Source organism: Helianthus annuus, chromosome 5, assembly GCF_002127325.2.
Source record: "Helianthus annuus cultivar XRQ/B chromosome 5, HanXRQr2.0-SUNRISE, whole genome shotgun sequence".
Taxonomy (NCBI): domain Eukaryota; kingdom Viridiplantae; phylum Streptophyta; class Magnoliopsida; order Asterales; family Asteraceae; genus Helianthus; species Helianthus annuus.
This window is the reverse complement of record NC_035437.2, coordinates 168012774-168084862: the sequence shown is the minus strand read 5'-3', so window position 1 is coordinate 168084862 and position 72089 is coordinate 168012774. Positions and strand designations below refer to the sequence as shown.

The window sequence follows — 72089 nt, the reverse complement described above, 5'->3', positions numbered from 1 at the left end:
AAGTGCTAACCACACACAAATATTGTAATAGGCCAGCAAAGGCAAAACATTAAGTGTCTATCCGGCCGGATACACACACGGGTTTTTACAAAACTTACACAATTCCAAAACCCTAATAGGGCAAACGATGGAATTGACTAATACTCATACGACAAAGGTATAGAGTATACTCAACCCCGTTTACAACGGGTAGAGTTCCGCATACACACGTTCAAACATGCAAGAAGTAAAAACACTTGTAGAAATTGAGCAACAGTTAAACTTTATATTCAAAAAATTCTTGCACCCACGTGGTGCACAACGGATTTACATGAAGTTCTAACATATACAAAGAGGAAAACAAAAAAGGGGCACACAGGCAAACCTAGTCCTATTTTGTACCACTGGTACCCGCGCCATCTTGGCCGTCACCAGCAGTATTTTCCTCTTCCGCATCGGCATATAGCATCCGCAACCGGTCTACATAGTCCGCTGCCTCTAAGCATTCATCAAGCTTCTCAACAGAAGAGAGCGACATGTCATAAAATGACGCAACGACCGCCTCAAGAAGCGCTTCGGTGTCCACATCACGAAACCCGGACCGTTCATTAGTGTAGCCGCCTTTAGACAAGATGTTTATATGGCCGATGCAGCGGTTATAACCAGCTTTAAAACCAGCATCACGGGCACGCTGCTTAATCAAGTCTATACCAGTTACGGTCTCAGGCGCGTCCATGATAGCTTTAACAATCTACAACAAAAGAGCAATAAGATTATCATGTGCTAATTCAAATAAATGTAAAGGCACCAGATACTTACATGTGCAATACCATGACACCGCATCCACTCACGGTCAGTATCAAGCTGGTTAAACGAATAGGTAAGCTCATCTCTAGCCTCGACAGCCTCGTTAGCCCGCTTTTCAGCTACGGTCACGCGGGCAGTAATCTCCGCAAGCTGGGCCTCGCGAGTCTGCACCTCAGCCTTTCGAAAGCAAGAAACAAAGTTTGTACAAATTATTAAACATCTTCGAAAGACAGAAGGAAAGTTCAAATAGAAAAGGCAACTCATACCTGAAGGCTGCCAACAACCTGATTCAAACGGGTGCGCTCAGCATTCGCTCCTTCAAGAGCCTTAGAAGCACGACTCTCCCTCTCCTTGGCCTCTTCAAGAGCCTTTGCAGCACGGGCCCCCGCCTCTTTGGCCTCTTCAAGCGCCTTTGCCAACCGGGCCTCAGCCTCCACGGCCTTAACAGCAATCGCTTCGGCTGCGGCCTTCTCCTTGCCCAAAGCAGCATTCGCTACCTTGGCATTCGTCAACTCCTGACGAACACGAAACAATGTTTCATTCTGTTTGGCCCAAGATACTTTCCAACTCTTGCGTTCATCAGAAAGTAACTTAGCAAGAGTACGAACCTGTTTAAGCTCAGCAGTTGCAGCCCACTCCTCGGTCTGTTTCTGCTTTTCAAAAGCAGCCCTATCCTTTTCAAGTTGCTCTGCACCCGCACGAGCAACCTTCACCAACTCCTCCGCCTCGGCCCGCAAGCGTGCAGCTTCCTCCTCCCTACGGCCCAACACCTTGTAATCTTCCAGAATGGCATTCGCCACTATGGAACTTCCCACAAGCATGGTGGAAAGTTGGTTGATGCGCAGTTCACGGGGTGCGGAACGGGCACGCTCAGTTTCAAATGGGGTGCCCAGGCCACCCAGAATCTCCTTGCAAGCAGAAGGATCATTCGAAATATCATCCCCCTGCATAACAGTCCAGGGGGGGTCGGCGATAGCTCGTACTCCGATCCTGTGTATAGGTGCGGTAATAATACTCCAGTTCAGACTCCCCATGCTGAATCGGAGGCACATCATAACCCGCACCACCAGAAGCAGAACCAGAAATCTTCTCAGTAGCAGGAGACTTCTGCGGCTCAGCACCAGATTTTTGTTTCCCAGCATCAGAAAACCTCAAATCCAAATCATCAGCATCATTTGGAGAGATCAGGTTGTTGGAGGAATCAACGGTATCAAAAATCTGGGCCGCAACCTTCTCCACAGTCTTCTCCGCCTGCACGGTCGGATCAGGCACCACCTTGACAAAAGGTGCCGCAGATTCCTTCGGTACCCCCGCATCCGCAGCCGTGGTACGCAGGGGAGACGAAGGAGCGTCAGAGATAGAAACATCTTTATCTTGCGGTTCTACAAAACAAAGAAAGCAGTAACTATCAGAAAACAAGTTGTGCATACAAAACACTTGCAAAAGTTATACACTTACCAGCAGCCACCGCAGGCTTCTTTTGCGTCGGACCAGTGGACCTTTTGGCCTGCAACCTCTGACGTTTCACCTCACCAGCACCAGCAACTTTCTGCTCGGGTTTCCTCTTCTCACCAGCAAGTGTGGAACCCGCAGCAGCCCCACCTGCAGCCGCGCCACCACCTGGAACACACAAACCCTCAGTTTTCTCCTTACCGCGACCCCGCGCGGGTTTCTTTACCTGTTTCTTCTCCACATGTTTCTTAGGGACAGTTTTTTCAAACTTCCCCAGGTCCCCAAGATTACCTGCATTTAAACAATCAAGCAAGCAGATTACAAGGGTGAACTTTAAACAACAAGGGAATCTTAGAAGATACCTTTGCCTTCCGGCATAGGTGCATTCAACATATCACGTGTGGGAACCCGGAAATTGCCAACAATCTCCAAATTAAAACCTTCCCGTTCCGCACACGGAATCAACTCAACTTTGCCCTTGAAATCTGGCACAAACATCCTCCACAGGCCGACCGCATCCTCTGATAAAACAAATGCAAATTAATAAGAGTATAAAGAAGCAAGGAAAACACACAAGAGTAACAGGCTTACCACTGCTCTTTTCCCGCAGAACGGGCCTTGCCTTCCTATCCAGCCTAGTAAGCATCATCCGCAACACCCACAACTCATTGTTGTCCAGTTTCTTAAGTTCAATAGGCCGCAGCTTAGAGAACCAATCTACAGTCTTTGCGGTAGCAACAGGAATATCTTCCGGAGTAACACCCACACTCACGTTCCGAAAGGTCATGTTGGCATGCACCGCACAAGTTTTCACGTAGAAAAAACTCCTTTTCCACTTGGTAAGACCCTTCGGAGGGGTCATCAGCTTGAGACTCCTATACCTTTGGTTGAAAGAGAAAAAACCAGTGTTTACTGTTAACTGGTAGAATCGCCGGAAATTCTCAACGGTAACATCTAAGCCAAGGGCACGAAAAGTGTACTCAAAGTTCCTGATTCGGAACATCCCAAATGGACTCAGTTGGGAAATATGAAGGTGATAGTGTTCTAACACCCCGGCAACAAACACCGTCACCGGCAATCGGAGGTTGCCATCATTAAAAAACTCAGCCCACAGGGTGATATATCCCGCCGGGGCGTCGGCACCGGTGTCACCCTCTTGTGGGTAGATGGCACCCCACTCCTCCGCCATTTGTATGCTGGTCATCAGGATCTTAAATTGACCCTTTGACCACTTCAGTACCGGTAGACCACCACCGGGAGCACCGCCATCATCGTCTTCATCTTCATCAGCCGCTGCCAGTGGCTGTTCAGGGTTTTCACCCTCCACATTGTGCGGATTTGATGGTTCAGCCATAGAGATATAGAAGAAAAGAAAATGAGTACTAAAAACTCAAACAACCTCACCGGAATTTCAGAAAAACTTATCGGAGAAGACAGAGGAATCTTTTTTCTCTCACCGGAAATTTTGAAATTTTGAACAAAGTGAGGGGAAACCACGAACGGTTTCCCCTTATATACTCATCGCAATTAATGCAACATGGAAACTGAATTATCACGTCCAAAAAGAGCGAATTATGCGGCACCACGTGTCAAGCGACGTTTCCGCTGACGGTTACCACGCGCGCGTGTCCGCACACGCGCCTGACATAGGAGACGTTTACACTCCTGCTACAGTGCATTTATGACCTCGGGCAGTGCAAATGTCCTTTCATTTCAGCACATGCCAGGAAATCTCACCAACCTCCACCAACTCACACGTGCGCCCAGCCACGTATACAACAAAAAGCGAAAACATTATCCAAACACAAGCGGCATGCGGTTTCTCTGGTATACCGTACCATAACCCACGAGCCCGTACAGGTGTGTCAGATACTCAGAACCAGCGTTGTTTTTTGGACTGAACTGCATCTCAGGAATAGGTAAACCGCACTGCCTTCATTCTCTTCAAGCTTTAAATCCCTCCTGTCCGGTTCACAACCACAGAGGGTGCGTAAACAGCTTCTTCAACAAAAAGAATGAGGGGAATGTACGTGCACGCACATTAGCAACCCTGACTCCTGGTCCTTCAAGAGCCACATCCGAGCAACGCACTCGTTTCAAGCGAGTATGGGGTTACAAAACCGCAGACACTCATGAGTCGCTGCGGACACACCCATAGCTCCGCAAAGGGTTGCTACGGAAGAGCCACAGCTAGGTTATCACACAGATGAACGAAGCTACTTCAAGGAAAGCTCCTTGGCATTGGAGCGTGAAGGTAAGTGGCTAAAGAACAGATACAAACGAGATTCCCACTCACCTAAAGAGGTCTCGTCGAACAACAAGCGGCCGAACAGCGGTAACAAGTCTGCTTATGACTTTGCTGACCTACTTGTAAGACGGATAAAATAAACAATGGTGGGCATGACCATGCCTATGACCATGTTTATTTGACCATTATCCAGATTCAAATTGTTCGACCAAACATGGCCAACAATGACGCAAGTATCCAACATTATTCAGCCAACCGTGGCCAACAATGCCAAGAAATGAGGTAACCGCAAAGGACGTGCGATTACTTGAGAGCTAATTGGAAGAACATGAACACCCCACAAAAGGGATCATGATCACATGTCCAATTACTACTGAAGACCACTCTCTTCTTAATTCACCACCTCAAAGGTTGGTTCGAAGTTTGTGCACATCTTCAACCACCATCTCAGAGGTTGGTTCGAAGTTTGTTGACACCTCCAGCAAGATCTCAAAAGGATGGTTCGACACACCAACAGGTGGCACCCAACCCTGACGAGATCAGACGCACGTAGCCCATGCTACCATATCAAAACCCGAGGCTGAGAATTTCGCATCAGACGAAACTGTCTCACCGGTACGGAAGAGGCGTCACATGACTCTTCCGGATCTCCAGCTTGATTTACGAAGAGCAAAGACCATCTACACGGCCTAGAATCTTCTCCAGACTCCAAACTACCTTCTAGACACCATAGTCCAGTACTCCTCCTACATGCAACTTGCATATGGCAGCAACACTAGACTGGGGGGACTTGAAGGGGTATGGTCCCAGATCTCGCGTCAGCACGACCGCGAGTGACCATTACCCTTATCAAAACCCCCACTAGCTAACAACCTACCTGTGTCCGTGCGGGAACGCGCAAACACAGTGGTTGAATCCAATCTGCCCAATGATGGAGGAGGACTTACCTGGAATATGAGAACGGTATAGTGATGCGGCATGGCACCACATCCGGTGTATGAAAACGGAAGTATTCACAGCGATGCGGCCTAGCACCGCATCCAGTGAACACTTCTATCAATACGAGGGAGCTGGATAACAGCAACAGTCACCACAGACGACGATGCGGCTTGGCACCGCATCTCGCGTATTTCTTGATCAAAGAGTGAGACGCGGGAACATCTATAGTTACCGCAAACAGCGATGCGGCCCGCACCGCATCCTGTGCACTCATCAAGTGGGACTGACACCACAGAGCAAGTAGCACCAATGGCAGCCGCCAGTCAGGTCTACATAAGCGACAGACTGACGTGGCTTCACCTCCACAGCCGACATGCCTGACACACCTGCAAAGGTGCAGCATGTCGTCAGTCTATCCATCCACCTCCTCCTTCACTCCTCGGCTATAAATACCAACCCCAAACCAGGTTTGAGGTATCTCTTCACAACTCTCTCACTACTACTACTATCATACTTTGCTTCCCAAGCAGACTACTGATTCTCACGCCGGAGAGTGGTAACAAGGAGCACCCCTCACCCCATCCTTCTTGTTACGAGTCACGGTTTGTTTCCTTGTGCAGGAGATCAACCAGCAGGCGCTCCAGCCAGTGATCCTCGAGAGGAAGGGATTAACCCTTCTTGACGAGACCAGTGTGTTACCCTGCTCGGTTAACCATTGTTTCATCAATGCATAACTACGAATACATGATTTCAGTGATTAACATTCATGAAAAAATGATCATTATCAATGAACACTCATGTAAATAGAGCTTAAGCTCAAGCCTGAAATAGAGCCCGTTTAGTTATCGAGCCCGAGCTCGAGCCTGATATACAAAGCTCGTTTAGGCTCGCGAGCCTAAGCGAGCCCGGACAAGGTTTTAGTTATTTTTATATAAAATATAATAATGATGATGATACAATTGGCGAGCCGAGCTTTGACTCGTTCAGGGCCGGCTCGAAGGGTGTGCGGTATGGGCGACGGCTCAGGGCTCAAACCCATCCGGGGCCCAATTTTTTTTTTTTGTATTAGTTTTACACTGTAAAGTTAGAATATATACGTAATGAATTGGAAAAATACCATCTTGAAGCACTTGGTTTGGTGATTTGAAAGTCGCTTTAATAATAAGAAGACACGGGTTCTAATCTCGGCGTCCTCAATTTTGTTCTTCTTTTTGTTTCTTATCTATTTGTTAAATGCAAATGACATTAATAGCCTAGTATTGTCAAGTTGTATTAAATGAATGATGTTCATTCAAATGACATTAATTCATTTTCCTATATTTAAATTATATATATATATATATATATATATATATATATATATATATATATATATATATATATATATATATATTCTTTTTAAAAATTTATATTTCAGGGGCCCGCATTTTCTGTTCGTACAGGGCCTAAAGATTTTCGAACATTTTCGGAGACGGTCCTGGACTCGTTTATGCGATATTTAAGTGAGCTCAAGCCGAGTTTTTAGCTCGTTTGAAGTTGTTCTCAAAATAGGTCAAGCCGAACTCGAACTTTGCGTTTTACTCGTGAGCCGAGCTCGAGCTCAAATAAGTAGGCTCAGACTGAGCCGAGCTCGAATTCGACCTTCATAAAAACATAACAAGCCGAGCTTAAGCCTAGTCGGGCTCAGGCTCGGCCTGGCTCGTTTACACCCCTACTCTAAACAATGGATAATGAGACGCGTGAATATGAATGTGAGGACGGTTGAGGCACGAGGGTATAGTTGTAATGCACAATAGTTAATGGGCCAATGTGTATGTGGCAGAAGGAGAACCAAACAAGACTGACACAGTAGATTGCACACAGTGGCCGACAACCGGATAAACCCTGATCTCTTGATTTGGAATGCCTCGCCTTTGCCTCCGTACACGTGTCCCTCCAACCACATTCCGTATGTACGGACCCAAATCCCTCATATCTATGTATATCTTTCTTAGGGTGAAGGGGGTGCTCACCTAATAGGTGAGTCCCCTCTTTTACGCCAAACCAATCCTCGTGTGCCACGTCAACTCCCCTCTTAAACTCCCCTAACACCCTAAATTGATGGCGGCACTCCCCTCTTAGGTGAATTGGTTTTTTTTTTTTTTTTTTTTTTTTAAAAAAAAAGCATTGATTGGACAAGGCCTTTCTCTCTCCTCCCTCTCTCCTCGGTGAGCCGCCACCGTTTCTCTCACCTCTCTCTTGGTCACCGCATGGTTGGCGGTGTATACCCGCTCGGCGAAACACCTCCCCGATGGGGTTTTCGGTGTGCACCCCGACCCCCCTTAAATAACTAATTAATTTTTTCTAATACTTTATTTAATATATTATAAAGAATGTATATAGTTTAGAAGATAAACCACGAAAATGTTATTGTGACTGACTTTTGACACAACGTTTTTTATGGATATATGCATTCACGTTTACAACACGAAAGTATAACGAAAAAAACGCTATGTTGACTCATGTACCACAAATAGTGTGGTTTTGATTTTTTTTTTTTTTTTTTAACAGCAAATTTGGATCACTCATGTCATCAGTGTAACCACCCGATCAATTCTATCTTTACTAGACAATAATGCCCATACATTAATTCAGTAGAAGACGCAATAAATCTGGGAAAATCCCGCTTATGGGAATCAAACCCAGACCTAATGGTCTCTAAGACTTATCCTACCTCAAAATGCCATTAGGATGTAATGCCTTGTGCTGGATGTTAAAAGTGATATTTGACTAGTTTGATCTTAATAATAAAAATGGCATTACCAAGCAATCAATCACATGATGACATGTAAATCTCAAAACAAATATGATTCATTGGATGTTTAGGCGATGCTTGGCTTAGCTTTTCAAAACAGCTTATAACTTTTTGGAAAAGTTAATAAGTCACAATAGCGTGACTTATTGATTTTTCTCCTCACAACATAGTTTCACCTAAATACTTTTTAACTTTTCAAAAAGTCAATCAAGCTAATAAGTCACTAAAATAAGCAATCCCAAACACCCCCTTAACTGGCTTGTTGACATCTAAGCGATAGCTTATCCTCTCACAAAATAGTTTCATCCAAACACTTTTTAACTTTTTAAAAAGTCAATCAGCTAATAAGTCACTAAAATAAGCAATTCAAAACACCCCCTTAACTGACTTGTAACATCTAAGCGATAGCTTATCTTTTTTTCTTGCTTCGGATATGGCCAAATGACATTCTTGGTTAGTTTCTCCTTGGGCTTGGGGGGCAATCGCTTTGCCGTTGCCCATAACTTTGTCCTTTTCCTTGTCGGATGTCTTGTTCGTTTTTGGTTCCCGGATTATGAGTACATGAAAAGGGAGACCCAAATCTGATTAGTCGATATATCTCTTCGTCTTCAAAACACAAGAGCTCAAAGATGGTCCAGCTTTCATTTTGCACTTGCGTGACACTAGTATCACAACACTTGTGTTTAACTATTTTGGAAAGTTATCTTTGTAAGATTAAATATTTTATATAATATTTAATCTGGTAGCCATTATAATCATTTACATTATATGGATCAAAATATATAACAATCCTATTAAATAATTAGTTGGTAATTGTTGATGGGCCCAATTACCCTTATTAACTAATTAGGGTTTCCTCCTGGGTGCTTATATAAGGAGAATTATATGGAGGTTAAGGGGTTACTCAGTTACACAATCAGACACCCTATTAGCCATAACATCATAATGTTCGACCTCCCTCTCCTACAGCCGATACCCTTTTCGGTTTTCTTAGCCACCATCATTAGATTGCACCCTAAGGAGGAACCAGACCAAACTGACAACTATGTCAAACATTATTGCTGCATCTACATCTGGATTCTCTGCTGGCCTGTGCTGATGCAATCAAAGGTATGTTTTCATGTTTTCCATTATGCCTAAAACAGAACTGATCAACATGTGGTATCAGAGCATATGTTGATTAGTCAGTTCTGTTTTTCGTATCCATTAATTCTGGGATTGAAATCTGGAAAACAGAAATTTTAAAAGCCTAATATAATCAATCAGCATGGTTTCGAGTCCCTCATGAAGTCATCGATATCACTATTTCGGAAATTTAATTGGTTTATTACATTACTCGAGACCAATATGGTTAAAGTTCATGTCCGAAATCTGTTTAGAAGCCTTAATTTTCAGATTTCGGGTTCCAGAATTATTATCTTATTTTTAGGGTTCATCATGTGTTTTTAGAAAATTCGAAAATTCCTTTATGTTTTGGAATGTAATTAGGATTATTGAGTGTTTTTCCTGTTTTGATCCAATTTTATCATCTAAGTTTATTCGAAAACTGTTAATTGATAATCAGATAAAATTTTCGAAATATTTTGACAAAATTAGATCATCATTAAAACAAGAAAACATATCTCAAAATCCCTTAGAATTCGATTTTTCAGTTATTATCACTAACAGCTGTAACAGGAAGTTTCGAGATCCCTTTAACGAGCCGAGACCAAGATCTCGACTCGAGACCATAAGGTCTCTACTCGAAATCATAAGTGTTCTCAAATCTTCATAACTCGAGACAACGATTTCGACTCGAGACCACAGGGTCTCGACTCGAGACCACTGAGGTTTCGACTAAGGGCTTAAATTTGTACAACTCGAGACAAAGGTCTCGACTCGAGACCATAAGGTCATAACTCGAGACCATAAGGTTGCGACTCGAAATCTCATCAAGCACTCGAGATTTCATAAAACACAGTAGTCGAGACCATGATTACGACTCGAGACCGTGGTTGCGACTCGAGACCTCATCATGACTCGAGATCTCATAAGATATAGTAGTCGAGACCATGATTTCGACTCGAGACAACAAGGTTACGACTCGAGACCTCATAACTGACTCGAGATCTCATAACTCAGTCGAGACTTGACTCGAAACCTCATTATTTTAGGCTGTTTAATATGAACTAAGATTTAGCTCGGGGCTCCGCCCCGAACCCCGTGCGGGGGCACGCTGTCCCCCTGCAACCCCCAGCGATTGGTTTTTGTAATTAATTAGTTAATTAATGAGGATCAAATAATGTTTTACAAAACCAAAATGGCTTAACTTGAATGAGTTTTTGATATATCATTTCTGGCCAAAGCTGACTTGATACATCTACTTATCGTTCAAGTATTACGAAAGCTATGTTAAGTGTGCATCATAAACATGAATGTCTTAATATCTGGCCAAAGCTGATTTAATTCCTTCATAGATGGCATACTTAACAAGTGCATAACTAAAGTGATTGTCTCAATTTCTGGCCAAAGCTGATTTGTTACAACCACTTTGCACACATGCTTAAATGATTACACTTCTGGCCAAAGCTGTTTTGTCTTCGTTTAAGTAGAACTTTAAGTAGTCTATTATTTTGATGTTAGTAATAGACATATCACAACCTCTTCACATAATGATCCTTATATTAATGATCCTCAATTAATTTTTTTTTTTTTGTGATCATTTTGTCTGCCTTATTCTTAGTACCCATAATTTTTTCTCACTATAATTTTTCTTCTATAAATCTATATCTCATCCACTCTAATTCCTAAATCTAATATGTTTTGCTTAAAGTTTCTATAAGAATTAGCTCTTAAAATTAAATCCTTGATTATCTCTTAAGACACGATAATTCTATTGCTCTCTTCTGATAAAGCACTACAGAAGAAAAGTAGAGCATGATGATTAGGATAAATCGAATATGATGTCTCTTATGATAATCAAGAATAAGTGCTATCACTAAAAGGTTATTCCAGATTAAGTCTTTCCTAAGACTAATCTATAATTGTGGAATAATCACAAGAACTCCTAAGGTGCATGTCTTCATTTAACTAATTATAAATTTTAAGCTAAGTGGTATATGTGAATACACAACAATGTACAATACCATGACCCATAAAGTTAAGGGTTTACGCATGGAAATAAGTACATTTTCAGTACATTACATACTAAGATTTTCACTTGTACAATTTGATGCCTTATAAATCAACTATAACACTCAAAAGTACCAAAGTATAACGAGTGTGTTGATAAGCAACATATGTACATAGAAATAAATGTTTGAAACTGGAAAATAAGATGTTATTCACCTTACAATCACTAAAACTTTAAGAGAGGATTGTTCTAAGGTCCATAGACAAATTACAAGTGCTAATCCCAACGTTAAGGTTCTTCAAGGGAAAATCTCACTGCATAATTATGTCATTAGACTAGGCATAAGCAACGAGACTATCCATTATTCTAAAGAACTGTTGGGCAAATTAATTAGATAGTCACTTACTAATGATATTTAAGTCTGATAATTTTAATATTCCAATTAACACATGATTAGTTGACTCTAGTTCCATACGTTTCCTTACCAGAATTCGACAAATAACTAACATGAGAGTTAGTGACAAAACTAATTGTTAAGGCTATAAGAACCATAATAAGCAGTCTTCTAACAACGCATTTCGATACCTTATATATTCGGAAGATTAATCAGAATATAGTATCATGATTAAGCAATGTTATGAAGGTTGTGAGGTTTGCATAGTCAACATAAAGTCACACTTATCCTAAACTCTCCTCTTATTTGTTCTAAATATCTGGATAGAAACATTACTAACATGAAACTAGATGATACCTTACTTTTTCACAACTTTTGTTATCATGCTAATGAGAATTTGACAAAAGGAAAATGAGACTTATAAATTTCATCCATTAGAACCAAATTCATGAGAAATCATGACATAGTTAATGAGGATGATTTTTTCATCTAATCTCATTTTAAGTGATTTTAAATCATGACGTTAAAGCCCTAAAATATGACTTGGCTTAAGGAATAAGCATGGGTCCATCATAAGTCATTCATTGACATTCGTGGAACTTATTCCAAATGGAATATTCAGACATAATTCATTTATCATTTAAAAGACTATCAACTTGTATCTAAATTTTGTCGCATATGGCACACGGTCTTAAAAGAAATCTATTCATATATATATATACTTAATAAGATTTCTATTAGATATGTCCCTAAAGTTTCTTATGATATCTAGACATTAAAGAAATCAAATAAAGTCTAACGTATATGTGATAGGTTCCTAAGTCACGTAGCTCATTGAAACTTCTCTTGTAGCATTCTAGAGATATTAAAGATCAGTGGGAGCATTAAGTGTCTTAATAATAACTTGCAATAGTTGCAAGAGGTGGGGAGTGAATCTTTTAAATTTACACCTCTTGTACAAGACATCGCTCCATCACGACACTGTTCTATCAAACCTTATCTCCTTAAATCTAATGCTACTCTTATAAAAGTTTCATTGTTGCCTAATTGTGGGCGCACTTAGATTTCTTACCTAAAATAACATAATCCTCAACAAGAGAAACTACAACGACTAACGTCATTAACTTGTTTCTCTATTAGAATTTGTTGGTCGTTACACATTGACCCTACGCATGCTGAGTTCCTAAAAAAAAAAAAAATTTCTAAGCTCGGTGGGAGCAGTCAAAGTCCTTATCATGATTTGCAAGGAATACAAGAGGCGGGGGGAAGAGTGTCATTAAATTTCACTCTGAATTTAACTCCGATTACACCTCTTGTATACCATACTGCACCAACCCTTACAACTTAGAATGAAAATGATAGCAACCTAACCAAGAGCTAATCCATAAAACTAAAACTTCTAATGAACCCAATAATCAACTCAGGAGGTCATCTAGGTTTAAAAGCCTACTAACTTTGATGATTACATAACCTCCCTAATTGAAGTTGTAATGGATTTTGGAAAAGTTTACTGATCTTATCTCTTAAAATTAAGCCATTAGTGTCAATCAATCCTCTGAATGAAATAAAACTGTTTTCTAGTAAAACTGATTTTATGTGTTCGTGTAACGTTTGGGATTTGATTGAATTACCTAAGAGTGTTCATAAATAAACCAAATCCTAATATAAGCGTTAAGACACAAAGAGGCATGATTGGTTGTCAAAGGTTGTACTCAGGAAGAGATAAATTATTAAAGAATCTTTATTACATATCTAACAAAAGATTTCTTTGAGGATCATCACTGTTCTAGTAGCTTATAATAGTTTTAAGCTACATTAGATGAACATTAAAACAATTTTCCTTAACAAATGGCTGACACATTTACATGTTCATTAGATAACAACCTAAAGTTTCAAACCGAAGGTTAAAGAACACTTCATTTATAAGCCAATAATATCCATGTATGGGTTAATGCAAACATCATAATGTGATGAAAAGCTAAAGTAATTATTTTCATCAAGAATCAAGTGGATTAATGTACCTACCTCAAGATGAGTGGGAGCAACTAAAATAAACTTGTCTATATAGATGACATTCTTTTGACAAGTATATGTTACATAAGTCAAAGCATTGTTAACACAAACTTTGATATAATAAACCCCAGAGATATCTCTTACGTGATTGATATCATAACATACTGAGATAGACCCAATGGGATATTAGTTCCGTTCCATAAGTTTAACGTTAAATGGGTCCTTACATATGTAACAAAATACTGCTCTCCTTTAGAGGATAATAGGATAAATGAGATTATTTCCTTATGCTTCATTAATTAGAAGCCTTATGTAAGTTTAAGTCTATGCTCGTTTAGATATTACTCATATTGCAATACACTAGATATGTCTAGATTAATGTGTAGCATCTAATGGAGTATTACAATATCTTTAAAAGAAACGAGAGACTACAATTTAAAGAAGAAGTGAGAATTAAAACCGGTTTATTACTCTAACTTTGTGATATTCAAAGATTATAAAATGTAATTTCGGGTATATCTTTATGTCAGCAGACAAAACCTGTTTCATGGAGGAGTCATAATGCACTGATATAAACAACCTAAGTTATAACGACATAACATAGTCACTAAATGTTGTTGGAAATTTATCAATGGACTCATAAGTTTTATTAACTCCATATAATTAATGTTTTGAAGAATTAGTGTGATAAAGTCAGCTACCATGACTCCTTGAACCAGAGCCGGTCCAAGCTATTTGGAGGCCCTAAGCGGATGATACTAGGGGGGCCCTTTCGGTAGAAAAAAAATGATTATTTTAAGATTCTAAATTGTGTAAAAACCAAAAAAAACAAAAAACAAAATGATTATTTTCATCTGGAACCCTAAATTTAAAAGAGTTGGGCAACACAAAAACAAAACATTGAGGCCTGATTATAAATTCTATTAGGGCCCAATCTTTTTGAAAATAATTAAACAACATTGGTTTCTCTATTGGGCCTTGAAAAAAAAACAACACACAAAATGTGAAAGCTTTGCCGCTAAACTACAGAGGCGTTGCATGTTATATTTGTCAAAGTCTACCTAATATCCAGACTATAAAACACATATAGAACTTTTTTAGAAAAAAGGAGGCCCCAAAAATGTGGAGGCCCTAGGCCCAGATCTTGGTTTAACATGCTATTGGGCCGGCTCTGCTTGAACAGTAACAGTTCAAGAGGTGCTGCATTAAGTTTCGATACGCAATTAATTATTCGTTTATGAACGAATTGAGGAAACTAAGTTTTGTATCGAATACATTCATGATATGCTTAAGGATCCTATAACTGAAGGGCTATTACCCATAAGTCTTATTAAGAGAGCTCATAGACGGGTATTAATTAATAGTCGTGCGCAACTGCATATCGTACTATGAATGACTAAGTATTAGTTAATTTTCCTCATCAGTTTGATTTTGTATGTCTCTAAGAATATGTCAAGCTAGCATAATGGCATATAGACAAATATAGTTACAAATCAAACAAAGGGCTTACGCGTATTTTGATCATAACGATTAGGTTTTAAATTAAGGCTATAGTATGATTAATGGGGGTCCTGAGTCGCATAATGATTCAACGGCTGTATTTCTCTGCTATAGTACTTGTTTAAGGCTAAAATGAGTGTTAACTCCTGATCAGGCTTATCTAACACTCATAGTAAATGATTACCCGGCTAAGTGGGAGAATGTAAGATTAAATATTTTATATAATATTTAATCTGGTAGCCATTATAATCATTTACATTATATGGATCAAAATATATAACAATCCTATTAAATAATTAGTTGGTAATTGTTGATGGGCCCAATTACCCTTATTAACTAATTAGGGTTTCCTCCTGGGTGCTTATATAAGGAGAATTATATGGAGGTTAAGGGGTTACTCAGTTACACAATCAGACACCCTATTAGCCATAACATCATAATGTTCGACCTCCCTCTCCTACAGCCGATACCCTTTTCGGTTTTCTTAGCCACCATCATTAGATTGCACCCTAAGGAGGAACCAGACCAAACTGACAACTATGTCAAACATTATTGCTGCATCTACATCTGGATTCTCTGCTGACCTGTGCTGATGCAATCAAAGGTATGTTTTCATGTTTTCCATTATGCCTAAAACAGAACTGATCAACAATCTTCAGAGTGCCGAGCATCTCATACGCACCATGGAAGTGCATGTCATTCTAAAAACAAAAGATCATAATGTCTAAAAATGAGGCAAGACACCTTAGATGCATAGTCGAGATGCGTCACCAAACCATCCCGAATCACTTTAATGGTGGTAGCCACAAGTTTCGCAAGGACACAAACTTCAAGAACACATGACTTCTTTTTGTGCTTAAGAACAATCATAAATCAGGATATTGCTCTAAGTGGTTCGTACTACTTAATTTTTCTTTGTGTAAAACAAACATGACAATAGGGATTGTGTACGAAACTAGTTGTGCTTGGATATTACATCGTTCAACAAATAAAAACTTTAATTCTCTAAAGGTTATGATCCATATTATCCTTAATCTCGCAAATGATTGTCATTGCTTACAAACATCTAGTTGATTTATAGGGCATGTTAACCAAGTGCATCTCTATGCAACTTTTAGATGTTTATGTGATTCTTAAAAAAACTCATTCGTTAAAACTAAAATGTTTAATCACATTATGCCACCAAGCAAATTACAACTGATAAAGACTCAAGGCCGAAGACGTACTTAAGGATAACTTTTATTATTTGATTTGTCTTATTAACAAAAACTTGTGTGTATAATTTGAGATCAAATTTAAAATTGTCAACTTATTCATAGCTAGAGAATAATTTAGGAATCAATCTCGTTTTCAACTCTAATCCCTAAATAGGTATTTTGACTATTCTGATAAGTATGAAATCATTGGTTCTGAAATTCCATATGTTCTTATGATCATGTATCAAACAACGAAGATCATAATTTGATTAATTGCTTTTCTGCTGCAAATTGAGTTAAATAAGTTAAGTTATTAGCTAAGTATTCATATTCAGTACAAAACCAAAAGATATGTTGTATTCATACAACATAAAACTTTCCTAAAAATATCGTTTATTGACTTAAAAATTTCCTAAAAAATATCTTTTATTGACTTAAGTTTTGTATAATTCTTAACAAAGGAAACTATTAATATAAAAAAGCAAAATTTAGTAGATAATAGACTACTCTATTACCGGCAAGGTATAACATAATTAGGGTGAGCAATAACTGAACCGTTAACCAAAATTAAATCGAAATTAACTGAAACTAAATTAACTGAAATAAACTGAACCACGGCGGGTCCTAAAGTGTATAAAAGTAAGGCAGTCGCTTAGGGCCCCCACCTTCAAGGGTCTCCTAAATTTCTTTTAAGGTTTGATGATTTGCAGTTAAAAAGAGAGGATGATTAATCTATCATTTGAGTGATAATCAAACTCTTTTTCTAGTTGTAATCTCAAAGTTTTCATACTTGTCTGCACAAATTTTCATTTATAGTTGATTAGATCATGATGTCATCAAGATTTTTTTTTAAAGTTGATTTAGTTGTTTAGTTAAAAATTAAAATTGTGTTTATGTGCTATATGTAGATACTAACTTTTTCATACCCCGCAAACTACAAAATTCTTAGTCTGTTATTGTCGGATCCAACCCTGAATAAAAAAGAAAAGTTTATATAAAAAAACTTTTAAAGGGCCACAACTTTTTAGTTCGTTTGGGGCCTTCAAAAGTGTTGAGCCGGCCCTGAACCGAACCAATAACTTCGATTACAGTTACATATAATGCTAATAATTAAACCAAACCCTTAAGACTGGAAGGTATGGGGGCCGGCTGATGCCCGGCTAGGCCTGGCGCCGGACCCCCACACCGCCCCCCTGGGGCTCGGCTCGGCACAACCGGCCACCCACAGCCGGGGTAGCCGGACCACTTTCTCCTCTTGCCTCTCACATATACCTATACATACACACATCTATTACTTATATTAAAACAAAACAATTTTGGCCACTTGGCATTTGCTTAAACTACTAATAGCCACGTGTCTTTCTATCAATCCACGCTTATTGTGTTTAGGCGCTAAAACCAAAGCCTCTAAATCCTAATTTCAATTTCAACTCTCTGCCTTCAATCAATTCAATTTTCCAAAAATAGGAGACGTTACGCATTCTCTCTGTTCCTAAAGCTTCTTCCATCGTTATTTGATCAGATACCCTAATTATTTGATCAGATACCCTAATTCTTCTCTATTCCTTATTGATCTCAAAATTCAAAACCTGTTCTCTCTACATTTTCTCTCGCCGTTCTGTACTTTTCATCATCAGATCTGTGTTCTGAAATTTTAACATGCATTCTATTATCAACATAATATCTCTACCTTTTCCACTTCAAAACCCTAAACTCAAAGGCATGAACTATCCAGGTATTTTTCGGCATATTTCATGAGGTAATATGAGATTCCTCTTCGTATCCTTTGTCCATCTTCAAACCCTAGAACGTGTCTTTTGTGATCTGTGATCCAAAGTAACAAGGTATGGTTTTTCGATCTCTAAACCCATAAAGTAAGCTTTCTTTGAAGATTCGTATTTCATATATGCATAATCTTGATTTAATCACCATTAATCTCTCTGTTGTTCAGTCGACTACACAGGCACGTTGTTTTCTTCAAACCCTAAAATCGATGTTATTTGTTTAAGCTCGAAGATCTGCCATCTATTTTTCAATCATTTCTAAAAGGTACGTGTCTATCCATCCACTGTTCTTCATAGCCTTTTGTTCAATCATTAAATATTCACTTATATAATTTGTTTCTTCGTTTTAGGGATTTCCTCTGTTTCCTTTGTGATATGTAACAAGGTTTCACTATTTTACTTGAGAGTTGAGAAATATGTTCATGATGTTGGTAGATGAATCATTAGATTTCTTTTTTTCAACATTTGTGGAGTAGGATCAAATACAAACTACATTTTGCATACAAACCGTAAGAACCATTTAAAAAGCGTCACGTGGCATCCAACCCATTATAGAGAAATGGTAAAATGTTATCCTAATATCCTAAATAATATCAATTATATTGAATTCCCCATAAATATGCTAACACGCAATTAATTCTTTGTTTGGATCTTCTTTTTGTTTTCAATGTGCTGATTAAGAAAAGTGTTGATATCATTCAAATGTGTGCTAAAATCAGTTATCTTGATTATTTTTTATGTGCTAATATAATTCAAAAGTACTAATTTTATGTATGTATTGTTTTGGTATGTGCTAATTTAACTTTTTTTAAGTGCTAGGATCTGTTCTTACGGTTTGTAGGTTAAATATGGTTTGTACCGGGACCAACCCCAACATTTGTTATGCTGAATGAATATAGAGTTCTGTATGGGGTTTTTTTCTTATGATTATGAGATGTTAGTGGCTTGCTGATTGTTTCATTTGTTTGTTAGTTATGAGAATGCTGAATGATCATAAAGTCCAGGTAGCATTTTTTTACTGAGGGGTAAAAAAAGTAAGACAACAACATCCATACTTTATGACATCTGTCATTTTTTGTGTCACCACCATGCTCTTTAAGAGTACATGTTGGAGGTGATCATTCAAAGAGTTCATGCAAAATAAAGAACAAAAATACAATCTCAATTGCTAAATGTACAAGTTGGTGAGGTAATTTATCATTAGTTTAATACCCTTCGTTTAAATGATGCTAATGATACTGCAAAGTTATGGACTTAACATGTATTAACCTGTAGACCTAAGAGAAAGATGTATGCTTCTGTTATTTATTTTTATTTCTAATTTTTTTTTAATTTGTTAACACTATTGGGTAAGCAATGTGTCAAATATGGTTAGATTATAGTGTCCACTATTTTGAGTGCACTGGTATAATTGTTTTGGAAGGATTGCCACTAATGGCAAAAGATTACCCGAAATTATGAGCTTATGTTAGAAAACAAATTCTTAAAAAAGGAGAAATAATTGATTCCCTCTCCGATCTACTTTCTGGAAATTTACAAATCAGTTGGCATTCGTTCTCATGCTCGAGTGATGGCTTGCGCATTAACTTCCAGGTCCAGTGTTTAAAAGCTTTTGGTCTTTTCAAATTTTGTGACCTTGCATCTATTCGTATGTGTTTTTTTAACCTTTTCCTCTTTTGTAACAAACATTAAATACACGCGAATGTGATTATTATGTGTTTTGTATTTAAATTATGTATTTACTATGTTAGAACCCCGTGTATTACATACACTGGTTGAATAAATGTCGATTTCAGCAAAGAAATGTATAAACTCAAATTCGGTTTTTCCTTTGAGTTAAAGATCTGGTGTCGCTGTCGTCGCTTGATGTGACAGTAGAAAAGATCAAACGGCTGGTGATGAAGGTCGTTGAGAAACATATCATTTTCAACAAGGTAAGTCCGACTATCTTCAACCATGTTATTGTTATACAATTATACCATATTCTGATGCTCGATTTTGGTATTTGGTAGTTGATTTAGCAAAACACGGTAAGAGCAATGGTCTGGTACTCCGGCCAAACTGGTGACGCTCTGATTATATCACTCGGGCTAATAAAGATGGTAATGAAGTAAGAAGTATTAGTCTGACTCTAGGGTTCCGATTAAGTTCCGCTAGCTTAGACTTGATTCCGGGAAAGTACTATATGTTGTATTTCTACGAAGAAGGTAAATTACTCAAATAAGTTTTTGTATGACTTTACTGATGAGAACATGACTTATGTGTGCTTGATGTTGTTAGTTACTTTTTTTATATATACACATAAAATAAGTTAAACTAATACTTCTTACTATTAAAAGATAAAAATGCAGCTGCATATGTGGTTAAAAGAGGGATACAATTCAGCTACAAATGTGACAATAAAAGAGTCCCAAATACAGCTGAAAATGTGCTAAACAGTAGATAAAAAATAGCTGCAAATATAATAAAAAGAGGCTCAAAACATGGTTGAAAATGTGCTAAAACAGAGATAAAAAGTAGCTGCAAAAGTGATAAAAGAGGATCTAAAAAACGTTGGGAGTAAACGTTTTCATTTACAGGTATTTGTCTCTGTTGGCCTTAACAATTTTTAATACTGTTCAAAGTTCCATTGTAATGACAAGTCTTTGTTATAATGCAGCTGCTTAAACAAGCCGAAAATTCTATGGTCGACATATTGAAGCTTGCTGTTATTTCCTCAGTATACATTCCAATATAGGTACATTTATATGATTTAACAAATTGTTTCATAGAACCAATTTCTTACCTTCCATAATTTTTTTTTCAGCCTGCATCACCTATAAGATCTGAATATGATGTAAAGCATGGTGGCAATCAAAGCAACTTATATATTGAAAGATTGAAGCCCGATTGATCTAAGCATCTTTTGATTGTAATTTAAATTTTTCTACCCGGGTATCTTTTGATCTAAGCATCTTATGCCGTTCATTCTCTCTCTGCGAAAGTGCAAAACCGCCATCGGTCACATCCCTAATCAGACTCGAACGTCGAGTAATCGCCTTTTTAGCCTAATCGGACTCCAATTGTCTTCCTCTGTTGGCCATCGTCGTTGTCATATATTTGCAGTTGCCGCTTATCGGCTCCGTCTTTACAGGTTTGATCTTTTTTTAACATTTTTATTAAATTTTACTTACATACAATTCATATTGGTTAACACTCAAGCCTAATCGCTAACTTCGCAGGTGAAATACAAAACTTTTGTTTTAGAGATCAAAGGCTCAGTACCTTCTTTTTTGCACTTGGTAGGTATGACGGTGCCTTTTCTTTGTTTCTATGAACTTAAAAAGCATCACTTTCACTTAGAACCACACATATTAAGATACCATCTTTAAGTAACAAAAATGTTTTTGATCATTTTCACTTGAGTCTTTACACGTCTTAATTTGTTAATCCATGAAGTAGGGCCAAATGGCTACGAAGGGGCAAATGGATGTGGCATTATTTTGATGAATCTGCTTATATGTTGAATCTGATGTTATTAGGTTGCACACAAGTTGCTCGATAAAATGCTTGAATGAAGTTTTATTCTCACATTGGTTACATTCAAGTGGATGCCACCATAAGGTAAAATACTACCAAATCTTACCTGAATAAAAGCTTACCAACAGGTAAATCAATTTTTATTTATTTATTTATTTATTACATTATCATTTTTATTCCTTTTCTCATTAAGGGTCGCAACGGATCAGGCATGTGGAGATTCAACAGAAGGTGACACATCAGTTTTATCAGTTTAGAAAGAGAGACTGTGATGTCTTTATTATGTTGAGATGTTATTTTTTATTTATTTATAGATTTAACGTGCACAACATTAATGGTTTCTGAAATTGGTTTGATAAAGTTGTTCTAGATCAGATTGCTGTGCCAACAAAAACAGAAGTTCTATGTGTATGTTTGGCCATTTTCTTTCTTTCCTCATTCTACTTTTTATGTTTTCTCTCTTCGTAATGAACATTTTGAATTCTTGACAGACAAAAAGCTTGCACGTCATGCTTATGAAATTGTTGGGCGGATCAGTGGAAGACGGTCGGGCAATCAGTCGATGGTTAGTGGTGAAGAACTAACTAAAGGGGATCGGATCATGTTTCTTCCCTGTGGTCTTGCTGCAGGGTCATCTATAACAGTGGTGGGAACTCCTAATTATGCTCATAAAGAGTATGTTCCTCAGCTTGCAAGAATAAAGGGATGTGATCCGATGGTTTTGGTTTCGCAGTTTAAAGTTGAGTTGCAGGGGCTAAAATATGTGGTTGCGGAGGATCCGCCGAAAATTTTGCTTCTGAATCCTCGGTTGAGAGGTGATTGGAGCCATCAACCGGTTATTGAACACAATACGTGCTATAGAATGCAATGGGGGCGGCTCAGAGGTGTGATGGTTTACCATCAAAAGGCGATGACGACATGCTTGGTAAGCATATTGCTATAATTATCAACTTATTAAAATAGGAAGAGAATATAAAGCTTGATTTTTTCTTGGTATTTGATGTACTATATTTTGCAGTTGATGGATTTCCGAGATGCGAAAATTGGATGCGTAACGATGTGGTGGATTCAAAAGAGTCACGAACATCATCATGGTTCAAAAGGTTTATAGCACGGGCGCAGAAACACGAAATGACTTGGCCATTTCCTTTTGTGGAAGGTAAATTATTTGTGCTTACCATACGTGCTATAAATGCTGGAGGCCGCCACGTCACCTCCTTCCCGTATCGTACATTATGTTAATCCAATTTCATAATATTGCTTATTCAACCAATTACATTCATATAACCCATCATTTTATTTACAGTCTTGCCACTTGCAATTGCAAGTTCAAATTGTGAGTGCTTCATATGTGATGATGACACTTTTACAAGGGTGGATACCGTCTTGAAAGAACTAAAGAGGGTCCCGCAACAACGATCCCTTTACATGGGAAATCTTAATCTCTATCACCGGCCTCTTAGACATGGCAAATGGGCTGTCAGTTTTGAGGTCCGATAACAATTAATCATAACTATATGGCAAATGATATAATTAGTTATAGTATTGTCTGGTTTGAAATGGTTCTTTACACATTAATGTTGCAGGAATGGCCAGAAGCAGTATATCCACCTTATGCAAATGGACCAGGATATATTATTGGTTTATATGTACCAGGATATAACTTTAGATGAGAAGAAGTCAGCAATTGATGCGTGGGGGATTTTGTTTTTTAGTTTATATGTACCATGACTTTGTTGTGATGTTATTGTGAAAACTTATGTAACATGGAACTGTGCATTATGGTGGGCATGGTCATGATTCATGAAGATGAACCATGAATCCATGATTGATGTTTCTGAGTATTTTTGGGCCACTGGGTTTTGTTTTGGGCATGTGCCCTTGAAAATGAGGATGTAAGTCTGGATGTACAAATGATTTGTATAGAACTGATTACGCCTCTTTATGTTATTAACATTAATCAAATTTTGATATTGTTTATGGTATATAAGCTTTGAAAAATGGTAGGGTGGGTTTAGGTCAAAAGGGTTCTAAACATAACGGGTATGGATAAAAACTTGTGTTCGAAATGGACTTCCGTTATAAATCTTATAATTATTCGTTTTATAGAGACAAAAGATACTAGGTTATCACCCACAATATGAAAACAAACAATTTACATTTTAACCAACATAAGTAGAATGATTAAAATGTATGTTTTCACCCACAATATATCCATATATATGGATAGGAGGTTATCACCCACAATATATCCACATTTTAACAAAGAAAACTTTGTTACTATCTTATGTAATATCACTTTATTTGCATTACTTTTTCAAAAAATAAAAAAAAATATATTATTTCTCAAGACATAGGAACGTAAATTGTACTTATGTACTTAAATCTTTTTTAGTCAATATTTTTGTACTTGAATCAACAACATTATTTTACCCATTATTTCAACAATTTTAAGTTATATATTTGTTTTAAGCCACCCGCGAAACCGACAGTGCGAAAGATCTTATAAGAAAAATGCTTGATATAAATCCTAAGAAAAGGCTTACTGCTCATGACGTTCTAAAAATGATTTAATTTATTTTACTAATTTACGTTTGCTTGATTTAACAGGCCACCCATGGATTGTTAGGGCTGGAAACGAGACGAGCTATGTCTGGCTAAAGTGAGCATAACCGCCTCGACTCATTTATCTTTACGAGTTGAAATGTTGTGCTCTATCCAGCTCATCAACCCGTCGCATTTTTAAAGAAAATTAATTTTATATTTCTACACATATTTACAAAAAAGAATTTTTAAACAAAAGAATTTATAATTTATATACAATAAAATTTTGGGTTATAATTTACATGTATTAAAATTAAAATTTGGGTTTTAATTTAAATGAGCCCAATGAGCGAGCCGCCAAGTGGAGCTTACCTTGGCCCGTGCTCGGTCCTTTTACAAACGAGGCAATTTCGATCGAGCCGCGAGCTTTTTGAACAACCCTTACTTTTTTGCCTTTTTGCAGCGCCCAACGGTTGAATGACTTGGGTGAAGAATCAACCAGACTTCCTCTCTTCCTCTCTTGAGGTTGGTAAGTATTGCTTAAATTAATAGAAGTCATCGATCTATCATTGTCGAAACTAGAGTTGGCAAATTGTGCAGGATGGGTCAAAATGGGTCGGAGCGGTTTAAGCCTATCAATACTTTTTATGTCCATTTTGTATATATTTTAGACTACTATTTCTTTTTAGCTAATTTTCCTTCCACATTCGACCCGTTATCAATGAAATACATTTCGACCCGTTATCAAAATGGGTCAGACTTTTATAGTCTGTTAAAAGCTGCAGAAAAAACACCTGGACTTTATTTTTCATATGATGTCAATATAATGCTAAGGACCGTTTTTTCTCCATATTTATGAAAAAATAAGAATTTTTTTCGAATGTGAATGATGACTTGTGTTAGGGCTGTAAACGAGACGAGTCATGCCTGGCTAAAGTGAGCATAACCGCCTTGACTCATTTATCTTTACGATTTGTATAACATCCGCTCTTAACATTGTCACAATATTTATGTCCATTACAAGTTTGTATTGTTATACATATAGTAATGATATTTTATACAATCTTATAATACATAATAATTGTAAACATAAAAATTAACATACGAGATCCAAAACCATAAAATTTGGGTTACATAAAAATCTTATTATATATACAATCTTATATATAATAAAATTTTGGGTTTTAATTTACATATATTAAAATTTGGGTTTTAATTTTAAATGAGCCTAACGAGCGAGCCGCCAAGTCGATCTTACCTTGGCCCGTGCTCAGCCCTTTTACAAACGAGCCAATTTCGAGCAAGCCGTGAGCTTTTTGAACAACCCTTACTTTTTTTCCTTTATGAAGCGCCCAAAGGTTGAATGACTTGGGTGAAGAATCAACCAGACTTCCTCTCTGGAGGTAGGTAAGTATTGCTTACATTAATAGAAATCATGGATCTACAATTGCCAAAACTAGAGTTGGCAAATTGTGCGGGATCTGGAATGTTAGATGATATTATAAATGATGTGTATACACTAATTGATTTCATAATACTTGACTTCATACTTTTTTATAACAAAAGAAGTAATGTAAATTAATAAGATACCAGACAAAGGGTCAAACGGGTCCGCAGGTTAAGTGGGTTGTAAAGGCGTTATTGCGTGTTTATAGAGATTGATGAATAATATCTTTTACATATAGGATTATCAGTGAATGTCCTCACAAATTAAAAAATTATTAGAGATTAAATTATTTGTCTCATTTTAGTTTACTAATTTATTATTACTTGAACGGTCATTTAATTCAAACGATTAGTTCAATAAATTAAACTTATTCATTTGTGTTTTAGTCCACCCGCGAACCTCGCGGGTTCTTAAACTAGTATATATATATACATAAAGGGGTTCATCCCCCACCCCCTCCAAGCCACTCCTACGTGGCGCCTACGTGGCGGCTCATCCCCTCCAAGCCCATCCTCTCCATACCCTTTAGTCTAACCATGCACACCCCTATATAATATTATAACTGTTTCATACCTGTAAAGAAGTTTTAAAATATCATACCTGTAAACCTGTTGGCTTTATGTAGGTTTACCATCTCTCTAATGACCAATGTTGGTTTTCCCTTTCAATAAAATCATATTCATGGGCCAAGTTTTTATATTGTGAAAATGACGTAATTATACATATATATCCTTTTGCAACAGTACTATACGAGAGTGCTTGGTGTACATACATATAGACCCCTTCGTCGTCCTGTAATTCTTCGTACCACCTAGTACCACTAGGGATACTTTCGTAATTGCCCAGTGAGTGGCAACGATTGTAGTTCTTCACCAGTAGGAGGGGTGTTTTCGTAAACTCACTCCAAGCACTCCATTTTATTCTTCAGAATAATGCTCCGATTTTTGTTCAGATATTTCGTATAATCATTCATTCTCTAACACATACTCTTTTCTAGAGAGAGAAACAAATTCTGAGCTCAAATTCTTCAAAAGTCGGTGATAAATTCATAATCTAGATTCGATTTCTTCATCTTTCTTCATATATATATCCGCATTCACCTGCAATCTGCAGCTATATTCGTAAATTTTCAACAAAAAATGCAGGATATACATTCAGTTGGTAGTGGTGGTGGATCAGGACGGTTGTTCGGCGGCAGTGGCGGTGGCGATAGACGGTTACGACCACACCACCACCACCACGGCCATGGCCCACAAGCTCTTAAATGTCCGCGTTGTGAGTCGTTGAACACAAAATTCTGTTACTACAACAACTACAACCTCTCTCAGCCACGTCACTTCTGCAAAAGCTGCCGCCGGTACTGGACCAAAGGCGGTGTCCTCCGTAACGTCCCCGTCGGTGGCGGCTGCCGGAAAACTAAGCGATCGAAACCGAAGCCGAACAGTAACCGAAACCCTAGCTCCGATGCCGGTGATCGAAAATCATCAAATTCGCAAAATTCGTCTAGTGAAAGCTCTAGCCTCACCGCCACTGCCACCGCCTCCGCCACCGTAACTGTCACCGCGGCGGAGGTGTTGTCGAATATTAATCCGGCGAACTCCGCATCGACGTTCACCGGATTTTTCAACACTCCAAACCCTAACCCTAGCTTCGAACCACCACCGGTCGATAACAACAACATATTTCCGGAAATCGGAACGTTCACCGGCTTGATTACGTCATCCACACCTCACTTACCGGTCGGATTCAACATCTCCACCGACATTTCGCCGTTCCGACTGCATCACACCGGTCATATGGTAGAAAACTCACCGGCAAACCAGCAACAATGGATGCACACAGATCATACGCTCGGAGACGAGTTAAAAGTTCCAGAAACCGGTCCGCTAGGGTTCACAAATGAGTTTTCCGATTTACCGGAGAAGACAACCGGAGTTGGAATCGGAACTGAGGATTGGAATAACGGTACCGATCAAGCATTGTTTGATTTAACAGGAGCCGTTGATCAGTCATACTGGAGTCAAACTCAGTGGGATGATCATGATGGTGGTCATGATCATGTGCATGATCAGCTTAATTATCTTCCTTAACATATATGTAAGGTATTAAATTATATCAATTACAAGAACATTTTACCCACCGTGAAAAATAACAGAAAATATTATGTAAATCTTTTATTGTTTTTTTTTTCTTTTTTTAAGGGATTTCTGATCTCGAGAGATGTTTTGGGTTTGATGTTCTTGTTGTTAATCCGAAACTGACTCTTGTTACCTTTTTTTTTTCTGGGTTGTGAAGGTTTCATATTGTGATTATTTATTTTAGTTATACTTATAATATATACAAAATCAGTGTTTATTGTTTAAATAATTTTATTTTTCATATATAGGTGTATACCAAATTCATTTGTGATGATATAGTTTAAATTTGTTATTAACACAAGATAATGAATTAAAATGCATTAAGGATAAAAAAAATTAAAAAAAATCATTTAATGTGTGGATTGGTATGGATTGTACGAACTAGGAATGGGCATGTGTGTGGGTTGGTAGTGGAAGGATTGGAGGCCCCATTTTCATTCGTATTTGAGGCCAATTAAAGCATTAAAAATGACTTTATTTTATTTTTCTAAATTATGTTTAAATAAATTTTATATACAATACAGTATTTAAACATTTTAATTAAAGTTTTATTAATGACTTCATTTTATTTTTTTAATTATATTCAAGCAATTTATATATAACTATATCATATACTATGGTTTATCTCTAATAACTTGTGTTCGTTAAATTTAAAAAACTCAGTTACGTTTAATATTTTTTATGATGTTCCGATATAAGTTTTATTGAGAACAAATTTGTATTCAAAATAAAATATATTTTTATATCGTAAACTATACCGAGTATTAAAACCGTATTGCTACCATCTCAATTGAACCGAAACCAATTTCACAACATAGATGCCCCTACTTGTATTTAAGATTTTCGGTTTTGGCATTTTATTTTTGCACTACTAGCAACAAACCATTAATCTATCGCATATCAGTACGATATTCGATTTGCGTTTTTATTCATTTCAGTTTCGATATTTTTGATACCAGTATCGATTAAGTATTTTTGTTAGCATTCAGACATAAATTTTATTATAATTAGAGTTGTGTTTAGAACGGTATCGGCTTCGTACCCAAATGTACTGATATGAACCGAACAACAACGATACAATTGGCTTTTACAGTTTTCGATCGATGTAAAACACGTGCCGATCCTTTTGAGAATATCATGACTTTTTTTTCTTTCAAATGAGACAACCTCTACTAATCAAACCTAATACTGTTGCGGATTTTTGTAATTATTTTGTAATATGTACATGTTTTCCGCGGATCCTTGAGAAAATTTCCATTTTCTTTATTTCATCATCATACTCAGTAAATTCAAATACAATGTGAGGTGGTTTAAATATTATTATCTTTTTAAAAATAACTTAAATCTTTTAAATAAGTTTCTTTTTTTTTTGAACGACAAGGAACGACGTGCCAACCATCGTGACACCGGACGCTGTGGCCAAGGTCGACTACTCGACCGCCGCCAGCCCCTTGGCTCTCCCAGATGCGCGGAAACCCGACCTCCACCCGAAGGCACGACAGTGGAATAATGGTAAAACCCCGCCTTCCATTCAAGACGAACCGGCGCCACCCATATTCGCCCTTCACTTGGATGCTGCAGAAAATAATGGGGGAGAGTGGGAGTCGAAACTGGGTCACAAGGAACACCAAGTCTCCACTCATTGGCTTTGAATAAGTTTCTTAAACTACATGCAAAGTTTTGTGATTATGTTTTTCATTATGTATTAATTCCATATGCATTGTCTTTATATGTTTAATTTAGTTACTTTGTTTTCATTTGATGATCTACTTTATGTTTAAAGCTTATTCATAGGGTCCCTAAACAAATAAAATAAACAACAATATTTTATAATAAAACCTAAAACATACTTAGACAAATTAAAAATCCATGTTATAATAAAACCTAAAACATACTTAGACAAATTTAAAAATCCAAACAACAAATGACAATAAAAGATATTTAGGAATATGCAACATTAATTTTATTCATTAATAGTTGGTTGTGGGATGACAATAGAAGTCATATCGACATCAATAATACATGGGTGCATTGCTTTCCCCACTATTCCTATACGTATTGATATATGCATAGTGCATGCCACCTCTCATCTTGTTTGTCCTTACTTTAGATATTATATTATTATTATTATTATTATTATTATTATTATTATTATTATTATTATTATTATTATTATTATTATAAACGCTAAAATATTTTTTAAAATATTCATTTATCAAATTAAAGTATAAAAATCTTATTTATCAAATATATAAAATATTACCTTTTTTTTAGGTTATAAAATATTACTTTTGTTAGGGTTAGTATTCGTCTTACTATTTTGTCTTGCTAAGATTATACACATATGTTTCTTTAAGCCGTCTTACTATTTGATCTTGCTAAGATCATACACATATGTTTCTTTAAGCCAAGTTAAAAACAAAATTAACTTCAATCTCGATATAATTTTACTCTTAACAATTTATTGATTTTACTACTTGTTAAAGTTGCGTTCATCTTGTTACATATAATAAGTTCTCGTTTACATATTAACTATACAATATCTCATTTGATAAACTATTAATTCAAAATTACAAGTCGAAAGAGAAGTGATGGTGATCAAGCATTTAAGGTAAAAGACTTGACACAACCCATGCATGAGCCATCTTTCGATATCTTTAGTAGGCATACATAATATCGTCATTAAGCACATGATAGTCAGGGCCGTTCCTATGTTTTTGGAGACCCTAAGCGAACTCTGAAGTAGGAGCCCTAATTTCGCCGATAAACTCTCCTCCAATCCCGACACAATGAGTGATTGCCCTTACTTTTTTCGTCTAATAATAGCCACTAGCCTAGAAATTGCGATGAGAAGTGGGAACGATGATTGCGGCTATATTTAGGGGTTTTTGGCCGCTAAATATTGATGATTAGGTCGATGGTTGTTGTGTTGTACTAGTTGGAAATCAAGGCGAAATGGATTTTGGAACTTGACCTTTGTTTGCTAAACGATATTTATTTTGGACTCCTTTAATGAAAAATCAGTTTAGTTTAAAAATAAACGTATTTATTTGGGCCTATTACATACATATATAGTATATATAAAAAAGATTTTAAAGACTTGGAGGCCCTTATTTTTTGGTGGCCCTAGGCCCGTGCCTAGGTTGCCAAGCCTATAGAGCCGGCCCTGATGATAGTAAACCTTAAATATTATGTAAGAACTCTAGAACTACATAAAAACTTCAAGGAAATTATTTATGATATGGTTTACGGAATTAGTCAATTATCGATGGTTAATCTGAAGAGTTTTAAAAAGTGGTTTTTCTTTTTCGTAAAAATATAAATTAGTGTGATATATAGATACAAATAATATTTTATTTGAAAATTCTTAAATAATAGTGTAATATAAATATTCCTAAAAAAAGAACTGGACTAACTATACTTGTAAACTTTGGTAACATATGAAGCTTTGTTGCTAAAAGATTCAACCTTAGACTTCAATTTGGATTCTTCGATTTGGGTTTCATGTGAAATCATTCATCCAACATAACTAGAGTGGCTTACAAGGTCACCATCATATTTTTTTTTTTTGAACGGTATTGAAGGGGTATGGTGTCAGCATCGACCACGAGTGACCATTACCCTTATCAAAACCCCCACTAGCTAACAACCTACTTATGTTCGTGCGGGAACGCATCGACACAGTGGTTGAATCCAATCTGTCCAGTGATGGAGGAGGACTTACCTGGAATATGAGAACGGTATAGCGATGCGGCTGGCACCGCATCTGGTGTATGAAAACGGAAGTATTCACAGCGATGCGGCCCCGCACCACATCCAGTGAACACTTCTATCAATACAGAGAAGCTAGATAAAAGCGGCAGTCACCACAGACGACGATGCGGCCTAGCACCGCATCTCGCGTATTTCTTGATCAAATAGTAAGACGCGGGAACGTCTACGGTTACCGCAAACAGCGATGTGGCTTGCACCGCACCCTGTCTACTCATCAAGTGGGACTGACACCACAGAGCAAGTAGCACCAATGGCAGCCGCCTGTCAGGACTACATAGGCAACAGACTGACGTGGCGTCGCCTCCCCGGCCGACATGTCTGACACACCTGCAAGGGTGCAGCATGCCGCCAGTCTATCCATCCACCTCCTCCTTCACTCCTCGGCTATAAATACCAACCCCAAACCAGGTTTGAGGTATCTCTTCACAACTCTCTCACTACTACTACTATCATACTTTGCTTCCCAAGCAGACTACTGATTCTCACGCCGGAGAGTGGTAACAAGGAGCACCCCCACCCCATCCTCCTTGTTACGAGTCACGGTTTGTTTCCTTGTGCAGGAGATCAACCCACCGGTGACCCAGCCAACGATCCTCGAGAGGAAGGGATTAACCCTTCTTGACGAGACTAGTGAGTTAACCCTGCCCGGTTAACCATTGTTTCATCAGGTATGAAAAACTTTTGCATTAAAACAGAAAAAGGAGGCCGATTCTAACAAGGAGCTAGAACGTACCACCGAAGAGATTACAAGCTACAAACATAAATTAAAACAACACCAATCTATCCACTCTACCGTTTTAAACTTAGCTCTATGCATTATCAACGCGTACAGTTAACTTTTATCTCCTCCAAAATCTTATCCGGCCCTTTTTTAATGTTGTTGAAGATTTTATGTTATCCAGTTACCGTTATCTAAGTTCTCTAATGTGTTTGTTCAATCTTGTATAAATACGAGAGATTTCTATTATCTTGGATCGATGCTTGATGGATCCAGATTTTGATCACAGAATCATAGATCGTCAGATCTAGATTGGTTGGAATTAATAAACCAAAACTATAGGCCGGCTAACTTTGAGTAAAATTCAATAAAATAAACATGCTAAGACCATCCGTAGTGAGTGTGGAATGCCCCAAAAACGCCACATAATGCCCACCACACCGCCCCCTTGGGCGTTTGTTGTCTTTTTTTAATGACATTTTCTTTTCCACGCCTGGGATGATTGTGAATGGCCAATAGGATCCTCCCACATCTATTTTGAACCCTTTTTATATTTATTTAAATAATAATTAAACAAAATTGAATAATAATTGAAGGGGCAAGAATGGGGCTTGAACCACTACACCTTTTTATGTATGTTTTTAGTTGGTTTACATTATATTATATATAATACGTTTTCAGTAGGTGGTATAAATTCGAGTTACTTTACGTTTCAACGCTGTCACGCGCGGTACCACTCTTTTAACATAAAAAACATTATAATCTTACGTGCTTTTTTTAAGTACGTGTCGTTATAGATCCAAGTTAGTTTACGTTCTGACGTAAATGGTCTGCATTTTGACGTAAATGGTCTACATTATGTCATAAATTTTGTTAGAAAACGAGTCAGATCAAATATAATATGTTTTCACTTGGCAATATATAAGTATAATTTACTTTACGTTTCAACGCTACTGCAATCAACGATACCATTCTTTAACTTACAAAACATTATATGCTTACGTGTTTTTTTTAATGTATTTTGGTATAAATATAAGTTGGTTTACGTTTTAACGTAAATTTTTATCGGCAATGAGTCATGTCAAATATAATATGTTTTTAGCGGGTCTACGTTTTGAGATAAGTTTTATTCGGAAACGAGGCAGGTCAGATATTTGACGGTACAAATTCAAGTTACTTTGAGTTTCAGCGCCACCGCAACACGCGGCGGGTCAAAATTCTAGTTAATACACAATATGGAAAACACATTTTAAATTTAAGTAGGATCTTAAGATCTTGATCCCATCTTATGATCTTATTACAAAGACCCTAATGATCTTGAGTAAAATCTCCAATACAACAACCTTGTTTTACACATGACTTCTTTTATAGATATTTAGAAAGAACAATAATAATTGTGTGAAGCCCTAGAGTTGGGTTGGGTGTCCCTACGGTGATATATACCTTAGCCATTTCAAACCAATGCATGTCATGTGGGGTTATGGTTAGGAGAAGTGGTCTCATTGTACTAACCACAATCACTGCCTTAGTTCGTATGAGTCATGACCATTGTACACTATGCAATTACTTATGCAAAAGCCGAATTTGTCGAGTTTAATGACGTGAGTAGTCTCATAGATCGGAAGAAGTATTGAAGATCACCATAACTATCGCGCACATGACCCATTTACAACTTTTTTGCACAAGAATTTATTAAGAACATGGTAAATCATAAATGATATATGACTATTGTATCGACATAAAATCAATACTATTTAATTTTGGTATAATTATTAAAAACAGTGACATTTCCTTGATACATTTGTTCAAAAAGAAAGTAGAAAAATAACTAGCATTGGTGCGTAACCTCTGAATTTCCTTCGTTATTAATTAATATTTTGTTTATAGCTAAAAAGGTAAAAAGCATAATATAACTTTGTATGCTATAAATAAGGATTAAATATATTAACTAGTGATTTAATTTATTTTTCTTTGTCTTAAAGTAGTGTAATACATTTTAATATCAAGGTGATACATTAAATTGAGATCATGCCCTATATATTATGAACATAAATCTTGTTTTCGATATGACATGATGTACAATATGTGGACAAAACTACTTACATCTTTGACTGAAAGATATAACAGTTGAACATTACTTAAGAGTAGAAAACTTTGATACTTAATTTGTGTCAAAGATACATTGGAAAAAAGAGGATTCATTAGTTAAGACGTCGAATCAAACATCAAAACACAATCCTTATTCGATTCATCAATCAACATAGTGGTAAGGTTGTTGGACCAAGTGTTTGCACCGCCTTAGTCGTCAGTGGCGAAGCTTGACATGTTCGACGGGGGGGTCGAAAACGTATATACCCAAAAATTTCTATAGAACCGGGGGGTCAAAAACGTATATACCCAAACATTTCTATACGAAAAGTACATATATAACACTACTGAGCGAAAAGTTCGGGGGGTCGGGCGCCCCTCCCTGCCCCTTCAAAGCTTCGCCAATGTTAGTCGTGCTTATCGCCCACTAGCTCTAGCTCTACAACCATCATAACACCGTTCCAATTATTCAATACTTTCATCATCATCGATCATTCAATGGGGAACCATGTGAGAGAACAGGCAACACGATTGGTCATCGTATGTATCAAGTCCCAATCGATAATCAAACAATAAAACAACACATAAGTTCTCTAATTAATTCTGAAAATTACTCAAAACTGAATCAATTATAACCCTAAATCATAAGCATACAATTAGAAATGGATACTAATTAGAAATTGATACTAATTCCCAATTAAATAAAATAACATCTATAATTATCTAATTAGGAATCATAAACCAACAATAACTCTTCATTTTCTCTAAATAATTACTTGATTATAGGTCCATGAGCTCGAGACTTGACCTAATTGTCCCGCCCCTAACCCAGAAGCTCGGGTTCGGGGATTAACTCATACGACCCAACAATGTACCATAAAACACAACTTAAAACTTTATGTACTACAATAGAACAAAATTTGAAGGTTTATTTACCATGGCATGGGATCAAATACAAACTCTTGTTTTTGTAAGAACCATAAGAACCAATACATAAATGACAAGTGTTATTCAATTAAAAATTAGTTTAGGGGTAATTTAGACATTTTGACCCTATTTATTTATAATTAATTAAAATGAATTATCAAAATATCCCTAAATCCATGCATATTAATTCAAACCAAAATTTGAAATTTTGTAACATATTCAGATAAACAAACCTTCAGGAACCACCAATACAAAAAACATAAGCACACCCACATAAACGACATTAAAACAATCAAAAAAGGAACTTCCATTATTAGCACTCCCGTTTCAATAAAAAAAAAAAGGAACTTCCATTATCAACGACTTTAGCACAATCAAAAAACGACATTAGCATAACGTAAGACCATCCACATTATCATCATTCTCGTTTCAATCAAAAAAGGAACTTCCATTATCAACGACATTAGCACAATCAAAAAACGACATTAGCACAATCAAATAACGACATTAGCACAATCAAAAAACGACATTAGCACAATCAAATAACAATATTAGCACAATCAAAAACGACATTAGCACAATCAAATAACGACATTAGCACTCTCTTAACACCACCGTCTGGGCATCCGACTGTAACACCAACAAAACAACATTAGCACAATAAAAATACGACATTCCAACGAATTTATTTCTAAATAGGCTCCCAATAACAACATAAAAGGAAAAAAATAACAACAGATACTATTACATAACTAGCACAATTTCATTTTTTTTTAATTTTATAAACAACACATATTGTTCTATACTAGCACAATTTCATTTTTTTATTTTATAAACAACACATACTGTTACATACTAGCACATTTTTTTATTTTTAATTTTATAAACACATACTAGCACAATTTCATAATTATTACATAATTAGCACAATTTCATTTTTTTTAATTTTATAAACAACACATACTGTTACATACTAGCACAATTTCATATTTTTGTTTTAATTTTGTAAATAACACATACTATTACGTAACTAGTAGAAAACAAATTTATTTATAAATATGCTCCCAATAACAACACAAAAGGAAAAAAAATAACAACACATAAGAATTACATAATAAAGTAAGAACATACGTATAGATTTAAAATTAGCACAATACATTTTCATATTAGCACATTCCAACTACGTAACTAGCACAATTATAAAACACCTTTTTGTAACTTTTTAAAAAGTCATTTTTATAAATAAAAAAAAAGTATAGCAATATGGTACTCATATTAAAGATAAAAAAATACTTGATTTTATGGTATACTTTTTTTCCAAAATTAATGAAATATATAAAAGTTATTTTAGTTTAAAAAACTTGGTGGAATTAGTATTTTATAGGAAATGACTAAATGACTAAAATACCCTAACTTGATAGTATTAATTATTAATTATTGGGGTTTTATTTGTAATCAATATCAACCCTTAATTGAAACTATCAATGGCTCAGATCTGTTCTTACGGTTCTTACGGTTAGCATTGTTTGTACAGGATCTCAACCCTATTTACCATAGTGGAACAAAATTTGACAGTGGATGCAACATATAAACATTTATAATAGTTACTTCTTATACCTGATTAACATATGTACCATAATTAGGACTGGCAAATGGGTTGGGTCGGGTCAGAACGGGTCATAGGCCAGAACGGGTCAGGGTCGGAACAAGTTAGGGTCGAAATGGGTCAAATTAAAAAAGGGTTATTTTGGGTCGTGTCCGGGTTGGAACGGGTTCGGGTCAGATCGGGTCTAGTTCGAAATGGGTTTCGGGTAGAAACGGGTTGGTTTTTTTTGTCATTTCTAAAAACATGGTTTCATTATTAATATACCTTTTGATCGAGTTGGGACAGAGACTGAAAAAACCAACCAAAACGAAACAAAAAGGCCGAAATCAAAACGAAACCGACCAAAAAGATACAAAAAAATCTGAAAAAATCGAAATCAAACCAAAACCAAACCATACAACCGAAACAGAACTGAAACGAAACCAACTAAAACGAAACAACAAATTGAAAAGATCAAAACCGATCAGATCCGAAACGAAACCGAAAAACTGAGTCCCATGCAGAAACTCGTGTTGGCCCAAAACCCGTCCCGTGTGGAAACCCGTGTCGGCTCAAAACGTGATCCAAACTGACCCCGTTCCGATCCAAAACCTGCGTCGTGCCGAAACCCATCTCGGCCCGAAACTCAATTCGAACCGAACCCGTTCCGATCCAAAACTAGTTTCATGTTGTAACCCGTCTCGTGTGGATACTTGTGACGGCTCGAAACCCATTCCGATTCGAAACTTGTCCCGTTTCTTTAAGACACTAACCCACATCGACCCATTTCTTTAAATTTGTCCACCCATGTTGACCCGAAAATAAAAAGATGGAATTTCAATTGACAAGTTGTGACCCATTTAGTTAAAATATCTTATCCAAACCAACCCATATAATTTTAAAAGCAACCCAAACTAACCTACTTGAAATGCTTTGGGTCAAGATTGCCTCCTCTAACCATAATATAACAAAATTTGAAAGTGTATGTACCCTTCTAATATTAAAATATATACATTATGTATCACCTCAGGGAAAAAGATGAAAATATGTTTCTAACTAATAGACTTATGAAAACAATAATGTTGAATAATAGGGTGAAAATATAGAGGTTACACCTTTACATCTTTGGCATAAGGCTAGAGCGATGGGGACATATTGGATCCGTGACATTACACACAAGGTTACTAGGCTTCAAGGTTACTAGGGTTGTTCATGAGCTGAGCCGAGTTAAGGCAAGCTCGGGCTCAGCTCGATTATAAACCGAGCCAGCTCGGATTTTAAACCAAGTTGGCCGGCTCGCTTGGTTTGGCTCAAATTTAAAAAGAAAATTTATAAATAGCTTTCAAAATTCAATAGTGTAAAATCTATATATATTCAAAAGTTTAGTTATATGTTCTATTTTAAAACCAAAATTTATGGTTGTTTTAAATGCACCAATACTATATTATAAAGCATTTCCTCAATGACTTCTTAAAAATTAAGAGGTACAAGAAGAAATGCTTAGTATACAACATACAAATGCATATATTAATTACATTTTGGGGGTGAATTTGTCTTTCTAACACCATCATGAATTAAATACACTTTAATATTAAAAATAAAAATGAAATAATATTAAAAAATAATTAAATGAGAATATAATCACAATTAATTATAATAATGAAATAATAAGTTCGGTACTTAAAAGAAATTGAAAACTTGAAATGCAATTAATAAAAGAAACCTACTGGAATAAACCACAAAAGCACTCCAAAGGTCCGATTTCAATCAATATGTAATAAATTTGATCGATTAAGGAATCTCCCATCATTACTATAAATTCACCATTTCACTCAACATCAACTCCTTTGTCTGCTATTGTGCGACTTAGAACCGAAAAGAAAGAGATAAGTTGATATGAAATTGATTTATCTTGGTGGAGAGACACTTCATACTTCAGCAAGGTACCCTCGCATGACTATAGTATCTGGAACCATTTACCAATGTATTGTTTAATTGTTCATAAATTTATAGTATTTTTCCTTTTTGCAGCTTCATGTATATGGAGGTGTAAAGGGGTGGGTACGAGAAAAGTTATCCATTTGGAGATAAGTCTTTATTTGGCCTATTGGTATTTCCTTTTTTAATTTCTAATTGAATATTTTTTTTAACATATGATGCTTTTGTGTGATTTAATTGATACTAGAAAATATTTGAGGATGTATTGTTTGACAGGATTGGGCAGCAAACTTTAAGGGCTCCGATGTTTTCAACACGCACAAGAGATTTAAATTGATTGCGTTTATCTATACAATCATATAAAACATTTCACAAGGGTTCCAACCAAATTTAAATAATTGCAACATTTTATGTTTATAGTACAACAACTCAATGAAGTTAGTAAAGAGACAAATTAGTCTTTCTACATGAGTATAAATTGATAAATACAATTAAATTGATAACTTTATAAATTAAGTATTGTTAAATACTTGATAAAGAATTAAATCATTTGACTTAATTAAACACCATCACCTTCCTCATATTTAAATTGCTTTTCCGTTTCAACTTTTCCGTAACCGATGAGTTGATTGAATTTTATAATTAAACTAAATAATAAGGGTACATCAAAATATTGGGTTGTAAACGAATATGTGCTTTACTTATAAATTACTAACGGCATATGTGTGTGTATATATGGTGGATCCCAAATTTAAAATTAATATAACTCTTGAAATGAGAATTATAGGAAACGTTGATAACAAAAATAAAATAAGTAAATCAAGATAATTTGTGCTAAACATCATACAAATAAGGTTACAACCTTTTTGCAATTTTATCACATAGTTGATGAACATCATATGAAATAATAATAATAATAATAATAATAATAATAATAATAATAATAATAATAATAATAATAATAATAATAATAATAATAATAATCAAAATATAAACAAACTTAATCAACGTTATTATGAATTTAATTATAACTATAAATGGTTTTAAAACTTTAAAGATGCTAATCAATTTGAAACGACAATTACTAAAAGGTAATGGTTTTAAAACTCAAAAGATGCTAACCAATTTGAAACGAAAATTACTAAAAGGTAATTTCATATGGTATTATCTATAATACCTAATAATTGCAACAATAATGATTAAATAATGAACTTAGTTAGAGATGGTTTAAAACTCAAAAAAATCTTCCTGCATCTTACCCCAAGTCTCATGGAATAAGGTTAAAATGATAACCATTGCATAATTAGGAACCACTTTTTAGCCCTTGGATCATATTTTGATGGTTGAGATTTTCTTGGCTTATGGTGTGGATTGAGAAGGGAATGGTTGACCCGAAACACTTTCTTATCCCAACATTTTAATCTTTTATGTAGATCATTAGCGTAAAATACAATTACAAAAGGTATTTAACTTCTATAATCATCTAATTTTTAAATTAAATAATTGAAGGTGCACGTTGGAAAAATTTTGACCCGTTTCCTATTTAATCTACCTCTTTTTTTAGTTGCAAGCGTTCATTTTGAGTATCCCGAGGCGTAAAATAATGGACGAGACACAAGAAACCATGAGAACATCCGCCTTCCCGAGTACCCACGTGAAGGTAGAACCGTAATAGTAAAACCCATAATTGCTGGGATTTTTTTTTTTTTTTACTTTTTTTATGAAGAATTTTGTTTGTATGTTCATTCTGCATGAAAAATGGTCAAAGAACCTTTATATTGCATCCATGTGTTATGGTCGAACCGTATGCAGACTCATGCTGGTAACAGAGGCTACATTTTACTGAAAACCCCACTAACAACTATGTTTTTGTATTCATATGTAACGGGTCAAATCAAATAATTTAAGATAAAAGCGAATTGGTTATTAAAAGTTAGCTAAAGTGTAATTTAAAAGTGTTTAAAGTCCTACATTGTTTATTTGTAAAAGGTAGCTTATTAATGTATCATATTTGTTACAATGGGTACAAATGTTTGTCGGTCAACCTGACCTGACCCGTTTCAACCAGTTCTAAAACAACACAACTGTGCTTTCCAATGACTGTTAAAGATTTTACGGGCTGTCAGAATTTGATGGGAAGAAGTGGAGCTGTCGCCAGAGGCTTTCTGACCACAATGCCCGTCGCCGAAAGCCACAAAAAGAAAAAGAAACTATCCACTTTAACTCAAGAAGTAACCGTATGCAGACTCATGCTGGTAACAGAGGCTACATTTTACTGAAAACCCCCACTAACAACTATGTTTTTGTATTCATATGTAACGGGTCAAATCAAATAATTTAAGATAAAAAGCGAATTGGTTATTAAAAGTTAGCGAAAGTGTAATTTAAAAGTGTTTAAAGTCCTACATTGTTTATTTGTAAAAGGTAGCTTATTAATGTATTCATATTTGTTACAATGGGTACAAATGTTTGTCGGTCAACCTGACCCGACCCGTTTCAACCAGTTCTAAAACAACACAACTGTGCTTTCCAATGACTGTTAAAGATTTTACGGGCTGTCATAATTTGATGGGAAGAAGTGGAGCTGTCGCCAGAGGCTTTCTGACCACAATGCCCGTCGCCGAAAGCCACAAAAAGAAAAAGAAACTATCCACTTTAACTCAAGAAGTCAATCTTCATCATTTTATGGTATTCAAATTATTCAGGAGCCAATTTCTTATCATAACTTATTCTCGATTCTTTTATAACTTATTATGCTTTTGTATTTGCAGATGGGCAACATCAAATACGTTTTGTGCCTAACAATGTTCCTGATCTGGTTCAAACCGAACCTGCTTTGAACTCTATTTGGGAAACCACACGCAATTCCCAGCACACAGCCGGTGTTTTTCATCAAGGTTTGTTTTCCTAATTACTCTACAAACAGTAGTTTTGATAAATTATCGTACAGTTAGTTAAAACCTTAAAACCGAGGAGTTTCAAGGCCATAAGGAATGGCTGGTACGAATTTTTTCCATTTTTAGTAATTTTTTTATTCGGGATTGGCTAAACGTACCCTGTAGACGATGTGACTAAAAAGGCCACAAGCTTTTACTTCGCCTTAGGCCACCAAAATGGTTGAGCTGGCCCTGACCACCGCGGTGGCGGCCACAGGCTTCACTATTCCCTTCAAGAAATCCCCCAGCCACTCCCAATCCATAGTTAAGTTCGGTCCAGTTATACCCGCACATAAATAAAAGGTTCTGTCTCACATGTCATTCTCACATATATAATGAGAGAAATGATAAGTTATAAGGAGCCGTGTATATCAATAAGTAAACAAATGCCAATCATTAAAGTATATTAGATAACTAAAAAAGCTGATGGCGTCTTAGGTTAGTGGTATCACGTGTTTTTATTCTTATTAAAGTGGTACGGGTTCCAGTCTAACAAAAAGGGCAATAGTGCCCGTCTTATTGAGTCATTTTGATTTTAAATTTCAATGTTCATATGATTTCAATGGTTTGGTTTCATATAGTTACTGCTATTGAAATTTCCAATAATTAATGTTCATGGACTGATTATTCTCAGTGATCCATATGAGACTTTGGTCCCTACATATTTATACAACGTAATTTCTTTTTGTTTCTCTCACCGGCTTATTGGTTTTCTTATGCTTTATATGGGATTGGAATTCATGGGCTTTACATGAATGTTTTTTTAAAATCAATTATAAAAGTTGGTGTTTGCAGCTGTGTATTTTTCTGATAGATCTGAAGTCCAATGTCTGCATCGCTGGAAAAAGGTTCTTAATTCAGAACTTATTAAAGGTCCATAGACTCATGAGGTTTTCACCACATCCCCTCCTACTCTTTGACACGTTTGATCAAAACAGCTTTTATGGTCTCTTTTTATTATTATTATTATTATTATTATTATTATTATTATTATTATTATTATTATTATTATTATTATTATTATTATTATTATTATTATTTTCGCTGTAGGAGGATGAAAAAGTCCTTGAGCTGGTGAAAACATATGGATGGGCCCACAAAATGGTCTCTCATAACACAGTCTCTTCTCAGTCGTATTGGTAAGCAGTGTCGTGAAAGGTACACGATTTGTGTATAAATCTAAAATCTTGCGAGATGTGGATTAACTATTAAAGGGATTAATAGTTTGTCTAGCAAACTTCTTCAATTGGAAAAAACAAACATTCTACATTAGTAATGCAATATGAGCGATCTAAATGTGTGATTATTTAGGAGTCAGAGAGCTTAAAGAAGGTGTTATGATAGAGCGAGTTAAACGGTTCTCCTACTCTATTAGTTATTTTATATATGTATTAACAAATAAAAATAAAGGAACTTTCTATCAAAAGGTTCACCAACGGTTTGTTGGATGTTTGATTTGTACATAGATATACTCACTATTATTGTTTATAGATGTACTCACGGTTTGTTGGATGTTTGGTTTGTTTACAACGGCTTTGATGTTTTAGCGACACATGTTAGGATCAAGACCAATGCACGAAGATGGCCTTCACATGTCCGGACATGTAAAACAAGCCGTTCTTGCAAGAACTTAAAACATATACGAAAGCTGTTGTTCGATCCTTCTTTTTGTATGTGTGGATCTCTATTCAGACATCTGAATAACATGCACATGTGTTTTGGGATAGAAAAGAGTACAACTTTTGTAGTAGTTTTGATTATCAATATAAAAGAACTGGAAAATGGAACAATTATAGCATCAACTATATTAGTTTCTACATTTGAAAGGGGAAGTTTGACACGAAAAGTCGTAACTATTTTTCAAATTTAGGTTAGTGAAGAGTGTAGAATAAAACGATTGATGAACTAACACTAACAGAGAACGAGCAGAATGGTGTAAATTGTCGACTCCGACGTAATGCTCTGCTACAAATAAACATCGTCTACAAAGAAACTTTTAACAACCTGAACCCAGCGGGTCACCCGGAGTAAACGGTTCATAGGTTAAATTATATTCTTCCCCTGTACAGAAACTTTTAGGACAAGCTGGCGATAGATGTTTCAAGTCGGATCGTTATACTTACGCATGGAATACTCTGTTTACTAATATAATTAAATAACGTGCTGCTCAGGTTAGTAGTCATCTCGCAGGTTAGTTTGTCAAGCACTGTCAAACGTCTTATCACGAACAAACAATAGCTATTATGCATGTGGTGCATCGCACGGGCTTTTTCCCTAGTATTCTTCAATAGTTCAAAAGAACGTATTTACAATAAGTTTAGCATAATACATTACAAGCCCAAAATTAAATTCAATAACACAAAATAAGTTTCTATTTTCAACAAAATACAATATAAGTTCATAACATGATAATTAACCCTCAAATATGTCATAGATATCCAATTACACTTCTAAATACATGTATGCAATGATCATTTTTTGTAATATGTTATAATGTATATACAAATAAATTATATCGAAAGTAAAATAATACAATCTAAGCCGAGCCGAGCTAACGAGCGAGCTAAACCGAGCCAATCCGGCTCGTTACGAGCCGAGCTAGGCACACTTTCTGACCAAGCCGGCTTAGCTCAGTTTTAAGTCTAGCCATATCGAGCAAGATTTTTCCAAACTAAGTTCGAACAAGATTCGAGCGAGCTTCAAGTCACGAGCTTTTTTGAACAAACGTAAGTTACACTCAAAACAACGTCCATAACCATAGTCATACCTATAATATACTGATTTATATTCTTTCATTTGAAAACCTTTGAAATTATTAAGCTCCTACTTACAAAAAATATTTACAGGGATAAAACTTAATCAACAAATTTTATAATTTTAAAAGATTAAATAATAATCTCTTAGAAATAATATACATAACTTACTCATTTTATAAACTAAAGAAACAAAGTTGTTTTTTTTAAATATCATAACTTTTATAATTATTTGGTCATACATTGAAGTTGTAAGTGGAATATTCAATTAGCTGAAATTAAATAACATAATTATCCATTGATTAGAACACTTGGGCAAACTAGAAAGCATCTTCTAAATTGAGGAAAAAACATGTTTTCTTAGTTGACACACCGAGTCACCGACATTGGAGTTCATTTTCAAATACAGATGTAACTGGTTTGTTGAAAATACTTTTTCTTAAGAGTCGTTTATTTCATGGAATTTAGGGGAATTGAATTTGGAATAGAAGCATAATCATGTTGGATAAAGGCATGATCATGTTAAAACTAATTGAGGTGTTTTATAACTTACCTGACAAAGAACATGATCATGCAAAGACAGAAACATGGTCATGTTGAAATGCAAAGAACGTGATCATGTAAGACAGAAACATGATCATGTTAGGATAAAGGCATTACCATGTTAAAATATAAATATGATCATGTTAAAACTGAATTGTGTTTTAGAACTTGTTGTGCAAAATCTTGATTTTGGATTTCATTGTGTTTTAGAACATGGAGTGCAAAGAACATCAAAGAACATGATCATGCTAAAATAGAAGCATGATCATGTTGGAACAAAGACATGACCATGTTAAAACATAAACACGACCATGTTAAAAACTGTTGCGTTTTAGAACCTGGATTATAGTGTGTTGTTCAATCCATTGCGTTTTACGCATCCGGGTTTTAGAAATTATTTTTTTTCAAAAATATAACAATAGCATACGAGTTTTAAAGATTAAAAAACGCTCGTTTTATGATGCAATTTTTCAAATCCAAATTCCCTAGATTCTAACTATTTTGACGAACTTCAAACAAAAATCCAAATCCAATTTCTTTTAACAGATTTCAGTTATTTAAACAAAATATGTAAATTAAACACAAGTATACTATACTATACACTTGCTTGTTTCAGTTTCATTTAACGGGTATATATTTTGTTCATTTGAGAAACACGGTCTTTTTAACATATGGGACTTATAAATTCCAGATATCATGTGATCACTCTCAAAGCCCAAAAAAGACCATAATCAATAATTGTATGCCTTTAGCCCAATGCTATTTCCACTCAAATACACTCCTTTGGCCCATTTTGTAACGGGTAAACAGATTGCTTAACATTTGTTTTTGTAAGTTGGCACAAAGTTTTAAGAATTGGTTTAAACCGGCCGGTTGAACCAGTTAAACTGGATACCGCAAGCATGCTCGGCATGAATCATACCGGTAAACAGAGGGAACGACAAAGAAGTTGTATCGCTGGTTAATTGGGTTATACCGGTTTAAAATTTGGACTTTTAATCTTTTATGGCCCAAAAAGGTGACCATTTACCTTCTTAGGTTTTACCTTCTTAGTAAAACCTAGCGTCCACAATCCACATCGATCATTGGGTTATGTATTTATTATGAATTAACTTTTGGAATATTTTTTTATAATAGAATAATGTAGTTTTGGATTTTTTTTTATTTTTTAATTTTTGAGTTGAAATTGTATTTTATGAATTTATAGGGTTAGTTAGTTAACCCGGTTGAACCGCCCGGTACAACCTTATTCAACCGGTTGAACCTTTTTTTGAGCCTAACACAATATGATTTAAAAACCGGTTTTTAAAACATTAAGTTGGCATATAGGCTTCGATTTCCACACATTTTAAAGTGAAAGAGGTAACTAATGAAATGGATCTTACTATAAGCAATGTTGTGAAAACCAGACGGTACATAGCAAATGGTTGCATTACCGGGTCACTAGTTTAACAAGACTGATCGGACTAGAAAACTAGACAATTTTTCTTTGGAATATATTGTAGTAAGATTGTTTATTTTTGTTGTAACTTAGCATGCGTGTTTTTTTATCTGACCAAAAATATTTTACTAGATGATTCAACCAGATAAAATAAACCAGAATTCTAAACGTTTATAACATTTTTAAAACATTTAACATTGGTAAGTATGATGTTGTTCTTACGTCATAGATTTGGTATTGGTTTCTACTCATGTTGAATTGAATCAAATCACTAGTACCTAACTTAATAGATCTTTGTTCCAAATATCTTTGTCAATGATAACATATGGAACCTTATTATGGTACCTACCTAAATTGAAAATTCACAACTTTTTGATGCTACAACTCATAAATCTGTTAACATTTATTTTGTAATAAGTTGGTATTCAAATACATTAAGTTTATCCAAAATTTAGTTATATAACATAAGTTTGAAATATACGATAAGGATGTATATAGTGTAAACTTTACATTTTACTTTTTCTTTATAATTGTTGCACATAATCTTTGTTCTTCTCTTTGATGAAATTTACGAGACTAAAAGAAATGGAAAATTGCAAATAAATCGAATTAAATAAAAGATGATGAAACATAATTTGTTATTGTCAATATATATTATTAATTTACGAAGTACCATGATATTCCCCGAGTAATCGCTACAATGTAAGTTGCCAGGGCCCGGGTACTGTTCGCCTAGGTCGATTACTCTCCGAGTAATCTCCGTCTCGAGTACTTACAAAGTACTCTCAAATCCAAATAGGGAGCGTCTAACGACTTTTAAAACCATGATTGAAAGTTTAAAACGTCTCGTTCTCTTCCACCATCAAATTAAGATTTGATGTTATGAATCATATATTAATTATGCTACTATTATGCTCTTGTTAGCATGTCCATTTCAATGTCTCGTCAAATTAAGAATGATTGATCATCACACTTGTATTGGTTATTTGGTATATTTATACCATATCATTGTTTTGGTACTTTCTTTTGATATGTTACACGTGAAGATAGTGATTTTTGTTGTTGTATGTTGTTTGACATATGTAATATAACGATTGAAAGACTTAGAGTTCACATATTTGTTCAAATTTACCATTGATATTCAAAACAGAAATGTACAACCGTAAGTATGGTCGGGGTGCATAAGTTGAAATCAAATGATAGGTTGAAACCAAATGATAAGTGTTTAAAAGAGAGCTTGTCATCATAATATAAACTAGTTTTTTTTTCTTTTTTTCTTTTTTATATCGTACGTTGCGACGAAACCAAGCAAAAGATAATGTAAAATAAACGTGATTTGAAAATAAAGCATGTTGTTTAGAAGGTCAAACCATAAGAACGATTTAGTTTATCATCGTACCGTTTTATGATATCAAATAAATTCTTTATTTTGAGTACAACTTCGTTTTTAACAAAACTTATAACGGAATGTCAGGGAAATAAATCAAGCACGACTACGCACTTAAGTTTTTAGAAAAAAGTTATAAACGTAAATTATTAAAGAAGTATCAAATTAATCGATAAATTAATATATGTTAAAAAAGAAAAAAACAATTATTAAAGAAAGGTAAAGGAAATATATCTTTTAGAAAAGGAAAAATATAATGCCGAGCTACTAAACATTCAATCAATCCATGTTAGACCATGCGTAATGTATAGGGGCTTGATAACGCACATAAGTGTGTGTGTGTGGGGGGGGGGGGGCGTTTATAGTATAACGCCAAATGAAGAGAAAAATAAATAAAAAGTAATGATTGAATGAGTCATTAAGGGCGTTAACAATAACACGTTTTTGAAGAGGCGTTATAATACTGGTGTGTGATCGGAGTGTCGCGCCCCGACCAAAGATAATATTTATAAACCCGAATTACCCTTAACTATGAGTTAGCGGTAGTACGGGGTCGATCCACGAAGAGTTTATGGTTTGTATATGGAGGTGATTGATTATAAATGGTTTGTCACAAATTTATGAAGCTTGCTACGAAAATGGTTAATTTGTTTGTTTGTTTGAAAAGAGATGTTGGATTGAACCAACAAGTTTGTTACTAAATTACTTAACTAAGAAAAATTGAACACTTTCAATTGCACGAAACACGATTACTTGATTGAAACAATAATGAGAAAACAAGGTTCACACCCGGTTCGACAATTGCAAGACCTAGGGTTGCTACACGTTTTTAACTTGATTTAATTGAATTGGTTCATTAACGGTTTTAGAATCACGAGTCTTAGGTGCCAATTGCTATCAACGTTCACAACGGACCGCAATGCACTTCGTTACCTCGGACAAGTAAATCCTATCGAAAGATAAGGCATAATTGGACATATTCATTCCACAAAGTCAAATTTCATAACTCGCTTGACCATTTATCTATCAATTCAAATACAATTCAATTTGTCACAAAACCAAATACAAAACATGTTCTTCAAATTTGGGATCCGAATGTTGTGTTATGTAAACCGATTCCGAAAACGGTACCGCTTTGGTTTGCCATAAAAGATTTACCACTTAGTTTGTGGAATGGTGGAAATATAGGGCAAATTGTTAGTTGTGTCGGGAAGCCGTTAATGCTTGATCAAGCCACATTTAAGAGGTGTGAAACTAAAGAAGGGCCACTAAACTTTGCTTGGATTTTGGTGGACGCAAATGCCTCAAATGGACTTCCGGATAAAGTTAAAATTAACCTACCTAAATGTGATGGAATCCCGGGTAAGTCTTACTTTCTTGATTTGTCGTATAAGTGGAAACCTCCATGTTGTGCATTTTGTGAAGTTTTTGGACACATGGTGGATAAATGCGGTTTAAAAGCTCAAAAAAGTGGTGCTAAAATTCAGAATGTGAAGGAAAATGTGGTGAATTCTAATGTTGACATGGCCCAAAAGGATGATTTTGTTGAGGTTGTGAGGAAAACTAAGGCTCAAAATAAAGGAAAGAAACCATTATGGCAGCCCAAAAAATCAATATCTGGACCGAGTATGGCAGGCCCATCGGGCTGCAAGATTGATACGGATCAAAAGAAGCCCAGCGATAAGGCTGCTGGGCTTCAGGATGTTGATGTTAAGGGAATGGGCCTTTCACGAGAGGCTGATTCATTGAGAAATGATATAAATGTTGCTGGGCTTCAAGGTAATAAGAAACAAAATGGGAGTTCTGGAAGCCCAACATCAGATGTCTTGCGGTTGGGTTCAGACGTAAAGCAGGTCGGCCCAGTTCAGCTTTCATCTTCTGGGAGTTCTATTTTGGGTCAGACGTTGGGCTCAGCTAAGGTTACAGGCCCATCTGCGATGCATAAGGATTCTGGCCCACTAGTTGTGGAGCCTATTTTGAGGACGAATATGGGCTCAACAGGTATGGCCCATAAAGCATATGGTAGTGATTTTTATGATGTTTCAAAAAATATTTTCGGGTCACAGTCCGGTCCATCATGCAATACTACGAATAGCTTTGGTACGTTAAGGGATGAAGTAGATTGTTTTGACACGGAACTTGGGATGTGAGAGCATGAAATAGAGGTGGTTAAAAAATTTGTGGAAACTAGCACCCGCCCGAAGATTGAAGATTATAGTGCATGGTCCGAAAACATGAGAAAATACTATGATAGTTTGACAAAAGTAAATGGAGATGAAGCTGAGGTGGAGTCGGAGACCGATGAAATGGCGCGCTTTATGAAGTTAGGCTCCAAATTTTAGTTTTATTTCATTTTTTTGTGATGTTTTGATGTATGTCTTTCTTTTTTGTTCTATGTTTTTTATGGCGAGTCGCCATTTAAACTTTAGAACTTTGTTTGCAATCTTGTTTTTAAATTTAGTAAATGTTTACCAGGGGATTTCTCGTTTCCAAAAAAAAAATACAAAACATGTAACAAACCATAAAAATCCTTACAAAAGTCTACATCGGGGTGAAACCCGAGAAGATTAGCCGCTCATGACGAACATAACTTGATCACCGGATGAATGAAACTCAAACGCGAACATCTTGAAGCTTGATGATGGAGATGGATGATGGTTAGGGTTTATGGTTGATGGTGATGATGAATGAATTGGTGAAATGATGGTGATGATGGTGGATTAGGTTCAGGATGGATTAGGGAATGATGATTATGGATGATTCAGGTGAATGAATGGGATGGATTGAGATGGAAAAATGGTGAAGGTTGGGGTATTCTTCGCTCCAAGATGGTGTTTCAAACTCAAGAATTATGTAACTCCCTAAAAATACCCAAAAACCAATGATATAACCTGTCCCCAAACATTCAAAATGAAAATTCAACGTATCGTTTCAGCTGAGGGCGTCGGCGATGGCCTGTGGTTATTCAGATTTGTCTCGACGCACTAGTAAGCTGTCTACGAGCATTTTCTCCCAACGAGGCTTTCTGAAGGGCGTCACCGACTGGCAACTAGGGCGTCGGCGACTAGCCCTCTAAACCCTGTTTTTCTGATTTTTTTTATTTCGCATGTCCGGTTGAACTGTTTTCCGTCCCGATGCACCATAAAGCTCTGAAATGCTTCTTAAACTTCGTTAACCTTCAAAAACACAAATCACATCAAAGTAGGCAACTTGAAACTCAAAGTTATGTAAAAACACAAACTTTACATGTGACAAAACATCGATTTTCAATCACACATCAATGTGCCAAAAAATTGTCCACTAAGAGCATTCACATCTCATTCTGCATTTTTATGTGAGTGAGTTCTGCATATTATAGACTAGGTTTTTACCCGGGATTGCTTCCCGGGCTCGGGAAAGTTATTTAGATTAATTAATTACTATTTATTTGTAATACGACCACATTACATCAACCATCTCATTCGATTCAACATCAATGTCTTCAAATCACCGGATTAGATCATGAACTCATATTAGAGGACAAACAAAAGCACAACAGGACCATATGAATAATATCATTTCCACGTTTATATCAATGCACTTACATGAAAGGGGGATTTGGAATTTTGAAAAAATCTTTCTTTTTGTACCTCTTTTACAAAATAAGGTGTTGACCAAATTTGAAACAGATGTTAACCAAAAGTCAATAAGATATTGACAAATAGTTAAACAGATGTGGAGCTTAAACAGATGTTTGGTTTAAGGTTAAACATCTGTTTATGGCCAAACATCTGTTTAAGGTCAAACATCTGTTTAAGTCCAAATATCTGATATAGAAGAAGAATATCTGTTTAAGGCAAAACATCTGTTTAAGGTCAAACATGTGTTTAAGGTCAAACAACTTTTTAAGTCCAAACATCTGATATAAAAGGCCAAACATTTGTTAAATGCCAAACATCTGTTTAAGCCTTAACAGATCTTTAACTTGTTAAGATCTACTGTCTTCTAACACAGTTTTCCTCTTCAAAACACTGTTGAACCTAACATGGGTTTCCATTAACTATTGACCAAAAGGAAAACAGATGTTGAAACCACTATTTGTTATTGAAGTTCTTTAAAAAATTAGATAAAATTCAAGAAAATGGAACAATGACTTAAAGGACTATAATTTAACACATAATCTAATTGGCCAAATTTAAAACATAAAGTGCTAATAACAGTGTTTTATCATCTTAGCCATACATAGCAACAAATCATCAAGTTAATAATTTAAGAAAAAAACCTACAACATCACCATCAAAAAGTTCATAATTAGTATCTGATAACAGAACAGACTTAAAATGTGTTTGTTAAACTGATGTAACTTGATTTAATACTATCTTCTGTTGCGAAGACACGTATGTGAAATGCAACATATCACCAAACCTCAAGTTATTGTCAGTCATAAACTTTCGCCAACCGTCCAACGCATAACGTGGCTTCAATTCATTTAACTCCAACCTAACATCATAAACCTCCACAACTCCAACCATGTTTTGAACTTTCAAAGGATGAAGATCAAGAGAAAGACCTGCTCGTCTCGCAACTTCAGCAGGAAGACGCTACATGTATTGTGTGGAAAAAAATAATAGTCAGACAAATAAACATAAATCATTAGTTTATTATAAAAAATGGTATACCAGCCTATAGTCTCCTTTGCGATCAAAATGAAAGAACTCAGGGTCAAGAGGATGTCCAGAATGTTTTTTTGCAGTCTTTGCAATCTTATTTCTACGGTTAAGCTTTTTCTGAACGTTGGCAACTCTCTTCCCCTTGATGAAAAAGTAAACATATACATGTGAATTAAATGAATGATCAATATATGCACACACAAAAAAAAAACAGTTTATATAACATATACTAATTAACTGGCAAGTATATACCTTAACTTTATGAACACACGAAGAACATCCAGTATGATCACTTGTGTCGACAGGTAAGGCAGCATTTCCCTTAGTCCTATTCTTGACGACCTTCTTTCTCTCAGAAGTAACTTTACCTTTCTTCATAACCTGTTGTCATAGAGTAACTTTAATAACAATAGTAATATAACAATCTTTAAGATGGTAAACTTACATCTTGGGTTTTCTTCAATCGTGAAGACATGCGTCTCTTGGACGTGCATTCAGCATTGGTTGGTAAGTTCTTGTAAATAATACATTATTGAATAAATATAACAGCAGTAAACAACATTACTAATAGTTGTAAAAACATTAAATTATTATATGTGTTAAATTAAAAATAAATAATTTTAATAATTTAGCAAGTACCTGAGTAACGGTTGTACCTTCACCCACAGAAACAACTTCTTCATCCTCATAGATGTCCTGGTCAACATTAATGAAGTAATTAATATAATGCTAAAAAATTAAAACTTTTCTTGCTATTGCTAAATACTTATGTACCTTGTATGCATTATCAACATAATCAGCCTTCGATATCTCAACTACACTATCATCATCAGATTCAGGTTTCTGTAAAAAGCAAATCTCAATCTCATCTCTATAAACTACTACTTCAAAAACAAAATCATCAATCCTGCTAAACACAAGCAAATTATCAACATAATCAGCCTTCGATATCCCACAAAGTAACCGGACACTTTTGGCCTCTAAAATATTAACATAAAACGTAATAACATCAAGCAACCTTATAATGATTTATACGTCAAAATGCAACAACTTAATAAAAAGAACGCACTCAATGTCTTCAAGTCTAAGATTAAGTCTCTTGCCCTTGCTCCCATCCTTCTTTGACGTATCCTCTAGATTGAAACATACATCTACATAACCAATCCAATCTATAAACAAAAATATATTGTGAAAATAAAACAGCATTAAGAAGTGATAACAATAAAAGAAAAAAACAATAAGATAAAACAATAGATATATATCATGTAGTGGTTTACATACCAATAACTGTATTAACTTCAAATTTATTTTTAACAACATCCTTGAGGTTAACGAAATTAAAACGGTATTTCGGTCCTGACCAGTCAAAGCATTTCTCAACAGAAGTATAGAAATACAGTGATATTTTGTCATTTCTCTTGGTATACTTAGCAGAGGACTTATTAGTAACAAGAGAAGGTTTGGTGATAAGAAGACATTCATCCAACTGAAGAAATTCCTTGAATTTTCCTAGCATCTTATGCAAACAACTGGCTTGAATCATAGTTCCCTAAGAATATGAAACATCCGATTAAATAAAAAAGGTGTTATATTCATTTGGATATTCATATGTCCAAAAAAATTATAAGACAACTATATACGGTACCATCTCATCCATGAAGATCATATCAAGACGATATATTTCATTTTTGTTATTATTCATCATCTTCTTCGAAATGCTAACAATCTTCACTCTAATCGAATAGTTGTTTGAGAATGTATTAAGATCGTTAAGCATGCTAACCTTTGCAACCTCCATTTTAAGACTGTACATAAAAAAAGAATATGCAAAATATAAGTATTGTTAAACGTAATATGATAATACAATAAGCATGGATGTTCTTAAAAAAAATATCAAGGTTGGAATTCAAGCTTACCGATTATCCAATAAAATTTTTAACTGAATGCAGTGGCAAATGTAATTTCAAATGTAAGGAGAGTATATCTTTATATGCTGGTTTATTAAAGTAATAAAATATTAGAAATGATATGCAAAGTAGGCAAAAAAAGAGAAAGAACGTCAATTTTAAATTACCATTTTGTATATTTAGAATTTCAAAATTACTGACTTGATTTCAAAGCAATTGTCATAATTTGTTTTCTATATTTTATTTTAAATTTAATTAAGAAATAATAACCGTCAATTTGAAATTCACATTTTGCTTAACTCAAATGTGCAAAGCTCAAGAAATTAGCATTAATTACTGATTTGATTTGCAACAAATAGTCATTAACATCCAAGTGTATAGGAATTTTATTTGAAATTCACATTTTGCTTAACTAAATATAAACACTTAAACACTGCTAACATCCAAGTGTATAGGAATTTTATTTTATTAAAATAAAGATGAAACAACTGTTCAATTAATAGTACAGATGAAACCACTGAAGTGATGTGATAAAAACAACTGTTCCTAAACACTGTTACATATAAACACTGATGCTATAAAAATGATTACATATAAAAAACCGAGGTGATGACAACTAACAACCTAACAGTATATAAAACATTCATAAGGAAAACACTGTTACATATAAACATTGTTAACATAAACAAATAAACAAACATAGAATAACTAAAGTTGATGCTGAACCATTGTTGTAGTTTGACACTGTTGTTGGACGTCATAAATTTCAGATTTAATTTCAAAGGTAAAAGTAGTGTATATTCTTACATGTTGCTTTATTAAAGTAATTAAATATTAGAAATGATATGCAAATTAGGAAAAAAAAGAGAGAGAACAGAAATTTGAAATTACCATTTTGAATATTTTGAATTTCAAAATTACTGATATTGTCAGTAACTACTGACTTGATTTGAAAGCAAATGCCATAATGACTTTTTTAAATTTTATTTTAACTTTAATCAAGATATAATAACCGTCAATTTGAAATTCAAAATTTGCTTAATCAAAGGTCCAAAGCTCAAGAAATCAGCATTAATTACTGATTTGATTTGAAACAAATAGTCATCAAGAATTTTTTTTTTTATTTTTTAATTTAACTTTAAATTTTATCATAAAAATAATGTTGGTGGAACTCTTATGTAATTGGAATGTAAAGATTAGCTAAAATGGTACTTTTGATTGTAATTCTAGTTTTCATTTGATAATTTCAATGTATGACAAATTAACAACATCAATAATAAAAATGTGAGCACTGACTATTTTTTAGGGAAACCGCTGATGGTCAATATCAGTGAATGTCAACAATGTAAAAGTGAATAGTGGCTATTTTTTCGAATCAGTGGATACCAACCAGTTTTCGAAACCCTGATGTTCGGTCAGTCAGTGGTCAACATGGTGATTGAAGAAACAGAGGTTGTATTTCAGCAGTGGAATACTTGAACAATCAAATGTGATAAATAGTGTTACATATAAACAACAGTCCTAAACACTGTTACATATAAACACACTGATGCCATAAAAATGCTTACATATAAAACACTGAGGTGATGACATCTAACAACCTAACAGTCTTTAAAACATTGATGCGGAAAACACTGTTACATATAAACACTGTTAACATAAACAAATAAACAATAGAATAACTAAAGTTGATGCTGAATCACTGTTGTAGTTTGACACTGTTGTTGGACGTCATAAATTTCAGATTTAATTTTCAAAGGTAAGTAGTGTATATATTTATACGCTGCTTTATTAAACTAATTAAATATTAGAAATGATATGCAAATTAGGAAAAAAAAGAGAGAGAGAACGAAAATTTTAAATTACCATTTTGCATATTTTGAATATCAAAATTAATGATGTTATCAGTAACTACTGACTTGATTTGAAAGCAAATGTCATAATGACTTTTTTAAAATTTATTTTAACTTTAATCAAGATATAATAACCGTCAATTTGAAATTCAAAATTTGCTTAATCAAATGTCCAAAGCTCAAGAAATCGGCATTAATTACTAATTTGATTTGAAACAAATAGCCATCAAGATTTTTTTTTATTTTTTAATTTAACTTTAAATTTTATCATGAAAATAATGTTGGTGGAACTCTTATGTAATTGGATGTCAACGATGTAAAAGTGAGCAGTGGCTATTTTTCCGATCAGTGGATACCAACCAGTTTTGGAAACACTGATGTTTGGTCAATCAGTGGTCAACAGGGAGATTGAAGAAACAGAGGTTGTATTTCAGCAGTGGAATATTTTGAACAATCAAATGCTTGAACCAATTTCAAGAATACTATACCCAAACAATCAAGATGAGGTGCTTAATATTCATCCAAGTGTATAGGAATTTTTTTAGTATAAAAATGAAACAACTGTTCAATTAATAGTACAAATCAAAACACTGAAGTGATAGGATAAATTATGTTACATAAGCACTGTTAAAATAAACAAAGCTAGAATAAACACTGTTAACATAAACAAAGATATAACAACTAATGTTGATGGGGAGCCACTGTTGTTGGAGAGTGTTTCACATTTAGTTGATCAGTGCTTGTCTAACTTTGGTCTTGATCAGTGGTTTTTCATAATTGAACAGTGGATAATGTTTATCAAACTTTATGTACAACCATCATTATATCCAACACTTGTTAGGCAGATCAGTGATTTGCCATATTAACTTGTTATAACCACTGTCATTGTAGGAAACTTAGCTGGGCTGTGCCTATTGTAGGAAACTTCAGTTTACCTACAAAAACTGATGAATTTAGAATAAATAACGCAAACTATTTTTAAGTCAAACAGCTGATGGAAAACTTTTTAAGCACTGCTAGTAATTAAAACACCGATAGTGATTAACAAAACTACGTTTAATTGCTCAAATTGAGATGCGGGAGATCTGCAAAGGATTACAAATGAATCAATGCACCAATAAACAATAAATCAAAACGTTAGAAATACCAAAAAATAAATCACACCAATTTAAGTTACATTGGTGATGTTCTAAACTTTTGTACTGGTAGCACCTATCAACACACCTGGTATCACCTTTCACATTTCCATCTCCTCAACAACCGTCCGGCAGAGGTTGCTTCTAATCAACAAACTTTATAAACCAACAAAAAAGCTTTAGAAAGACAAAATACAAAACATATCAAAATAAATCTACTCGTAATCACATGATACAACAAAGCAAACATACCAGAGTCACCGATTAAGAGGAGCTTGTACAAAAGCGTTCATCGAGTACGATAAGAAACCCTAGGAGATCTGTTTCTTCTTCTGAGGATAGAAAAGGTGTAATCATGTTCAGTATAAGAAAATAGATAAAACGAAATAAAATTTCTGAATAAAAAAATAGATCTTACATGATTATTCTCTTCTTCAATCACTCGACGGTACATGATTTAGGGTTTCAAACGCAGATGTATCCAATAGAAGTAACCTCTGCCGAACATTGTTGAGGAGATGAATATGAGAAGAAGAAGAAGAAAGATAAACATCAGAGAGGATAAACATCGATCGGAATAGAGCAGAGCAGAGAGAGAAAAGAAAGCATTAGCCCTAAATGAGTAAATGAGGGATGATATAAATAGAGGAGAGCAGTGGTACTGTTGGGCGGGAAAAGAGAACTGAGGATGCCCTAATTAAGTGACACGTGGCCCAAATAACTTTCATTTATTATATATAATAGATTATAAAAAGTTGTTGTGAGTGGAGGATAGTGAATATGTTAATGTTCATCTGTATATTTGGGGAGACAGCGTTCACACTTATTAATTATATATATATATATATATATATATATATATATATATATATATATTTAAAATAATTGTAAGCGGAGGAGAAATAAAAAATAATGAAAAAAGTATAAAAAATATTATTGAACTGATAAAGAGAGAGAAAATATAGTGATTAAAAAAATAAAGATAAAGGAAATGATGTAAATACTCTAAGAAATTAACCATTACGGATGGTGTCTTTTTTTTGAAAAGTACATTTCAATAGAAACCACCAACCCACGAAATGGGGCGGCCACACAACAAACACAAGAACTCTACATAAATACAAAGTTACATCACTTGGTCCAAGATACTGACCTAACTTTTAGGGGGTGTTTGGTGTTGCGTTTTCAAAATAGATTATGTGTTTTCAAAATAGATTTTGCGTTTTCAAAACTGTGTTTTGAAAAAGCATGTAGGTACATGCTTATCCAAAACTGCGTTTTGAAGGCAGATAATCATTTTTTCATCCAAACACCTTTTTAGATTATTTATGTTTTACAAACGCAATAATCAAATAATCACTTCAAAACGTAATCCAAAACACTCTCTTAATCTACTTCTAGCCCAAAGAAACCCTACCGACTTAATTTCGCTAATAATATCTTCCACCCGAACTTGATTATTGGAGAATTTAAAACCATTCCTAGCACAACCCGATTATGACAATCCCATGAGAAAGCTCTTTAGCCACACATTTCAGCCCGACATGATCATGAAGCTCCAGCAACTCTCTAACAGTGTAAGCCGCAAATGGGCCCACTCTACACCATCTCGAAATGTGATGCCAGACCCTGCTCGTCACCAAACAAGATTTGAAGAGATTGTTACTCGTCTTGTCTCTCGACCCACAAGGAGGATAGGGAACGTCATCGATCTCAATATTTCTGTCTCTGAGCGTCGTTCCCATTTTCAGCTCTTCGAGTGAAGATGTTGCATTTCATAGGAACCCATTTGCACCACTTCATCACAAAACTATTAACTATATATTAAAGATAAAGGTCGGTGGGTACTGTACCACCAACCCTAATCTCATATTCTTTTGTTTTACTCTTGAAGCCCAATTGGGTTTTTAAGTACCTTTTTGTTTTTTCTAGAGACATGTGTGTTTGTGGTGATGACATGTTTTTCTTTCTTTATTTATTTTTTTTTTGTTTTTTCATTTTTATTCTAACACTATTTCATAATATGATGTATTCGAAAAGGTTTTTGTTGAATATATTTTAATGTAGTTTTTGTTTCAAAACAATGCGAGTCAACGATATAAAGTTTTATTTTTATGTACGTTTTAAGTTGCACTTCGTTTTGTCGTAAATTTTGTTTGGAAACAAATCGGATGAAATATAATACGTTTTTGATTCGACGATATAAATTTGAATTACTGTACGTTTCGACGTAAGTTTAGTTCGGAAACAAGCATGGTCGATTATAGTCTAGACTTTATTACGCTGTGTACAACGCCAACACACGTGAATATTTTGTATGCATTTTGATTTGGTCTACGTTTCAACGTAAATTTTGTTTGAAAACTAGTCGGGTCAAATATAATACACTAAAAACTTAAAACCTTTAAAATATCAAAAGTAACTTCCAAAAACAACCACAATAAAACATTTGAATTTTCAAAAATAAAACATTCAATTTTTCGTTTCAAAAGTCTCCATCCTTCTTTTGTGTTCTTCTCTTTCAAACCCAAATTTCCTTTTTTCAGTTTCAGTTTCTGCAACCCATCATCTTTTGATCCAAACCCTAAAAATTCAAATCCACAAATTCAACTTCAAATCAAACCAAACAAACATGTATCACCAGTCATCTCAGCACTTCGATTTGGAACAAGACAATACTACTTCAGGATTTAATGGTGGAGAACAAACTTCATGGCTTTCCGGCGAAGATCTCCGCCCTAATTCGCCGTCCCACCACCGGAATCCTGCCGCCAATAACGTCGACCGGCTTCTGTACAATGATCTTGTTCAGATCGTTCCTCTTGTTCAGTCACTGATTGTATGTTACTCTCTCTCTCTCTCTCTCTCTCTCTCTCTATATATATATATATATATATATATATATATATATATATATATGTATCTCTCTCACGCACAGTTATGATTGTGTTTGTGTATATTTTGAATTTTGGGGATTTTAGTGATGATATATGTTACAAGTGAAGCAGATAGGGCTCTTTTGTTTGGATTTATATTGTGTTTTATGCATACTTTAATTGGATTAGGGTTTGTTAAATTGGGGATAGGGTGAAGGGGGAGCCTTTGGGATAGTGGTTTCGGGTTCATCGGGTTGGACAGGAGCACCACTGCAAATGGACCGGGATGGGATTCCGGTTTGGAATTCTTACTGGTGAACCCGATGTTGAAGCCGAAGAGATGACAGTTATAACAATTTGCGTTCGTCATCGGGTTCAATTTGGGTAAAAATGAGGTGGCACTCTCTCATTGGTGGGTTCATTGAGTTCAATTAGGGAACATTTTTGTTTTTTTTTTAAATTGTTTTCTCCTGATTATTGGAAATCCTGAACTCGATACGGGCGTGTTTCTCTTTGTAGGATCGAAAGGCGACTAGTTCGTTTACTCGTAGGGGGTCAATGATCTACACAAAAACACCGTCAAGAGAATCAATCTCCAATAGGGTAATTAATTATTCTCACTTTGGAACAGTTTAAGTTATATATATATATTTTTAAATTGTGTTGAAAAGTTATAATCTTTGAACCATTATCTTTCAGATGGCTGAAGGAAAAGGTAGAAATGCGCAGTCGATTCCCGGGAAAAAGCGCAGGGAAAACGGTGGTGATGAGCAAGTTGGAGGTGGTGACGGGGCTTCCATTTTTTCCTCAAGTACGCTGTTGACAAAAGAAAGGGAAGAGTTGGTGGAATTAAGGGAGAAAGTGGACGATTTGCAGAGAAAATTGTTGGAGAAAGATGAAATCTTGAAGGCAGCAGAAGCTTCAAAGAGCGAAATGAGTTCTGTGAATAACATGCTCAATGAAGTGAAGAAACAGGCTTCGGAAAAGGATGCTTTACTGCGGTCTACTCAAGCGCAACTAGCCGATTTAAAGGTATGTGTAGATTATGTTGTTGATACTAAAATGTGTAGATTATATGTTGTTGATAACCTGCTTCATCACAGATTAAACTTGCGGATAAACAAGCAGCTGTAGAAAAGTTACAGTGGGAAGCAACGACATCCAACAAAAAGGTGGAAAAACTTCAGGAAGATTTGAACGCCTTTCAAGGAGAGATGTCATCATACACTCTTTTATTCGAAGGCTTGTCAGAAGACCATTTTACCCTCCCAGACCAAGACTACGATGTCAACCCACATGGTGGTCAACTTCCTGAACTAGTAAGCTATCGGCCACTTAAAAGTTAAAACGTCCTCATTGGTTCGTTTTCATTGCAAGATGTATGTATACTTTTATCTAAATGGTTTATGTTAATGATATGGTAGGATGATATGGATGAGTTGGAAATGAGCAAAATGGAAGAAGCACAAGAAGCTTATATGGCTGCCGTTGCGGCTGCAAAGGAGAAGCAAGATGAAGAATCGATCAACATAGCTGCGAATGCTAGGCTGCATCTGCAAGCTTTTGTTCTAAGAGGTTGACCGGTGTTAAAGTCAACAAGTTCGGAGTTCCGATGAATGTGGGAAACCCTTGTGGTGTAATGTTATTTTTTTAGTAACTTGTGTAAGTTTGGATTACATATCCAATTATCCACCTGTAATGATTATTCTCATTCTCTAACTACAGAACATGACAAGGGAATATACTGACATGTGTGTATATCAGTTTCTCTGTGAATCGAGAATCTGGTTTGACCTAATCAGTGTTTGAATGTCATTAGTCAAAGTCAAAGTCCAACCCTTAATTCAAATGCACCATGAAAATATGTATGCAGAGTTGCAAAGAATTTAAACCAACGACTAGGGCTGCAAATGAACCGAACGGACACGAACGAGACCTTGTTCGTGTTCGTTTGTTAAAGAATATATATGTTCACGAACGGTTCATGAACACTTACCGAACAAGATTTTATGTTCGTGTTCGTTTGTTAAGGAAATAAACTTGTTCGTGTTCGTTTGTGTTTGTTTGTTAATTTTAAGCAACAAACGAAAACAAACGTTGACGAATACAAATGGACAAAACAAACACAAACACACGTTCATGAATAGATCATATAATACACCAACACTTATTAAATATTTTATTTTCGGGGATCTTGTAATATTTAAATAAAATATAAAAACAAAACACTAATGAACTATCGAACACAAACGAACACGTTACCGAACGGTCATGAACATAAATGAACGAACGCGACCTGTGTTCATGTTTGTTCGTTTAGCTAAACGAACGAAATTTCTTGTTCGTGTTCTTTTGTTTAATAAATGAACGAACACAAACGAACTTCCCGCCGAACGGTTCACGAACTGTTCGCTGAACGTTTGGTTCGTTTACAACCCGACCAACGACTCTTTTGGTAATTAGTAATTTGGATTAACGTATTTTGCCAGAGATTAAAGAGCTGGATGGAAAGAAAGTTCAAGAGATAAAATTAATGTACTTCTGAAGATACTACATGTGTTGGTACTTTCTTAATAACCTCTTCTAAAATCTAAATAAGAACTTTTTTAAGAAACGATTAAAACTTGAGAACTTAGTTACCATTAAAACTTAAGCAGGTTAACGAATCAACCTGTTTAAACGGGTCATGCTCAGGTAACAGTCGGGTTAATGGGTCAACCCGTTTCCTAAAACATAACATAGGCACTCTTTTAAACCAAGCATTTAAGGTCTCTTGTGAAGAAAATAATAACATATGTTGAACTTATTGGATATATGAATGTGAAATACAATGACCTCCTTTAACTTGATTTGGTAAATGGTAACAATGATTTGGTACAAAGTACCCAAAAAATAAGTATGCTAGCAGACCCAAACTGATAATAAATTAGATAATATCCTGAGCAAATTAGCGAAAATCCTGAGGCTTGCCAACATTTATATTCTTCTCTTTCAAGAAACCCAATATAGCATTTTTCTGCCAACTCTTAAAGCTCCTGCATTTGAACATAAAACCCAAAAATTATATTAATCTGAATATGCTAAAATTAAGAAATAAACATTCAAGTAGAACTATAGCGCGATAAGGATCAAGTGTGTTTTTAAGTTTTAACAATTACAAAAAATAGTAATTTTTGTTGATTCATCATTGAGTAGGATCAATTTGAGTTTCATGCGTAATAGAGAGGATTCTTGTTAATCTTGAATTATGATTATAAAAACCAAGAGAACACCACAACATTGATACAAGATACCACAATGTGAAGACGAAGAACTCCGAATTTGTCAACAAACTAAAATAATAATACTCAAAAGTTCTTTGAACAATATTATAAAGATCTATTTATACTAAAAGAAACCTAATAGATTAAAGGAAAATTGGATTTAAATAATCTCAGCTTTCTCAATTTGGCTTTCTCAATTTGGCCGATAACAATCCCAACTCAGCTATTAGCCGATAATAATCCGAACTGGTCCACTTTTGGCCGATAATAGTCTGCGTTAAATATAGCTTAACGGAGTTAAGTTTTTTTTCCAAATTACAAACTGATGTTTTAGGGCTTTTGATTAGAACGAGGATATGAGTTGATTGATGAAAAATTTACCTCGAAATTTTCTGCCCCAAACGACGAAAACGGTGCTTCAATTCGGGTGTTTAAACGTCCAATTAACAAAAATCAAGCCGTTTGAAGCATCGTTTCGAGGTAAGTTTTACATAAATCGACTCGTATCCTCGTTCTGATCAAAATCCATAAAACATCCGTTTGAAATTCGGAAAAAAGCTTAACTCCGTTAACCTACTTTTAACGGCGGACTATTATCGGCCAAAAGTGGACCAGTTCGGATTATTATCGGCCAATAACTGAGTTGGGATTATTATCGGCCAAATTGAGAAAGCTGGGATTATTTAAATCCAATTTGCCTAGATTAAATTTTACTTGCCTTCGATACTAGAAGATTTTAACAAGAGCAAGTTAACGAGATAATTCTTACTTTTGATCAAGATGAGCAAGAATTTCTCCCCCTGGGAATGCTTCTTTAGTAACCTCGTATGCAACTTTAATCGCTTCCCTCCAAGTTCCACCTACTCCCGCCTCTCCATTGTCTTCCATTGGCAATGAATAACTCGACAGTAGGTGGCCCACCCAAACATCATCTTTCCTAAAAGATGAAACTTGAGGGGGTAAGATGTAACAAAATTCTTAAAAGGAAAAATTACAAGTTTTGTCTTTTATCTTTATACCACTTTTCAGGCGGTGTCCTTTTTAATGAATGTGGATAGGCGGTGTCCTTTAGTAGGTATTTTGTTGCAAGTTTAGTCCTTTACACCCAACCTAGTTAAAAAACCCTGTTAATTGTTGGGTGTAAACGACTAAACTTGCAACAAAATACCTAGGTAAAGGACTAAACTTGCAAGAAAATACGGTGTAAACGACTAAACTTGCAACAAAATACCTAGGTAAAGGACTAAACTTGCAAGAAAATACCTAGTAAAGGACACCGCCTGTCAACAATTAACAGGGTTTTTTAACTGGGTTGGGTGTAAAGGACTAAACTTGTAACAAAATACCTAGTAAAGGACACCGCCTGTCAACATTCGTTAAAAAGGACACCGCCTGAAAAGTGCTATAAAGATAAAGGACAAAACTTGTAATTTTTCCTTCTTAAAAACCATGAAACTTACAATCATATAACATCTAAAGTGTACCAAAGGTAATAAGGTATTAAGAGTAAGTTAAAAAGAAGTTGGTTAAAAGTGTTAACTTACAGAATAATATCCATATGCCGGGGAACATAGTGTCCACCACCAACCCCTAAAAGGATTTTGTTTTTCCCATTATTCCTACACAATTGAATTTAAGCAAAATAGTAAGAAAAGTTGCAAACTTTATTCCAACATCTTCAAAATACACAACACTTTTTGTATACAACTATATCAACAATGTCTTTTAACTGAAGGTGGAAGATAGGCGGGACAGATAACGGGTAAAAATTCGGGTTTTTTTTTAGTACGTTATGTAACAAGCCGAGCTAAGTTGACCCACAAACAATTTTATGTTTTCTAAAGAGATTATAAATACTTAGGGGCTGTTTGGCAACATCTGAATGGTTAAGTGCTGAATCAATAAGAGGTCTGAACCATTAAGTGCTGAACCAGTAAGAAGTCTGAACCATTAAGAGCCTGTATAATGCCTAACCGTTCAGAGTCAAATGTCTGACCAATTCAGATTAGAGGTCTTAACCATTCAGACTTTGTATAAATCTTAACCATTCTGATACGGATTGGAAGCGTACTCAAATGGCTCAAGAACAATGAGTAATCAATGACGATAAAAACGAACCGAATGGTTCCAAGAACACCGTTCTTTTCTATTAAAATTCAATAAAAGACTGACTCAAACATAAACCCTAGACATCCTATTTATATGATAGGAATTGTAATTCAAAAGGAAACTAAATAAGATAAAATATTAAATTTAAATAAATTAAGAGATAAATAAAGAGGTTGGATCTATCCGCATCACATTCAGAGGCAAATGTCTGAACCATTCAGACATCTGCTCGTGAAACAAACAGTCTGAACCATTAAGTGCTGAACCAGTAAGAGGTCAGTAAGAGGTCTGAACCATTAAGAGGCTTATTAAGAGGTAAACAAACAGCCCCTTAAAGCAATAATTATAATAATAAAACAGTACAATCGCAATAATAACCTTGATTTTTACATAAAAAAAGATTACCTGCGCCAGTCTCCAACAGGAATTCCTCCATCAAGTCCCAGTCCTTTCCAAACTAACTTCAATGCAACATTAGAAATAGATTATAATTGGATTTGCTTTGTAAAGTAAATTCATCTTTAAGTTTAAATTTTAGTGTAGCAGAAAATGTGTCCCTCGCTCCCTTATGAGTCATGACCCTTTACTCATTGTTTCCTTTTTCATCACACATTTTATTTTCATGTATATCATCATGCCTAAAAGGGTTATATAAAATTATAACTATAAGCGAGTTATCTTATCTAACGGTTAAGCTTATGCTAAAAAGGGATACCGAACTAAAGCAATGGCTTGTGCTGCATCCTGCCTCTTCCAATACTCTTCTGTGCTGCCTGATATAATAATAACATCAAACAATATTATTAATGGCTTTTTTTCATCATTGTGAAATATTGACATGACGGGCAAGCGAAAGGGGTCATTTTTTAGTATGAATTAAAGCAGGCCGGATCAAACACTTTTGTCTTTTTTTTTTTTTTTTTTTTTTATAAATAACTATTGTTAAGTATGAGTACAGAAACGATATTATTACATGATAATCCCTTGGACACATTCCCCTTCTACCTAAATTTTATGATTTGAACCCTTTTTAGATAACCACAACCCATTCGTAAGCAAATGGGTCAAAACGGCCACCTCTGACTAAACTAAAACTATGAAAAACCAACGAGCAACCTTTGGCGTTATGCAACAATTAAGTTTTCCCTTTGGAGATACATACCGATTTCTACAAACATTGTGGGAGAATCAGTTAGAGGTCCATGATGTGTGGCCTCCAATGTAACCTATACCCAATAATAATAAAAAAAATCCAAAAATAAAAAAGCAGCCACAACTTAAAATATTTCCAAACAAAAGGAAAACAAGATCTATCATCTACCTGAATTTTGATTGTTAAGACATTAAATAGTAGAGTAAGAACAAAATACATACGCGCTTGTACAAACACACACATATTCAAGTTCAAACAATTCATTCAACTTATACGTTGACTTTCAGATGGTCAAATTTTAAACAGTCTGAATGGTATACATCACAGATACCTCAAATTCAGGAGTCAGATTATGTGATTCTGCAATGCCCTTTAACAGTCGCAACCACGGGCCCATCCGGGCATTTGGAGGTGCAGCCCAGCCCGGTTTGCCACCCGCAGGTGGCACCTCATCTTCTCTCAAATGTGGAACACCTAAAAGACACCACAATTAACACCTAACACTCGATTAGTACACGTATAACATGCGACACAATTCTTGATCCATTCATAAATCATACAATCATATACCAATTGGATGAATAGTTAGTGCAGGCCGATTCGAGGCCGCAGTGTGCCTGCTAAGAAATATAACCTCATCCACAACCTCTCCGGTTGCAGCCTCCCACCTTTTGTCCAAATGATCCTCTCTAACATTGGAGTAATCATGCTTCAATAGTCTTACATCTTTGTTCACAAAACTTGCCATGTCCTACACCAAATAATATAACAACTAAATTAGACTTGTAAACGAACCAGGGCTGCAAACGAACCGAACAAACACGAACAAGACCTTGTTCGTGTTCGTTTGTTAGAAATATATGTGTTCGCGAACCGTTCACGAACACTTATCGAACGAGATTTTATGTTCGTGTTCGTTTGTTAAGGAAAGGAACTTGTTCGTGTTCGTTTGTGTTTGTTTGTTAATTTTACGAAACAAACAAAAAGAACGTTGACGAACACAAATGAGCACAAAATAATGTTCATGAACATAAATGGAAACAAATGAACACAAACAATCGTTCATGAATAGAATATATAATACACCGACACTTATTAGATATTTAATTTGTCAGAATTTTGAAGTATTCAAATAGATATAAAAACTAAAAACACTAATGAAATATCGAACACAAACAAACACGTTACCTAACGTTTACGAACATAAACGAACGAACACGACCTCTGTTCATGTTTGTTCATTTAACTAAACGAACGGAATTTCTTGTTCGTGTTTGTTTGTTTAATAAACGAACGAACACAAACGAACTTCCCGCCGAACGGTTCACGAACTGTTTGCCGAACGTTTGGTTCGTGTGCAGCCCTATGAACCAAGCGTTCGATGAACAGTTCGCTTCACAGTTCATTGAACATTGAACATAAATTTTTATTCATCTAGTTCGTTCATGTTCGTGAACGTTCAGTCATTTATTTGTTCATTTAAGCCTATCTAAAATTAAAATAAAAAAAATTGTTAGAATATGAATCAATTACGCATGTAAAATTTGCAAAACTGAAATTGATGATGGAAATTGAAGAAGAGGATGAACCTGGAGAAAAGGGCCGGGGTGCCAGCCGGGCATGGACAAGAGGGCGGAGGCGGGGCCGATTGAGGCCGGGTCGATGGTGGTCGCCACCACTAGCGTCACCATATTCCGAGAGAATGTGAGGCTGCGGAAACTGGTCAGTCGTCCTGTTAAAAACCAAGGCATTTCGTCGAACACTTGGCGTCTATTTTAAGGCTTTAAACAACTAGGGAAAATGTCTCGTTTGCACCCTTTAAGTATAGAGTGAATTACAAGATGGTCCTAAATAGTTTTTAGGACAATATTTTTAGAAATATTTTATATTATAAGTTTATAACTAGTAAATAAGTAACCGAGAATGCGTCATGTTTGAGGGTCATATTCCGAGCGTCAAACTTCTAATGACAAAATCAACCACAATTCTATCATTACTCCCAATCTCCACAATTTTCTACCCAACAAGCGTACAACGAATTCCATCTCATGCCCAATCAAGCCAACTTGGATCCGTTGCATTTGTCAACCCCAAACCGACACATCCGAGAAGGCGAATGACATAATCGTATCCGAGACACCGTGCAACAAAAAAACCGAAGAAGAACAGAACACAGCGCATAAATATTCAACTAATATGAAGTCAAAAGGTCCTTCAGCATATTACCTCAAATTCCTTGTAGCGACCGCACAAACCACCTACAACAACAAGTACATGAATCGGCGAAGTAGTAAACCTGAGGCGAATGTCTTGTCGAAGACAATTCAAGAAGAATTACTTTAAGCAGCTTAAGGAATGGAAAGTTGTTAGAAATTACTCAAAGTGTGTTGTCGCTCCTATCAGTGGCGGAGCTAGCCCATTAATTTAGGGGTATTCCAAAAAAATTACTGTGCAATCATACAATAATTAAAAAACATTACTCCCTCCGTCCCACTAAATGTGTCTTATTTTGAATTTTGAAAGTCTTTATTTATAAACTTTGACTTTAATTATATATTTTTTGTGTTATATAAAATGTGATGAAAATTAACCCGATAAAAACACTCGTAAAACACACTTAAATCATATAACTTTCATCAAGTATTATCTAACACAAACAAAATTAGTTAAGGTTAAAGTTTATAAACAAAGACTTTGAAAATTCAAAGTATGACGCTTTTAGTTGGACGGAGGTAGTAATAAATAAAGTAAAATGAATACCTAATAGATTTGCCATATTCTTGTTTTCATAACTCGAAATCATTCCATCACATCGTCGTCTTTTACTTCATCAAAATTTTCTTTTTCGACCATTATTCAAATATTTCGGGCCCATTGGATTAGGGGTGAGCAGAAAACCAAAATAAACGAACCGTAACTGAAATAACCTTGAAAACCGAACTAAAAAAACCGACGGTTCGGTTTTTCAATACTCGGGTTATACGTTGAAATAGATCTTTTTGTTTATACATTGATATGTGCATTCGTTTGATACTTTGATCATAATGAAATACTATTTTTATACAAGCTTATACGTGTTGCAATACTCGGGTTATACGTTAACAATCTCGAATGCATACGCGCGACCAATACTCGACATACTGGTACTCATAACTTATACATGCTTGTTAACTACTAAATACGTGGTTAATTCTAAAAATATAATAATAATAATAATAATAATAATAATAATAATAATAATAATAAAAGTAATAATAAAATAATATAATATAATAATAATCATCAACGTAAAGTTGATGTATGATATTCAAATATCATCTTGCACCTCTAATATGTTATTATTAATTCAATAAAAAAAATAAAAAGAATCAAAAGTAGAACCAGTTCCGATCGGACTGTGAGACTATTTTTGTTGTGTTCTTTTAATTTGTTATAACCCTCAAAGCATGTAATATGATACTACATAATTCTCCACTAATAAGTAGTAAGTATATGTTATAAAGAAAAGAAAAAAAAAAGAGATATCCATGGCTGCTAAACAGCCTATACGGCTGCAAGTCCCAAAGCAACAAACAACTTTTTTTTTTAATTGTAGTAAGTATATGTTATAAAGAAAAGAAAAAAAAAGAGATATCCATGGCTGCTAAACAGCCTATACGGCTGCAAGTCCCAAAGCAACAAACAACTTTTTTTTTTAATTGTTTAAAGCCTTAGATACTTGCATTTTGACCTCATTTCTTGTTTTAAGCATGTCACATAATAAATGTATAATACAACCTACCATTATACTACAATTAAAGTAAAAAAGAAAAAATATATATAAATGTTGATTACACACCTTCCGATTGCAGATTCAAAGAGGGGAAAGTTTGGTTTGTTTTAATTACATTTCCTCACCTAAACTTATTTATTGCCAACCAACTTAACCCTAAACTCTCCCCTATAAATACCACACTAATCCAAGCCCTAAACACTTTACAAACCCATCTAAATCTCTCTCAAATCACCAAAAAACGTTGCTGCAAATCAGAGTTCGGATAGATTCATCGAGCTTTACGAAAATGGGCATAACTTCTTCATTTCTCATCCGTTTTAGCTCATTCTTTTTCCAGAATGCTTGGCTTGACCTTATCTTCGATTCCATGGGTGTTTCGCAATGAATAAACCCCTGAAACTCCGGCAAATAGGCTTCAAAGTCCACTGTTCAAATTTGTTTCATTAATCTTTATCAATACTTACTTAAACTTGAGTTTAACTCACTCAAACCTATGTCCTAATGCTTACAACCTATCTTATGGTTGGTTAGGCTTAAAACAAGGTTGAGACATGTGAAATCAAAGGTGTAAACCTCACATACTTTTCGTTTTTTTTGGGTTTTAACCCACAAGTAATGAACAAGCCTAATGCTTGATGTTTGTGTGATTATAGGACTAGCTTGGGCTATCCTACTTGTAAGTCCACACATTACTTGATGTTTTCCTTAGATTAGTTGTACTAATTCATTCTTTATTGTATGTTCATGACCCTCTTTGGTTGTTTTTATATCAAGTGTAGTGGGGAACACTTAGAGGTACCTAAATGGAAGCTTGTTCTTCCTACCTCCTACATGATTTCCATGATATTTAGAGGTACCTAAATGAGGATCTTAATCTTCTACCTCATGCTTGAAATATTGGACTTAATAATATGTATAAAATATATGTAATATATAAGCACATAATCCAAATAATCGAATCTTAGATGATGAATTAGTGTTCATATGTCCAAGTGCTAGATTATATCATCCTATGATAACTTGTTACGATTCTAATGGAACCATGTTCCATGAAACCATATAAACTCCTTGGAGTACATAGTGTCAAGAACAAGTATCATATGTATTAGATGATTATTTTCACATGTTATTCTCATATGTTATTTTCATGTTGTTTTATTCCGAGTCTCGACTCTAAGCATACTTGAACTTTAACCCTTATACATTCGGACTCTAAATCTCTACTCGTCAACAATTGGATAATCGGAAAGTATGTGCAAACTTTGTGAGTATACTCGCAACCCCCTTTTTATGTTTACCACTTTTGGGGTGTAACATGTTTACCTATTAAACTACACTTAAACTTATTCTTTATGCAATGCACGAAAACAATCCTTATACATGAATACTATGTTGTTATACTTGATGCTTAC

General features: G+C 35.2%; 4 protein-coding genes and 2 long non-coding RNA genes across 8 annotated transcripts; 5 read left to right on the top strand and 1 right to left on the bottom strand.

Moving 5' to 3' along the window:
* The first annotated feature begins 17883 nt into the window (after positions 1-17883).
* On the top strand, positions 17884-20540 carry LOC110939398. The gene is made up of 4 exons (XR_002592225.2): positions 17884-18278; positions 18386-18483; positions 18569-20152; positions 20231-20540. It is a non-coding gene; the product is annotated as an uncharacterized LOC110939398 (long non-coding RNA).
* Positions 20541-21278: 738 nt separating this feature from the next.
* On the top strand, positions 21279-23581 carry LOC110941914 (hydroxyproline O-galactosyltransferase GALT2-like). The gene is made up of 9 exons (XM_035990376.1): positions 21279-21351; positions 21440-21503; positions 21740-21821; positions 21931-21968; positions 22099-22145; positions 22229-22662; positions 22756-22896; positions 23044-23228; positions 23324-23581. Exons 4-7 carry the CDS (start codon positions 21949-21951, stop codon positions 22846-22848), a joined length of 594 nt encoding a protein of 197 aa, XP_035846269.1. The 5' UTR covers positions 21279-21351; positions 21440-21503; positions 21740-21821; positions 21931-21948; the 3' UTR covers positions 22849-22896; positions 23044-23228; positions 23324-23581.
* Positions 23582-24365: 784 nt separating this feature from the next.
* Positions 24366-25059, top strand: LOC110941915. The gene is made up of 2 exons (XR_002594496.2): positions 24366-24810; positions 24882-25059. It is a non-coding gene; the product is annotated as an uncharacterized LOC110941915 (long non-coding RNA).
* Positions 25060-26499: 1440 nt separating this feature from the next.
* Positions 26500-29595, top strand: LOC110941916 (dof zinc finger protein DOF5.4). Of its 2 annotated transcripts, none has more exons than XM_035990375.1 (2): positions 26500-27825; positions 29248-29595. In XM_035990375.1, the coding sequence occupies exon 1, from the start codon at positions 26868-26870 to the stop codon at positions 27816-27818; it is 951 nt and encodes a 316-aa protein (XP_035846268.1). In that variant the 5' UTR covers positions 26500-26867; the 3' UTR covers positions 27819-27825; positions 29248-29595. The 2 variants fall into 2 exon arrangements, with proteins under 2 accessions (XP_035846268.1, XP_022039297.1); XM_022183605.2 differs by having other exon boundaries at positions 26500-27830.
* Positions 29596-59987: 30392 nt separating this feature from the next.
* Positions 59988-62175, top strand: LOC110941917 (protein MICROTUBULE BINDING PROTEIN 2C). The gene is made up of 5 exons (XM_022183606.2): positions 59988-60340; positions 60897-60980; positions 61077-61409; positions 61481-61696; positions 61802-62175. Exons 1-5 carry the CDS (start codon positions 60134-60136, stop codon positions 61955-61957), a joined length of 996 nt encoding a protein of 331 aa, XP_022039298.1. The 5' UTR covers positions 59988-60133; the 3' UTR covers positions 61958-62175.
* Positions 62176-63145: 970 nt separating this feature from the next.
* On the bottom strand, positions 63146-68666 carry LOC110941918 (D-aminoacyl-tRNA deacylase). Of its 2 annotated transcripts, XM_022183607.2 has the most exons (9): positions 68492-68665; positions 67473-67653; positions 67234-67376; positions 66912-66975; positions 66470-66522; positions 66155-66210; positions 65185-65259; positions 64410-64577; positions 63146-63412 (listed from the first exon to the last, which is right to left on the bottom strand). In XM_022183607.2, exons 1-9 carry the CDS (start codon positions 68651-68653, stop codon positions 63325-63327), a joined length of 990 nt encoding a protein of 329 aa, XP_022039299.1. In that variant the 5' UTR covers positions 68654-68665; the 3' UTR covers positions 63146-63324. The 2 variants fall into 2 exon arrangements, with proteins under 2 accessions (XP_022039299.1, XP_022039300.1); XM_022183608.2 differs by lacking the exon at positions 64410-64577 and having other exon boundaries at positions 68492-68666.
* Positions 68667-72089: the final 3423 nt, after the last annotated feature.

Bases quoted from the DNA above. Each gene is read 5' to 3' on its own strand.
- LOC110941914 (XM_035990376.1), top strand. From the start codon at position 21,949: ATGTGGAGATTCAACAGAAG. The intron at 21,969-22,098 runs GTGACACATCAG...GGTTTGATAAAG, and splicing joins ATGTGGAGATTCAACAGAAG to TTGTTCTAGATCAGATTGCT. The intron at 22,663-22,755 runs GTAAGCATATTG...TATATTTTGCAG, and splicing joins AGGCGATGACGACATGCTTG to TTGATGGATTTCCGAGATGC.
- LOC110941916 (XM_035990375.1), top strand. From the start codon at position 26,868: ATGCAGGATATACATTCAGTTGGTAGTGGTGGTGGATCAGGACGGTTG.
- LOC110941917 (XM_022183606.2), top strand. From the start codon at position 60,134: ATGTATCACCAGTCATCTCAGCACTTCGATTTGGAACAAGACAATACT. The intron at 60,341-60,896 runs GTATGTTACTCT...TTCTCTTTGTAG, and splicing joins CTCTTGTTCAGTCACTGATT to GATCGAAAGGCGACTAGTTC. The intron at 61,410-61,480 runs GTATGTGTAGAT...GCTTCATCACAG, and splicing joins CGCAACTAGCCGATTTAAAG to ATTAAACTTGCGGATAAACA.
- LOC110941918 (XM_022183607.2), bottom strand. From the start codon at position 68,653: ATGCCTTGGTTTTTAACAGGACGACTGACCAGTTTCCGCAGCCTCACA. The intron at 67,654-68,491 runs GTTCATCCTCTT...TATTTGGTGTAG, and splicing joins ACCCCGGCCCTTTTCTCCAG to GACATGGCAAGTTTTGTGAA. The intron at 63,413-64,409 runs GTAAGAATTATC...GTTCAAATGCAG, and splicing joins CTTGCTCATCTTGATCAAAA to GAGCTTTAAGAGTTGGCAGA.